Genomic DNA, 72,089 nt, shown 5'->3' with positions numbered 1-72,089 from the left:
TTCAAAAAAAAGTGTATAACCGAATGGCTGTTCGTGTGCAACAGTGAACTATCTGTGAAAAACTGTGAGAGAAAGAGAGAGGGAAGAGAAGAGATGACTTAAGTACACCCAGGAGCTCCGGAAGCTGGTTGCCTTAGTTTTATAACATTCATTAAATGTATCAATCTCTTTATTTATTATTATTCTTTACAATAAGCGATATGCCCAGTGGCAGTCCATCAGAGGAAGAAAAGGAGACAAAAATGATAAAAAATTAATATAACAACGAAGTTGATGAAGTTAACTTGTGTTGTATTAAAAAAAATTCTGTATTAAAAGTGTTGTTATTATACTTTTATTTTTAAATATACTAAAGTAATTAATTATACAGTGAAATATTTGTTTAAGAACTTCGGAAACTACCTTGACTATTGACAAGTTGTGTTGGTGATCGACGTGATTATAACGCGTATCAAGACTTTATCTAGACTTTAATTATCAGCAAATATATACAAATTATTTGTCTTAGTTTTTATTTGTCAATTTATTATTATATAATATAATTAAGTAGGCTATAATTATCCCCAAAAAATAAATATATATATATATATATAATATATATATATATATATATATATATATATAATGTCTTAAATACAAATATTTAGACATTTTATATAGATAATTATAGCCTACTTAACCCTAAAACAGGCAGCGTGACCTGAGAGTCTTTTTTGGGGCATAAGAATTTTTTTCCCCATCAAATCCTTTTTATCATTTATCACAGCCTGGTCTGTCTTGAGTTTGCTGGTCACATAATTTGCTTCAAATTTTTTGTGATAAATTAGTCAGCCTGACCTAAATCCAACATGGCTACCGGTGATGCAGGACATTCAGATTTTGAGGAAAGTAAATATATATTAAACTTACTTTTCTTCTGGAAAAATAATAATAATACTGCTAACATTAATTTTGAACATTGTCTTAAGGTGCTGAAGAATAAAATTAATTAATATGTTGTTCATGTTGTTATTTAGCACGTTTTGAAATATATGCGACTCCTGAGTCACGTTGCCTTTTTAGGGTATAAAAAAGGGATTCATTTTGACCATCTTTGTATTTTGAGTTTTTAATTCACTATATTACAATTAAATCCTAATCTAATCATGACAAACTATATATCGTTGGAAAGGTCTAAGACTCCTAAATATATATTTTAGCACTGTTTTTTGTTACAAACTATGTAGGAACAGTAATAGATAAATTTATGACAAGTGCACCTCAAAAAATCTACATCATAACAGGAGTTCTGGCGATTGTCACAAAAAAGTCGACGCACACACTTTTGATAATTGAAACTTTGGTTTTCATGCTAAAAGTTCATAATAAAACATAATCTAGTATTTGTCAATAAAAAATGATCAAATAATATTATACTCTATATATATTATCCTCTAAAATATAAAATTATCTTTTTTATCACTTTTTTATTACATCATATTTTAGTAGTTATCATAAATTAGGTATCATTTGAAAGCTTACAAACTCAGAATTCATCCTGTGAAAAACGTTTTGAAATTGGACATTGCGTTACCATAGAAACGGTACTCTAAATTCTATTATCGGGCTCCTCCCCTTTTGGGCGTAATCATGTTTCATAATTTATGATCAAAACCTTTTCTAATCTTGACAAAATATTGTCAGAAAGGTCTGAGTCTCAAGGTTCAATATTTTGTGATAGAAGTGATATTTGGACAGAAGTGTATTAATTTGTTACGGCAGAATGCATACAATTAAATTCAATGGAATGTATGTCACCTGGTGGCTATTTTTGGTATTACGCCTAAACAAAATCTCATGGGAACTTAAAGTTTTGTGATATCAACTTCAAATTTGGAACACAACTTGGTTAGATGAGTTCGTAAGCTTTCCAATGATATATAATTTGTCAACATTAGATCAGATAGGCCAGTAACAGTTAACAGATTAATGACTTGGTCCTTACCCTAATCAGGCAACGTGAACTGGGAGTCACAACTCATAAAATCCAAAATATATCAAATATTTCAAAAATTCTTTTGGATATGTTTTACTTAAGTCCAGATGATACAAAAAATGACTCGATCCCCTGGTCAATAAAACAAAATGCATTTAATTATAATTAACATGACAATGTGTACAAAAGTAAAGTAGCCTAAATTCACGTTTATTTTTACGTTTCTGTCAATCTGAGGTCGGTGTCGTTGCCACAACGCGTTGCTATTGGTTGCGTCAAGTTGCGTGTGTCTTTCTTCGGATGAGGGTCTAAAACTCCAGAGTAGTGTGTGTGTGTGTGTGTGTGTGTGTGTGTGTGTGTGTGTGTGTGGACGGCAGGCGTAACCGTAGCAAAAGTTATGCGTTTTAAAATGAAAATGCACTAGTGTAAACGTAGGTATTCCACATTCTGCCCGGGAACCGATGCTCTCAAGCCAAATATAGTTATTTCAGTGGCCTATGTGGCTCGACGGCAGGAAGGAATAACCAAACAATTTTTAAATGTTTTTTTTCCAATAAAAGTGTCGATTCAATTAAAAATCCACATATCACATATTTTAAAATATTACATAATTCAATGAAGCCTGTTTGTCATGTATAATACACCGACCAATCCTTATCTGGCACAAGTTAAAATTTCATTGGACAATGTGAAGTGGAGCGGTAATTTTCCAGTCATTCATAAATCGTTTGAAAATTCGATGGACAGACGAATTTACATTTATGAAGCGATCTGAATCTGCGTCAATGGATGCTAAAATCAGTGGCGGAGCTAGACTTTTAAAACAGGGCTGGCAAAGGGGTGGCAAGGTATTATTTTGGGGGGTCAATATACAAAGTGTTCAATTACACTAAAAATAAATTATTTTCCACAAAATGTATATAGATTAAATTGAAGTTGTTTATTTTCCAAAATGTACACAATTATATATGTATTAAGTATACAGCAAAAATAGAACAAGTATTCAAAGTGCTCCTTGGACTAATCAAGTCCAGTAGTAAACAAAAACTGAGGTAAACTTGGACCTGTCAAAACAAGGCAGGACAAGGCAGTTGTACACATTCAAATATGTACCAAAAGAATAATAATAGAACAACAATACAAAAAACATAGAGCCCTTTAACACTGACTCTAATGATAAACTTCAATAGTTGTACCAGGTATGACCTGCATCTACCCAGTGGTATGACATCACTAAGTTCACAAAAACAAACATTCAGAACAGCATAATTCTGCGGTTCTGGTGAGATGAAGCAAAATGTTTTACAAAGTCCTCCATATTAATGGAATATGCCCTCCTTGACTCAACACTGAGTATGCACAGGTGACTTAATCTATCATCTGCCATTGTTGTCCTGAGGTGGGTTTTTATTAATTTAAGGGCAGAGAAACTTCTTTCGCAGGATGCAGTGCTAACTGGAATCGCAACCGAAATTTTACTAAGCCTAAAAAGTTCATGGAAAACCTCTTCCAAAAACCCCACAAACTCAAGTAGAGAAGCTGGTCTCTCTCCACTTTTCTCCCTTCTTAAAAGAAGCCGTCTCGTTTGATGAAGCTCATGCTTAAGATCTTCTAAATCTGACTCGAATGTTTTCCCCAAAGCAAGCAGGGGTTCCTCTTTTAAGAATGATGGGCTTTTGGGGTCAAGAGACTGCACTCCTTCCATTATCTCACAGTTAACTAATTACAACTAATTACAAAGCACTGCACAAAACCAGCACCAAAAGTCGCATTAATGGGTATATTATAGCTCATTTATAAAACAATAAGCCGGTCTGTCACAGGCTGAGGGACATTGCGATTTAAGAGACAGATTTTGAGATTGTCTGATTTGAATGTTTTTTTTACCACTGATTGATTTGTAAGAATGCCTCATGTGAGCAAGACTCTGAGATTGTAGCTGGTTTTCTACTCTCAGAATATGATGTTGATGATGATGATATTATAATAAAGCTAATAAAAGATTTTACAGGATCCACCTCTTAGTTTCTTCAGCTGTTTTAATTCAGTGATGTATAGAAGCTTGTTTCCGCCACAGAATAAAAGGTAATTGCGCCTTTTTAATCTCACAATTCACATTTCTAAACTCCTTATATCCTGCAATTCTGATTTTTTTCTCATAATTTCTAGCCTTGATTAATTTGGACAAAAATCATCCCTGCACAATGTCCATTGCATTGTGATGGTGGGAGTGGTCCTATGTGTGTATATACAATGCAGTTTTCTCTAAGCGGTTCTCAGAATTGCGTCCTTGGGACGAGGGCACGTTAATATATATATGATGTGCATGGATAAATCATTTATAATAAATTATTTCTTTATTGCAATATTCAATAAAAACAAGAATTGTCCATTTGTCCATTTCATGGTGACTTTAATATGTTGTTCAGGCAACACGTGCATACTATGATAGTTCCAATACGCAAACCAGGGAAAGATTGCACAAATCCAGGAAATTATAGACCAATTGCTTTGACATCTAACATCTGTAATATAATGGGGGAAAAAAAGGTAAATGAAAGGTTAATGTATTATGTGGAAAAATAAAATAAAAAATTCAAATATCAGAGTGGTTTTAGGAGAGGGAGAAATACCATGGATCCAGCTGTGTGTGTCTATAACATGAAATAAGAAAAGCACAAATAAATAGAGAGTGTAGTTACCCTGGAAATCCAGAGTTCTCACGAGAGCACAAGTTGAATTTGCTCAGCAAATTTTACTCTGGCGTCGAGTAATGATGCTCATTAAATATGCCCTTGTCTCCGAGCTGCACCAATCACATCGGGTTATCTGATATAGGCGGGCCAGAGGTGAGCTAAACAGATGACGACAGCGCTGTGACGTCGAAGTCATTAGTTAACATTGCAAGATGGCTATGGATGAACACCAGTTGTTTGAAACGGCTTTGGCCGCTACAATGAACGAGTTAGACTTGGCTTTTCATCTAAAACAGGAACAGAAGACGGCGCTCGAATCGTTCCTTTGCAAGAAGGGCGTTTTTGCTGTTTTGCCAACCGGATACGGCAAGAATCTAATCTACCAGTTAGCGCCGCTGGTAGCTAAGCGTATGGGGTTTATTGTTGTGATTGGTCGTAGTGTTATCTTACGTGCAGTGAGATTTTTAAAATGCATGCTTGGTGCCGCCCCTCGAGCTGGCCGATTTTCATTAGTCGACGCCAGACCATTAATCTTTCAGATTTAGGTCTGGATTTCCAGGCTAGAGTGTAGTGGCATTTTTCTTTGATATAGAGAAAGCATACAACATGATGTAGAGAGAGAAGGGCTGTTAATCAAATTAGGCAAGTTAGGAATTAAAGGTCAAATGTATAGATGGATCAAGGATTTTTTATTAGGGAGAGCAATAAAAGTTAGAATAGGAAACAGATATTCAGAGAAAAGTTTATGATCGAAAATGGAACTCCACAAGGAAATATAATGAGTCCTTTATTATTTGCTATAATGATAAATTATGTATTTGAGGATTTGGAGAATGGGCTGGGGTTTTCACTTTTTGCTGATGATGGGGCAATCTGGAAGAGGGGAAGGAACATTGATTTTATTGTAAAAAAAAAAAAATACAGGAGGCTATTACAATAGTTGAAGAATGGTCATATTGATGGGGTTTAAAATTCTCAGTTGACAAGACAAAGATAATGTTTTTTTACAAGGAAAAAAAATTGGAGGTGAGGTAAATCTAAAATTATATAATAAAGAACTGAAAAGAGTGAAACATTACGTTTTTAGGGTTGTGGTTTGACGAAAGAATTACATGGGCGATGCATATCCAGAAAATATTGGACAAATGTAAGAAAGTGATAAATATAATGAGGTGTTTAGTAGGAAGTGGATGGGGAGCAGATAGAATGGCATAAAAGGCCATATATAGTGGGCTGATTAGATCTGTATTAGATTATGGTTGTGTGGTGTATGGATCAGCAGCAGATACGTCTGTCTCTTAGACAGTATACAGCATCAGGTATTGAGACTATGTACAGGAGCTATAAAAACTACACCAATTATAGCACTACAGTAGAAATGGGGGAAATGTCATTAGAAATGAGAAGGATACAGTTATCACTGAATTATTGGACTAATTTACAAGGCCATAGTCAAGAGCATCCAACACAAGACACTTTAAAGCCCTGTTGGGAAAAAGAGAGGAGGAAAACAAAAAGCTTCGGATGAACAGTCATACAGAAAGCAACAGAACTTAAAGTTAATCAGTTAAAAGTTAGTTCAACTAAACCACTACCAGTAATAAAACCTTGGTTACTTTCAGACGCCACAGTAGATTTTACATTGTTAGAAAAGAGAAACAAGAATAAGGAATGTAATTCATGTAATGTGCAGACATATATTAATGAGTACCACAGCTATGTTCAGATCTACACAGATGCATCAAAGAGTATAGACAATAAGATAGGAGTTGCTTATACATTTGACCGTCAGTGCTGCTAGGAGGCCTGCGGGGACCAGGCCCTTCATCAAATTAGTTTCCCTCACTCCTAAATCCTCATGTGATGTACAACATACTTATGCTTAAATACATTTTTGATAGTATTTGAACTAATAAAATGAATTATGGAAAATAAATAAATAGAACCTTTTCTTCTTTTCGGTGTGGCAATGTGCAATTTACCCTATACATCACATCATGTAAAATCACATGATTTATTTAATCAGCAGTTGGTCAGTTAGTTAGAATCTAACTCTTCTAATGGAGAGTTTTATGTTTTTATATATTACTGTATGATAAAATAATGCAAAGCCTATTTTCATAGGCTTAGTATTTTAATTAACGTTACTTCAGGTTATCACTGACCCAAATAATTTGATCCCAGTGGTGGACAGTAAATATTTTTACTTCGTTACTGTACTTAAGTACATTTCTCAAGTATCTGTACTGTATCAGAGTATTTTTCTTTTGGGAAACTTTTACTTCACTACATTTCAAAGCATATTATTGTACTTTTTATTCCACTACATATTTTTTTTTTTTTTTACTTTTTATTCCACTACATAAAAACATTTGCTCCAGTTGAATTGTGCTTGTATTGCACATTGCACCACTGATCTATATAAGTGGTGCAACCATAAAGCTGCCTCTCAATCCGCTCGCGAGTACCACATTTACTTCTTTTTCGTGGCTTTTTGTGCTTAAACGGCCAAATACATACAAAATTGTCAAAATGCCCATCTTGCTATTCAGGTAAATACGGTCAGTCTTGGAACCCAAAATAGGTGAGAGAAAACGCATGTTGTGTAACAGTATATTGGATCCGTGCATAAGCTCTTAAGTGTCAGCAGCCTAATAAACCTGCTGCTGTCATGTTAATCATGCATTCAAGTTTTACAATGGAAACTATCCAGTGTTATTTTACATACAATTACTTACATTTTTGTAGTATTTCTTACCAGAATGCTACTGTTAGACCCACCTGAAAAACTTAAATCCATGTTTATTTCATTTGTCTTTTTATTCTATTGTATTTATTTGTGCTATCATTTGCAATTTGTTTATTTATTCTTATTTTATTACTGACTGTTTACTTGTCTTTTTTTGTAAATGCAGTTCAACAATTCAAATAAAGCCTTCCTGTGTTGTGTGTAAGCTATTACACAAAACTACCCCAATTATCAAACAATTATGAGAACAAATTATCTGTGGTGGTGGTATATGGCAGTTTTCCCTGTGGTATCAAAAACGGTATCGAATATTTTTCAAGGTATTGTATCGAATTCCAGTCCCATGACACATTACTACATGGTATATTTTGTTATTGATTAATCAGCAATTATCAGTAGTATCAATGTATTACAAGTTTAGGTAATAAAATAAAACGTTTTCTTGCTTGCAGATCAATACATATTAAAGGTGCTCTAAGCGATGTTGGGTGACGTCACTTCTTGTTGACGTTAAAAGTATTGTCAAACAAAACGGAGGCTAGCTCGACCCTCCCTCCTCCTCATCCTGTCCTCGGGCGGCAGTCTAAGGTGGGGGCCTCGACAACCCGATGCCTGGACACGGAATTTAGCTCTAGGGACGTGGAACGTCATCTCGCTGGCGGGGAAGGAGCCTGAGATTGTGCGTGAGGTTGAGAGGTACCGACTAGAGATAGTCGGGATCACCTCCACGCACAGCTTGGGCTGTGGAACAACACTCCTTGAGAAGGGACTCTTTACCACTCTGGAGTTGCCCATGGTGAGAGGCGGCCGGCTGGTGTGGGTTTGCTTATAGCCCCCCAGCTCAGCCGCCATGTGTTTGAGTTCACCCCGGTGAACGAGAGGGTCGCTTCCCTGTGCCTTCGGGTCGGGGATAGGTCTCTCACTGTCGTGTGTGCCTACGAGCCAAACGGCAGTGCAGAGTACCCGGCCCTCTTGGAGTCTCTGGGAGGGGTACTGTAAAGTGCTCCGACTGGGGACTCCGTCGTTCTACTGGGGGACTTCAACGCCCACGTGGGCAGTGACACCTGGAGGTGTCACTGTGATTGGGAGGAACAGCCTCCCTGATCTGAACCCGAGCGGTATTCTGTTATTGGACTTCTGTGCTAGTTACAGCTAGTCCATAATGAACACCATGTTCAAGCATAAGGGTGTCCATCAGTGCACATGGCACCAGGACACCCTAGGCTGGAGGTCGATGATTGACTTTGTGGTCGTTTCATCCAACCTCCGGCCGTATGTCTTGGACACTCGGGTGAAGAGAGGGGCGGAGCTGTCAACTGACCACCACCTGGTGGTGAGCTGGATCCGATGGCAGGGGAGGAAGCTGGACAGACCCGGCAGACCCAAACGTACTGTGAGGGTCTGTTGGGAATGTCAGAGAGATCTTCAATTTCCACCTCCGGCGGAGCTTCGACCGGATCCCGAGGGAGTCTGGAGATATTGAGTCCGAGTGGACCATGTTCTCCACCTCCATTGTCGACGCAGCCGCTCGGAGCTGTGGTCATAAGGTCTCCGGTGCCTCCCGAGGCAGCAATCCCCGAACCCGGTGGTGGACACCGGAAGTAAGGGATGCCGACAAGCTGAAGAAGGAGTCCTATCGGGCCTGGTTGGCTTGTGGGACTCCTGAGGCAGCTGACGGGTATCGGCAGGACAAGCGACCTTCAGCCCGGCTGGTTGTTGAGGCAAAAAATCAGGCCTGGGAGGAGTTCAGTGAGGCCATGGAGAAGGACTACCGGTTGGCCTCGAAGAGATTCTGGCAAACCATCCGGCGCCTCAGGAGAGGGAAGCAGTGCCCTATCAACACCGTTTACAGTGGAGGGGGGCAGCTGTTGACCTCAACTGGGGATGTCGTCGGACGGTGGAAGGAATACTTCGAGGATCTCCTCAATCCCACCGACACGTCTTCCATTGAGGAAGCAGAGGCTGAGGGCTCAGAGGTGGACTCGTCGGTCACCCAAGCTTAAGTCACCAAGGTAAATCAAGAAGCTCCTCGTGGCAAGACACTGGGGGTGGATGAGATCCGCCCTGAGTACCTCAAGTCTCTGGATGTTGTGGAGCTGTCTTGGCTGACACGCCTCTGCAAAATCGCGTGGCGGTTAGGGACAGAACCTTTGGGCTGGCAGACCGGGGTGGTGGTCCCTCTTTTAAAGAAGGGGGACCGGAGGGTGTGTTCCAACTACAGGGGGAACACACTTCTCAGCCTCCCCGGGAAGGTCTATGCCAGGGTACTGGAGAGGAGAATTCGGCCGATAGTATAACCTCGGATTCAGGAGGAACAGTGCGGTTTTCGTCCCGGTCGTGGAACACTGGACCAGCTCTATACCCTCTCCAGGGTGCTGGAGGTTTCATGGGAGTTTGCCCAACCAATCCACATGTGCTTTGTGGATTTGGAGAAGGCATTTGTCTGTGTCCCTCGCGGTGTCCTGTGGAGGGTGCTCTGGGAGTAGGGGGTCCGGGGCCCTTTGCTAAGGGCTGTCCGGTCCCTCTACCACCAGAGCAGGAGCTTGGTTCGCATTGCCGGCAGTAAGTCAGACTTGTTCCCGGTGCATGTTGGAATCCGGCAGGGCTGCCCTCTGTCACCCATTTCTAGGTGCAGCCAGGGGCCGGAGGGTGTCAGGTTTGGGGACCACACGATTTCGTCTCTGCTTTTTGCGGATGATGTTGTCGTGTTGGCCCCATCAGACCAGGACCTTCAGCATACTGGGACTGTTTGCAGCCGAGTGTGAAGCGGCTGGGATGAGAATCAGCACCTTCAAATCCGAGGCAATGGTTCTCAGTCGGAAAAGGGTGGCTTTCCCACTTCAGGTTGTTGGAGAGTTCCGGTCTCAAGTGGAGGAGTTCAAGTATCTTGGGGTCTTGTTCACGAGTGAGGGAAGGATGGAACGGGAGACTGACAGACAGATGGTGCAGCTTCTGCAGTAAAGCGGTCGATGTACCGGTCTGTCGTGGTAAAGAAAGAGCTCTCTATTTACCGGTCAATCTACATTCCTACTCTCACCTATGGTCATGAGCTGTGGGACATGACCGAAAGGACAAGATCCAGGATACAGGCGGCCGAAATGAGCTTTCTCCGCAGGGTGGCTGGGTGAGCCCTCAGAGATAGAGTGAGGAGCTCAGTCACTCGAGAGGAGCTCAGAGTAAAGCCGCTGCTCCTCCACATCGAGAGGGACCAGCTGAGGAGGCTCGGGCATCTGTTCCGGATGCCCACTGGACACCTTCCCAGGAAGGTGTTCCGAGCGCGTCCCACCGGGAGGAGACCCCGGGGAAGACCTAGGACACGCTGGAGGGATTATGTCTCCCGGCTGGCCTGGGAACGCCTCGGTGTATCCCCCGGGGAAACTGTCATCGCTAGTGGCCCATGCATGCATATCGACTGTCACTAAAAATCAGTGGTAAAACGTGAGGAAATGCTAGATTTTTTTAATAGCTGGCAAAGTTAAAATCTAATGAAATACACGGACACCTTATTTTTGTCCTTTTCAAAAGTAACTGAATGCCCTGCTACATATTAGCCAACTACAGTAATCATAATTGTATTTAAAACATTTAAATGTACATGTATAATTATGTCATTATAAAATAAATATTTGTTTATATACACACTATAAATGCATATATTTGAAAGTAATACATTTTCCGCTTAAAAAAAAACAAAACAAAAAACGCTCCGTACATAGCCTATATCTATGCGTCCCCTAAACCCACATAATAAAGATGGACAGTGACATAGAAATTTGCACAGACTAAGCATACGTTCCATACAATTGAGGTATTATCCGAAATATCTACATTTTAATAACGAGTGATTATTTAACAAAAGGCATAACGGTCAGGGTTACGTTTTAGACACACACACACACACACACACACACACACACACACACACACACACACACACACACACACACACACACCTCTGAAGCGATAGAAAAGTCCTCGGGACCGCATCACTCGCAAGACGTAACCTGCATTGGTGTACAAGGCCGAAGTCCACCATTCTCCAGTTGAATGGTTGCTACACACACATAGTTTAGATGTGTCCGTGGTTGATGGCCGGAGTCTAGCCCTGGCAGCATCGCGGGGAAAGATGTACTGGAACTTTTGCACCACGAAAACAAACGCGCGTCCCATCATTGCCTCTCTCATCTACTACGCGATATCACAGTTTGACATGTCTGTCATTGGAAAGTTCCACGTGGTGTCATGAATAATTAAGAGAAAGTGTCTTCTCATTGGATAAGAAAACTCAGTACATGAATAATTATGAGACACCGATGAGTCATCAAAGTACTATAGTGCTCTGCCACGTCACTGCCTGTGACGTGGACACGATGAAGATTTTAAACCCGGAAGACGAAAATAGCAGAAAAAAACTAAAATTTAACCATTTTCCCCATACTATTAAATCTAACAGATGCTAACATTGTCTTCAATGGTGCTCAACACACATACCTCTGTTAAAATCTCAGAAAATTTGGTTTAGGGTTTCATGACCCTTTAAATATTTGGAGTGACATGACTATACTGACAACTGTGATCTTTTATAAAGTAAAGAAAAGTCATTGACAATTTAAACTCGATATCTTAAAGAATAAGAATAAGAAATTGAAGAGTAACGGCTGGAAAGTCAGGATAACGCCTCTGCACTGTAGATAGGCTGATGACGGCAGAACGATTCAGACAACCACAGGCCTGCTGATGTAACTTCTGTGAAGACGCAGGACGATACCGATCTAAACCAACGATAATGATTTGTGACTTCCTCTGTATATTCCTCAACAGAAACCATAATTTTTTGTAAATTTGATTTAAAATTTGTGCAGAACAGAGACCAATGAAAATGAGATCAAATTTGGACGAGTCAAATGAATGTAAATTGTACACAGATCTCGTAAACTATAAATGAGTGGTCAGTGCTTGTGCATCGAACCACTTAGCCAGGGTCTTCATGCAGGAGAGAATCAACATTAAAATATGATCTGAACCAGTATAGTTCCACAAGGACCTGAGTTTAGTGTTAGTACTAGTCCCACAATTGTGTGGAAAAATATCATATGCAAGTGTATTTGCCCATGTGACATCACAGACCCCGTAATATCCTAACAAATTGCTTTTGTAGCTCGGTTAAATGCTTTTGTTTTAATGAGGAGGATGTTTTAACAACTTCTAGGGTATTTTAACGGTATAAAGACCTTTTATGTGTCAAAAGGTCAAGGGAAATTTGATTTCTCATGTCATGAGCCCTTTAAAGTACAATAACAATGAAAGGCATTTCCTGCAAATAAAATGATGCTTTCTTTATTACTTTTCTGCAATTTTACCTATGTTGTAGCTTACTCTAACTTTACTGGGTATTGCAGTGATTATTGTTTGTTCTTGTATGAAAAATTGCTTTCTATGTTTCTCTTACATAAAGCGCTTTGTATAATCTCATCTGCTGAACAATTTCTTAGTATTTTCTGAATAAATATACAAAAATGTGTATAGTGTGTAATATAATGTTTTGGACCAAATTTTGTATACATTACACAATTATTTTACATGGCAAGATCACCATAGCAATGGTTATAACATGTTAAGCGATTTAGCATCTTTCTGTGGAGTCCTTGTGATATTAAGCCCAACAGTTAGTGTGCTGCTCCTTTAAGAAAGCAGGTAGAAGAATTACTACACCATGCTGTTTGTCTCTTTAGACTTGCCGTAGTTCTCAATGCATGCAACAACCCTGAAGCACAGCTGAGCACTTTTCATCATCTTTTACACGTTTTGTCTTCATAACTCTGAAGAACTTATGTCTGTAAGTGATGGTTAAAGTTGCATTTTCATGACAACCTTAAGTAAAGACCGTTTGAATTACGTTTTTGTGTGAAAAGTGTTAAAAACGGTAAAGATGCTAATCGCGTTAGCCTGTCTATGGCGTTTTCCATGTTAAGTTAGCATTCATGCTAATCGCTATATAACCATGTGTGGTTAATGGGTAAATTTAGTGTGTTACTGTATTTTGTGCTTTTCAAAGTAGTATTTAATCCTGTGTTAATAAGAATTTAACCTATTCAAGTTTATTAATATGTACATTTGTATTTCTGTATTGCAGTTTCACAGTGCTTCTGATAAAACATCCTAAACGTCCTACTACTTCCTGGGTGTTTATTGAAGAACCTGTTAGCTGTCTGCCAAGCTAGAAGTCCTACCCAAATTTTAGTAAGGGCAGAACAGTGAAAAGACACTAATTCGACGGGTTACATCTGGAATGTGTTGCCACGTGGAAATGCACAGCAATCTTCAATAAAGCTGCCTTCACTATGGAAGATCTCGAGATACGATCCCAATGCTCTAACACTTCACGTAGCAGCCGGTCTTCTTCAGCAAGTGTTATAGCAGCCAGAGCACGTGCGAAGGCAGAGGCTGCTCGCACTCAAGCATCATTTGCTCAAAAAGAAGCAGACATGCTAAAAGCACAAGCATATATCGAGGAAGAACAACAGAAAGCTGCAGCTGTGGCTGCTAGGAAGAAAGCAGAGCTTGAAGCAAACCTCCACACTCTGCGACTAGAGAGTGCTGCTGCAGCTGCCAATGCTGAAGCTGAAGTTTTAGAGGCAGCTGCTGAGAACGAAGCAGGGGATCCTGATCGCATAAGCTTAAAGAGTGAATGCGTTGAGCAGAGTTTTGCAACGAATCCAAAATCTGACCACTCTCACCATGACTCGCAACCCCAAGAACCGGTGCCAACACCAACACGCCAGCTAGCAATGGAAGTTGGTGAGCCAGTTAAAAGATGCACAGAGAAGGGTAGCACGCAGTCAAATGAAATCAGCGTCCACGAGTTTCAGGAATTACCCGCTCAATACACATTCATTCAAGAACAAGCTCCTTCGAGTTGCCACCATCAAAGTCCATATAAGTCCGCTCTGTACGACTTTGAGCGTCCATATCATTCATCTCCACTACGAGGAAGTTCTAGCCACAGAGATCACACACACATGGCTACACTATCAGGCAACCATGACCAACCTTCTCAGCCTTATTCAACATTTGCTTCCAGAGAGCCCGAGTCTGGTTCAGCAGCTATGTCAGACTTAGCCAAGTATTTGGTACGCCGCGAAATGGTGAGCTCAGGGCTACTAAAGTACGACGACCAACCAGAGAACTATAGGGCCTGGAAGGCATCCTTCTACAGCTCTATAGAGAGCCTACACCTAGCACCAAGAGAGGAGTTAGATCTCCTTTGCAAATGGCTGGGACCAAAATCTTCCGAGCAGGCAAGGAGGATAAGAGCGGTTCATATCCATGATGCAGCAGCGGGTGTGAATATGGTGTGGCAAAGGCTGGAGGACTGCTTTGGATCGCCAGAAGCCATAGAAAATGCTCTCTTCAGGAAAATAGAGGATTTTCCAAAAATCAGCAACAGAGACAATCAAAAGCTGAGAGAATTTGGAGACATTCTTTTGGAGATAGAGGCTGCCAGAGCAGATGGCTTCTTAACTGGGCTCAGTTACTTGGATACATCTCGTGGCATCACTCCAATTGTTCAGAAACTGCCATACTCCCTGCATGACAAGTGGGTCTCTCTAGCATCTCGTTACAAAGAAGCCTACAGAGCTCCATACCCACCATTCTCTATATTTGCAAAGTTTGTCTGTGACCAAGCCAAGATTCTGAACGACCCGAGTTTCGCATTACTTACTGGTCCAAGCATGAACAAAACTGAAAGACCCTTTAAACAAAACTTAAAAACACCTGTTTCTGTCAGGAGGACGGACGTCTCAGTAGACACTGACAACTATCAAGACAACTCGGGAGAAAAAGCACCGATCGACCTAGACAAGCAGTGTCCCCTACACCTCAAACCACATCCCCTGAGGAAGTGCCGTGGTTTCCGAAGCAAACCTTTGGATTAGAGAAAAACCTACCTTAGGGACAAGAACATCTGTTACAGGTGTTGTGCTTCATCCAGTCACCTAGCCAAGAACTGCGACAAAAACATTCAATGCAGAGAGTGCAATAGTGATAGTCACCCAACAGCACTTCATCCGGGACCAGCTCCGTGGACTTCTGGAGCCCCTGTAATGGCGAAAGATCAAGGCGGGGAGCAAAGGGAAGGAGCCTCTTTAGCTATCACATCCAAATGCACAGACATATGTGGGACTGCTTCCAGGTCAAGGTCATGTGCAAAAATCTGTCTTGTCAGTGTTTACCCAGTAGGCCATAGAGAAAGAGCCGTGAGAACCTACGCTGTTGTCGACGAACAGAGTAACAGATCTTTGGCAAGAAGTGAGTTTTTTGAGCTCTTTGACATCAAGGAAGGTTCAGCTTCATACACATTGAAGACATGCTCAGGAGTCATTGATACCATAGGGCGACGAGCTAACAACTTCGTCATGGAGTCTTTAGATGGTAAGACTCAGATCCCACTCCCATCTCTGATCGAATGTGATATGTTGCCGGATGATAGGTCAGAAATTCCCACGCCAGAGATCGCCAAACACTATTCTCATCTCAAAAGCGTTGTGGGCAAGATCCCTCCACTCGATCCCACAGCAGCCATCCTTATCCTACTCGGACGTGATGTACCAAGAGTGCATAAAGTCCGAGAGCAGTGCAACGGACCTCACAACGCACCCTATGCCCAACGTCTCGATCTGGGCTGGGTTATCATAGGAGAAGTGTGTTTGGGGTCAGCTCACAAACCAGACTCCATCAGTGTCTACAAGACTAACATACTGAGTAACGGCCGTCCATCTCTTTTTGATCCTTGTCCAAGTAAGCTTCACATCAAAGAGAAGGTGGATGTTCAAGTACTTCAACCCGGAGTTGCACATCTCGCAGATGTTGACAACCTGTTTAGTGAAACGGATTGTCTTGGTAAAGGAGTCTTCCAGCAAACGGCCCGGGATGACAAGCCTGCTATGTCTGTGGAAGATAAGATCTTTCTGGAAATCATGGACAAAAAGATGTTTATGGACGACTCAAACAGTTGGGTGGCTCCATTGCCTTTCAGAGAACCAAGGCGCAAACTTCCCAACAATAGAGTACAAGCAGAAAACCGTTTCAAGACACTACGCCGTAGGATGGAAAGAAGTCAGGAAATGAGAGAACACATGCTTGCATTCATGCAGAGAATCTTTGAATCAGGACATGCAGAACCAGCTCCCCTGCTCCCCCGAGACCAAGAACGCTGGTATTTGCCAATTTTTGGGGTTTACCATCCACGCAAGCCAGGTCAGATTCGAGCTGTATTCGACTCCAGTGCTAAGCATGATGGTATTTCCCTGAATGACATCCTTTTGAGCGGCCCTGATTTAAACAACTCGCTCCTTGGGGTACTTACTCGCTTCCGTAAAGAACCGGTTGCTGTAGTAGCAGACATAGAGCAGATGTTCTACTGCTTCAGGGTCTGCGAGGAGCATCGTGATTTCCTGCGGTTCCTCTGGTTTCAGAAAAACGACCCTGCCAGAGAGGTTGCAGAGTACCGCATGACTGTCCATGTATTTGGAAATAGCCCCTCTCCAGCCGTTGCCATATATGGTTTAAGAAGAGCTGCTCTACAAGAGGAAGACGAATATGGCCTGGAGGCAAAACAGTTTGTCTTGAGAGATTTTTACGTGGATGACGGTTTGGCCTCATTTCCTACCAGTGACCTCGCCATTCATGTACTAAAAAAGACTAAAGAAATGTTAGCAGTTTCAAACATCCGACTACACAAAATAGCATCCAATCACAAGGCTGTGATGGAGGCATTCCCACCCGAAGAACGGGCTAAAGAGCTAAAGGGTTTAGCACTGGGGGTAGACCCTCTACCTGTGCAGAGAAGCTTAGGGCTCAACTGGAACCTTCAGAGTGACAGCTTCACTTTCTTCGTCTCCAGAGAAGAGAAACCATTTACGCGCAGAGGTGTTCTCTCAACAGTCAACAGTCTGTTCGACCCACTTGGTTTTGTGGCTCCAATAACAATACAAGGGAAGTCACTTGTCAGAGAACTTTCATCAGAGTATTGTGAATGGGATGCTCCATTGCCTGCCGAAAAAAAGACAAGGTGGAAGACCTGGAAAGATTCGCTCATTGCACTCGAGCAGCTTCAGATTCCACGGTCATACTTACCTGTTTCTTTGGTCTCTACACTATCCAGGGAACTATATGTCTTTTCTGACGCCTCTACCACAGCTATCTCTGCAGTAGCTTACATCAGAACAGTTGACAATCAGGGAAACATTCAGGTTGGATTCTGCATGGGGAAGTCCAAATTGGCTCCAAAACAGTGCCACACTGTACCACGTCTGGAGCTTTGTGCAGCCGTACTCGCGGTAGAGCTTGCAGACACGTTGGTGGAAGAGTTGGACATGAAGGTGCACACAGTTAAGTTCTACACAGATAGTAGAGTAGTGCTTGGTTATATATACAACACTAACAGAAGGTTTTACGTATATGTTGCCAACAGAGTAGCTCGCATCCGAAAGTCAACACGCTCCGATCAATGGCATTTTATCAACACAGGACACAATCCTGCAGATCACGGCACACGAGACATACCAGCTACTCTCTTGAAGGAAACCAACTGGTTTTGCGGACCCCCCTTTCTCAAAAAGAAAGATAAAGCTGCTTCGTCTCAGCAGGAAGTCTTCGAAATCGTGGAACCAGACTTGGACGCAGATGTGCGTCCCCTGATTACAACCCTGGCTACTAATGTTTCCAAAGCTCACCTTGGCTCGCACAGATTCGAACGTTTTTCCAGCTGGAAGCAACTGACCCTTGGAGTAGCTAGACTTATTCAGAAAGTCAGATCTTGTTTTAAGACTTTGGACGAAACAAAGATGGACAATCTCTCACAGGCAAGAACTGTAATAATCCGTTGTGTACAACACGAAATCTTCAAAGAGGAAATTGAAAATTTGTCCAAAGGAGAGAGTGTGTCAAAACACAGCCATCTCAGAAAACTTGATCCCATCATGGACACTGACGGTTTGTTGAGAATAGGTGGTCGCCTGTCCTCCGCCGCAATTTCTTGGGAAGAGAAACATCCAATAATCATTCCTAAACTCCATCACATTGCAACACTGTTGGTGCGTTATTACCATGAACGAGTCGCACACCAAGGCAGACACATCACTGAAGGCGCCATTCGGTCTGCCGGTTTATGGATATTGGGAGGAAAGAGACTGGTTTCAAGTGTCCTACACAAATGTGTTACTTGTTTGAAGTTAAGAGGCGAGACAGAAATGCAAAAAATGTCCAACCTACCTGTCGATCGAGTTACCCAAGTTCCTCCATTTACTCATGTCGGGATGGACGTGTTTGGCCCGTGGACAGTTTGTGCTCGTCGCACCAGAGGAGGTCTTTCTGAAGGAAAACGCTGGGCAGTGTTGTTTACCTGTCTAGTCACAAGAGCAGTGCACATAGAGGTAGTGGAGTCTCTATCAACATCGAGCTTCATAAATGCTCTAAGGAGATTCACCGCTATCAGAGGACCAGCAAAGCTCTTTCGTTCCGATCGCGGAACAAACTTTGTCGGTGCCTGTAGAGAACTAGGAATAACACCACAAGAGGCAGAGCTTCAGTCTTATCTCAAGGAACAAGGCTGTACATGGGACTTCAATGTACCCCACTCTTCTCACATGGGTGGGGCATGGGAAAGAATGATAGGTGTTGCTCGCCGCATTCTGGATGCCATGCTACTCAAGGCGCACTCCCCCAAACTCTCACATGAGGTCTTAGTCACGCTATTGGCCGAAGTTGTTGCTATAATGAACGCAAGGCCAATAGTCCCAGTGTCATCAGATCCACACAGTCCTGCTGTCCTCACGCCTGCCATGCTTTTGACACAGAAAACAGATTCACTGACCGCTCCTTTGGGATACTTTGACTTAAAGGATCTTTACCGGAGTCAATGGAAGCAGGTCCAAAACCTTGCGGATCACTTCTGGAAACAATGGCGTCAGGAATACCTTTCCACACTACAACCAAGACGGAAATGGCAGACAAGTCAACCCAACTTACAATTTGGAGATGTCGTGCTTCTTAAAGACAAGGGAGCCAGGCGGAATGAATGGCCTATGGGACTGATAGTCAATACGTTTCCTGGCCGAGATGGTAGAGTTCGCCAAGTGGAGGTTAGGGTAGTTCAAGGAGGTTCTGCTAGAGTTTATTCAAGACCCATCTCAGAAGTCGTTCTTTTATTCAGGGAGACATAGTGGTATACTATATTATACCAGGCGGGGAGTGTGCTGCTCCTTTAAGAAAGCAGGTAGAAGAATTACTACACCATGCTGTTTGTCTCTTTAGACTTGCCGTAGTTCTCAATGCATGCAACAACCCTGAAGCACAGCTGAGCACTTTTCATCATCTTTTACACGTTTTGTCTTCATAACTCTGAAGAACTTATGTCTGTAAGTGATGGTTAAAGTTGCATTTTCATGACAACCTTAAGTAAAGACCGTTTGAATTACGTTTTTGTGTGAAAAGTGTTAAAAACGGTAAAGATGCTAATCGCGTTAGCCTGTCTATGGCGTTTTCCATGTTAAGTTAGCATTCATGCTAATCGCTATATAACCATGTGTGGTTAATGGGTAAATTTAGTGTGTTACTGTATTTTGTGCTTTTCAAAGTAGTATTTAATCCTGTGTTAATAAGAATTTAACCTATTCAAGTTTATTAATATGTACATTTGTATTTCTGTATTGCAGTTTCACAGTGCTTCTGATAAAACATCCTAAACGTCCTACTACTTCCTGGGTGTTTATTGAAGAACCTGTTAGCTGTCTGCCAAGCTAGAAGTCCTACCCAAATTTTAGTAAGGGCAGAACAGTTAGTGATGATTCAACTACACCATTAGTGCTAAAAGTTGAGTCAGACTTCCTTCAGTCTAGGTCATCGCACACATGGGCTGTTGCTGATTGTTGCTTCTTGTTCTCTGCCGAACCACATCAAAACCAAACCTACACACTCTGACAAACCGCTACTTGAAATTACCCTTCAGAAAACCCCTGATAGCAAAACCTACTTACTGGTCTAGAGCTTTATAGTAGATGTCCAGGTCCTTATTGGCCAACTCTGTTGTTCTCATGACAATCATTTTGTCTCTGTAGAGATCCTCAGCCCGGCTATATTGATCCTCATTGAGCTCTTTACGAAAACGGAGGATCTCGTCCTCGTAGCCTTTCTGCCGACCGACAGCCACACTGCGGTTCTTTTTCAGGTCATCCAACTTTCGCTCCACTTCTCGCCGCTCACTTGACAACAGAAGATACACTCTTTAAGATACACACTCATTTGAACTCTCAGCCTTTGTGAACATTTAAAGCGGCGCTATGCAGTTTTGGCAATTCCTTCGTTGTTTTCTCGCCAGTTTCTCTATGGAGCTCCCCCTACAGCTTCGGAATAGATATTTGACAACACTGTCGTCAAAACTCATTGGTGACTCTCCCCCTCCCATCTTCTAACTCTGGTCATGTACATTTGTTTTCAAAGAAGCCGGCGAACGCATGGAGCCATGTCCACTGAGGTCTGTATGATACACAGAAGGCCAGCATATAAATGTTTAGATAGTGTATGTTTGCAGTGCCGTAAAGCAATTCATTACACGCGAGACCTGATATCACACGATACTTCCTGACGCTGAGGTCAGGCCCGCCGGCCCAAAGTTGCAAGGGTGATTTTTTCCGCTCACAGGCGCTAAGGGGGTGCGAGAAGACCACCATTCAACCCGAAAAAAGTCATATAACCATTCCAATGACTCCGAAGCCGTTCAGTTATGGTAAATTAAGCTAAAAAAAAACTGCATAGTTCCCCTTTAAACAAACTAGGTTTCATTAAAGTAGCAAGGAGTAAAATCTATGAGTTGGTGAGAGAGATTAATTTAGAGTTATGGTAACCAAAGAACATACTCAGCATATAAAGTCTTCTGAGCTTCAGAAAGTGTCAAACATCATCAGGACTTCCTAACTGGCACTTGGTAGTTGTATATAAGAGGTATAAGTTATCTCATACTTGCGCAACTGCACGACTTGCATGTTTCCCATCTCCTTAAGCAAAGCCTCAAGTTTTCTAGACACCCCTTTCAGCTCCTCTGCACGCTTCCGTAAGGTCAAGTTATCTTGTAGGCAGCGTTCTTGAACCTGTTAAAAATCACAAAATCATATATCATTAAAAATGGAAATGAATAGCTATATTGTATAATTAAATTATACTGTAACGCTAAATGCCTATAATTAATGGCTAAAATTGTGAAAAAATCTATTTCATAGAGACATCAATAGCAGTTTTGGTATCGGTGATATTGGCCTTCTTTCATTAAACAAATATTTAAAATATAGGCTACTGTCTTTATGTTGTTTCTGCATTGATTTGGAGAATATGAAATTATTACAAATAAAAAATATATTTAAAAAAATGAACGTTAGGTACGATTAATCCAGTAAATGAACGCACTTATACAGTACTGTACAAAAGTCTTAGGCACTTTAGTATTTTCACCCCCCAAAAATGCTATATGGGGAGGCTGCAGACCTGGAGCCGGTAGATCTACGCCCCTAGCAGTTTTACGCCCCTGGCAGTTTTACGCCCCTGCTGTTCCTGATGCGTCCAGTAGGGGGATATGCTGCGAAATAACACCATTAAATCGATGCTCAAAACTTACACAATAATAACCGTCCAGTTCATATATTTTGCCCGAATTTGTGGTTTTTGTTAATTTAAATATTAAACGTTTTAGTATAAATCTGCACTGCACTATGGATTAAAAAATCTCTAGATATTAGGTTGGGCTTCACTCAGCCTATACAGAAGACTATTTGTTTTCATGAATTAAAAAATAACACACATAGTTGGATCAGATGACAAGTAATGATATATGACCTACTATAGAATAGTTAATTGAATATTGAATACATTGATATTGAATAAATAGTAATAATAATAATACTAATTAATAATAATAGAATATTCACTGTATGTTTTTATACAGGAGACTGAGTGAAATATGTTGTTGTGAATTTATATAAAGTTACAATTAGATATTAAACATATTTAGCCCATTAGACATACAGCACCGTGTAATCATGTGGATTCTCGATTAAATATCTGCTGTACTATTCACTTAGTCATCATACAGCTACAAAACAGTGTCCTACATAGCATTTTATGAAGACAAACACAATTTATCCCTTTTCTAAAATTCCAAGGGCCATTTATAAGAAAGAGACAATATTTTTGTTCACAAAAACATTATTTATCAACACCATTTATGAATTATGATGACTCCCCTATGGCTTGCCACTCTGCTTTAACTGTTTTTCTATCCTCCTGTCAAAGTGCTTCTGCTCACTGATAAAAAAATAAAATTTAATTAAACAAACAAATGTAAAAAGGACCTCCATGGTGAATTTGATTTTGTCAAATTCAAAAGCAGCAGGACTCACTGTTAAATTTTTTATAAAATTCCTGAATCCTTAATTTTTTATCACAGTTGCTTTTGTACATTTCATCATTATTCATTATATCAATTCATTTTTTCCTTCATTAGTGAAATTCTAAATACACCTCCGCAATTCATCAGTTCAGGACACATTTACAAAATAAAGTGTAATAGAAATGTATTGAAAACATGATTACTGTAACAGTTTATGACAACTAGTCAGCCATTTTGCATTTAATGACTTATGCAAGGAACTAATGCCTAGATGTTTTGAGTATGACAATTCAACAGAGAAATAGCATAATAGGCCTATATTTTGATCAACATGACATAAAGAGTTGATAATGTAGGAAACAGCAGACAGTTGTACATTATGAATTGCATGAATGTACCAAAGCATTTGCAATTTGTATAAAATGAGAAATTGCTTTTATGATGTGCACAAGTGAAAGATGATGTGATTTCAGGTTTGATCTGAGAAATGCACCAAAGCAACTGAGATAAACTATAATACTTATTGGAGACCCAGCAGAATCACTGACCCCATGAGTCACAGACCACATAAAAGAAAGTGTTACGAGAACACAAACTGCCTTTTTAATTTGCATTTCATGTGTGTATTTCATTAAAAAAAAAGCTAAACTTTAAAAAAATATAAAAAGGACATCCATGGTGAATTTGATCTAGTCACAGTGTGTGTGTGTGTGTGTGTGTGTGTGTGTGTGTGTGTGTGTGTGTGTGTGTGTGTGTGTGTGTGTGTGTGTGTGTGTGTGTGTGTGTGTGTGTGTGTGTGTGTGTGTGTGTGTGTGTGTGTGTGTGTGTGTGAGAGTGAGTGTGTGTGTGTGTGTGTGTGTGTGTGTGTGTGTGTGTGTGTGTGTGTGTGTGTGTGTGTGTGTGTGTTGGCCAGAATTTATGTCAGATGAGTGTGGATTGCATCAATTTGCTCCTGATCTTCAAAGTACAATGGCACAGGTACTTGTTGGTGGAACACTTTTGGAAAAAGTGTCAAGACACTTTGATTTCTTTTGGCCACTGATGATGGACTGTGCAGAGAAAATGTAAAAAATGACATTAAAAACATGTCCTTGTATGTCTCTGTAAGTCATTTATTTACTAGAGAAGCTATTGGTTTGGAATGCAGTTAAAAAAGAGATGGGTGTTTATAGTTTATAAAAGTTTCGAGAGAGAGAGAGAGAGAGAGAGAGAGAGATTTCCATAGCTAAAGCAAACACACACCTTTATGGGATGCATCATGCAAGTTACTTGGCAAAGACAGAGTGTGATAAATCCCACTTTAAGTGCACACAGCCTACATTTTAATCCAGATCAGTACGCTATTTTAAGAAAAATTTATATTTAGATATAAATGAGATAGTTAGATCATCTCATTTTATAAGAAACAACTCAAACCAGAAAGTAAAGGAGTCTTACCAGAAGAGGCAAGATAAAGACGGGCAACAAAAGAAAATTAATTTTGAAAGTGAGTAGAGAAGACTAGGGGCAGCTAAACTTACACGTGGTCAGCTATAACTTATAAATTTAAGCCAGACAGAACATCAACCTGACCGTCCAGAACTTTTTGTCTCTCGAAATAAATGATAGACCTATCCATTGATATAAAGAAATGAATTGATAACTACCTAGCTCTATCAAGCTATTCGTTTATAAATAATAAATGTTGCATCATTGCTAAACAACAATAACTTTAGCGGATTATTTATTATACCTCAATCAATTCGTGTCAATGTACAGCCTCCCCCTACTGGACGCATCAGGAACAGCAGGGGCGTAAAACTGCCAGGGGCGTAAAACTGCTAGGGGCGTAGATCTACCGGCTCCAGGTCTGCAGCCTCCCCTTACTCCAAAAATGTATTTAAGCCAGTTATTTCGATCTTTTGCTGTAGTATGTCAGTAGGAAATATCCGTTTACATTTCTAAAGATTCCTTTTGCCATTAATTGTAATAATCCAGTGATATTTTTAAATGCACAAGGAGTCTGACAACAGCCGGTGCTCCACACGGAGATCTGATCTCACCATCATCAAGTACATCTGTGATTACATGAATGCAACTTTAAATGACTTCTGCAGTCTCAAAATTATCCAACCACCCGAGTAGCCCTAACCCTAACCCTAACCCTAAACCCTTGAGTGACCGCAAAAGACCTGCAGCAAGACTTGGTGGCAACAGACACTGAGGTTTCAGCTTGCACAGTAAGGTACGTACTAAACGCATGCGGTTTTCATGCCAGAACTTCAAGACGTACACCACTACTAACCCAAAAGCACAAGAAAAGGCAGCTCCAATTTGCTCAAAATCATATAAATAAGCCACAGAGGTTCTGTGGAGCGATGAAACAAAACTTTTCGGCCCTGTGGATCAGCGGTATGTTTGGAGGAACAAGAATGAAGCATTTGCTAAAAAAAATAAAAATGAAAAACTCTGCCAACAGTTAAGCATGGTGGGACTCTGTGATGCTCTGCGGCTGCTTTGCATCCTCTAACACTGGAAGCCTGCAGTGTGTGGAAGGAGAGATGGATTCATTAAAGTATCAGGAAATCCTAGTGAGGAAGCTAAAGCTTGGGCGTCATTGGACCTTCCTTGGTGGGATTTGAAGACGACGGTTGCAGCACGCAAACCCAAGAATATTACTGAAAAATATTCTAATATTCAGAATTAATGAATATTACTGGGGTAATATTGCTCATGAGGAATGGGCTAAGATTCATCAGAAACGCTGCCAGAAGCTGCTGTCTGGTTAAACATCTCGTTTGCAGCAGGTCAAACAGCATAAGGATGTTCTACTAAGTAATAAAGATGCTTGCCATTAAAGGGTTGAATAATTTTAGAACTGCAGAAGTCATTAAAAAGTGGCATTTTCAGTTGAATTTGGGGAAACCACTTGAAAGATTTGTTGTGTTGAGCTATTTAAATTACCTTTGTTTGATTTGTTCATTGCAAACAGCTGAAAGTCTGTAAATGTTGCCAATAAATCTGATTTGCAATGGGGGTTGAATAATTTAGATTACAACTGTATAGGCCTATGCAACAACAAAAGCAAAAACACATAAAGCTTTGCTTGACCTTCTGAGTGTCAATATCTTGTCGGATGTTGCCCATGTCTTTATTGGTCTTCTCTCGCTGTTTTTCAGCCTCGTGTAGTTGTTTGTCAACCTCTTGTAGCTCAGTTTCTTTTTGCTAAATAAGAAAAAGTAAAAAAAGAAAATAAATGAGAAAACATACTTGCATTTATTAGGAAACGAGAGCTAAGAGATGCACATTATTTTGTCGTACCTCTTTGTAGCTGTCTTTGCCCTCTTCAATGTACTTGGTGGTCTCTCTTTCAAGGAGGGTCAAGTTTTTAACTTTTTCCTTGAGTGAATTTATCTAAAAGAAAGTATAAAGTTTCAGTCAACTCTGATGATAAGCAATGACTTTGGCTTGCATTAAAGTAAAAATCCACAACCTTTCATGTAATACATTGTGGGGAATAATTTCACAGTAAACAAAAATAAGTCACATAAAACCTAAAACACAAATGCAAAAACAAATTAACCAACACCTTTTCTTGCCCTTCTTCCCGTTTCTGCATCCTGCGCTTTGCAATGTCCTGTTTCTCCAGCTGGAGCTTCTCCAGAGTTGCAGCTAGAGGAGACATCTGCTCCTTTGCATCCTAATAAACACAAATCATGACACACCAGTAAAAATATGATTACATTATCGTTCAAAAGTCTGGGGTCCGTAAAATTTTATGTTTTTGAAAGAATTATCTTATGCTCACCACAGCTGCATTTACTTGATCAAAATACAGTAAAAAAAAACTGTTGTGACAACTGTGCCATTATACTATTATACTAAAATGTATATTACTGTCATTTTTGATCAGTTTGATGCAATCTTACTGAATAAATACATAAGTAATCTATAGATGTTCCCTTTTATGGGTTCATATAACGCTGAGTCAGGAGCTGAAGCTATGGGAACAGTAAACCACAGCACTACACTACGAGATAACTGCTGGTTTATCAGTCTGTGATTGCAAAAACACAAAACACTGACAAACATGTATAAATAACACCCCGCTCAAGCAAAAAGCAAAAACAACAACAACAACAACAACAAAACTGGGAACCTGGGGTCAGGTTAATATCAAGATTATAAACTCTTATAAAAGTGTCCAGAGGTGAAGATAACCCACACGCCTCATAAGCTTTACAAATAGCATTTCTCACCCAATGCAACATCAGCTACTCAGACTTACACCATTATGGTCTTGATGGTCAACTTAAACCTTTAACTCTCTGGGGTCGATAAACGAACCGGTGCATTCTGTAACTGTTGGATTTTTTCCACATAGCAGCGAAATCGACTTAAAATACTCTTAACTGGGAAACACCTATGCAATCTTTTACATTATCCCAAGACTCAAAGGGTGGAATAGAAAAGGGCAACACTGCAACCTAGGAACGAAATTAAGCTGATGCAGCCTTGGGTATATATATCCTAACCTAGGTCATAACAAGACCTTTGCCAGGCCTGTAAATCTCTGATTCTCTCAAGAGAGGACAGAGCCAATAACAACACTGTCTTAAGTGTCAGACTCTTCTCTAAAGCTGATTCCATTGGCTCAAATGGAGAATCTTTTAACCCTTTCAAAAAGATAAATCCAATGAGGGAAATTGTACAGAGCAGAAATGTCTTGGCTGCCTCACACCTTGATAAAGCAGAAAACCAGAGAGTCAATCCACAGACAGCGAATCAGATCCAACTGTCAGTCTCTGCACCACAATGCAATAAGACAACACTTGAAGGCACATATGTGCCTCGTAGAGGGTATCCTACCCTTTCTGAAGGTTTAGTCTCAACTCAAGCCCCTGCAAATCAGAACCAAATGAAAATACTTAAATGAGGGCCAATTGAGAAAAAACAAAACAAAACTGGTAAAATCCAACCTGAGGAAATTCCTGTGCCTCTGGACAATTTTAAAACAAAAATACTCATCCTTCAGATAGATCGTAACAAACCAATCTTCGGTTTGAATCTGAGGAACAAGTGTACCTTCAACCACCTACATCTCAGACACAGTTTTACAGATAGTGGTGAACTCAGAAGCATCTGAGATTGTGATTGATATACCCTGATGGAGATCCTAGAAGAAGGGCAAAGGCCTGCAGGGCAGATATGGTTTAGGTGGCCTAGAATCGGTCTGATTCTCCAAACCGAAATATATTGCACCACGAGCTAACAGATCTGCACACAAATCATCATGTGCAAACTCATCCGGAGAGGCTTTCAGCATGCAATTTAGAGAGCGATAGGGAAAGCATGACAGAAATTCATGGGTTCACTCTCCATAGCCTCCACTCTCCCCTAACTCAACAATCAGATCCCTAAGCTTTAGGTCATGCAGCACTTCAGCAATAGCAGAACTAGTTATAGAGGGATGTCCAATCATTGTTTCCTCAGAGAAAAAAACTAAGCACTTTCATTTTAAAATTCTTGCAGTGCTGACAAGTCATTAAAGGCGGCTTGAGCATGATGATAGCCCAAGCACTTATCATGCGAGTCCTCGCTCGTAATAAAAAAGGACACAGAGCCACATACTTAACGAAATGCCATTGTGTTCACCCAGAGGATAATAATCTCCGTGATGAAGGCCACCAAACATGATGAATCCATTCAAATCAGAAGAAACACACTACATGGCTCAGATTTCTGAAGAGCAGAAATCTGAGGAGTGATGCCATGATAACATCCTGGTGACACATGCCTTAGTGACCGGTGCAAGCACAATCAGCCAATGAATTGGTGTGATTCTATACAGGTTTCAGACAATCTTCATACCTGGAGGGTGTTTCGATAATGTCAGCTAATGACGCTGCATCGAGTGAACCTATGAAAGGGAACTTTTCTCATTATGAATGAAAGGCACATTAAAGTGGAGAGGCGCTCCTCACTCGAATGTCTCGTTGGAGCGTCTGGATTTCAGTGGAGAACTCCACACACTGCTCCTCCAACTGTTGACGCTTCTGCATGTTGCTGGAGATCAGGAGCTTTTCTCCACGAATCTCGTTTACGCTGCTTTTCAAGGCCTGGATCTGCTCCTGCTGGTCCTGGATCAGTTTCCTTTTCAGCTCGATCTTACTGCAGGCTAAACACGAGGAGCATCACATGGAGACACAGTGATAAACAGGGTCATATACAGTAGGTGTTAGAACTTATTTTACCAGTATTTGGGTATTTGACATAAAATACTTTGTTAACATTTGCTGTGGTGTGACATGCTACATTTAAAATAAATTCCAATAGCATTTTGCTAATACTTCTTTTATATTAACAATGCATGCAGTTTCTTTTATATTACATTACTTTGTTTAGTCAGCCACATATTTTAATTTTATGTGTTTTTATTTTATTTTATTATTATTGTAGGTGCATTTAAACCTCTCCTGTAAATTTAAAGATTATCCCTAACTGAGATTTAAATCAGAGTTTAAAGTAATGGAGCAACAAGATTAAAGTTAATTTATCTTAAATGTAAAATAAAACTAGGATCAAAATGATAGTTTAAATGAGAGCATGCTTATTTTTAAACAAATTTTAAAGTTTGGTGCAACAGAATTACTAGATACACATAAGCGTAATCCCTATTGGTGCAACTCACCCTAAGTAGTGAAAGTGATTAAAAGTATCGAAAAAATACCTTTTCCTATTAGCATCTATCTATCTATCTATCTATCTATCTATCTATCTATCTATCTATCTATCTATCTATCTATCTATCTATCTATCTATCTATCTGAGTTGGTCGTTCTGTCTATCTGTTGATATAGTACTCAGGATATACAATTTCCCTTATAAATTTATATAAATATAAAATAAGAATATCAAAGAACAAATGACACATGTTTAAATTAATGTACATGGCCATTCAAAAGATTGGGGTCAGTAAATGAATACTTTTAATTCAGCAAAAGACTATTTAAACAGATTAAAATTGACAGTAAAGATATTTATTATGTAACAAAGGATTTGAAATGCGGTTTGAAATGCTGTTCTTTTGAACTTTCTATCCATAAAGACTCCTGAAAAAAGTATCATGGTTTCCACAAAAATATTAAGCAGCACAACTGTTTTAAGCAGTACCAAATGAACTGAAGGATCATGTGACACTGAAGACTGGAGTAATGATGCTGAAAATTCAGCCTTGCCATCACTGGAATAAATTACACTACTATTTTTGTATATATTAAAACAGAAAACATCATAAATTGTAATAATTTTCCACATGTTTTTACTGTATTTTTGATCAAATAGATGCAGCCTTGGTGAGCACAAGAGACTTCTTTCAGACCCCAAACTTTTGAACAGGAGTGTACATTCACATGAGATTCACAAAAAGTGTTTTGTATTCTACATAAAGAGCTGAACGTACTGGTGTCCAGGCGGTGTTGGGTCTCTTGTTTCTCCTGGCTGACCTGCGTCATGGTTCGGCTGAGGTCAACTCCCTGAAGCTTGGCTGCATGCTGAGCGATCTTTCTCTCCACATCCTTCAGGTCAAGCTACATATGACAGGAAACATTCTGATTACCCACAGTTCAATAAAAATACTGCGTTGTGCTAATACTAACTTGTGCCACATCAATTACTGTTGCATCCACGTTTATACTCTATTTCAAGTGAGAATAATATATCGAAAGCCATTTATGAGAACTATTCATTTATAGCACACCTTTAAGCTAAGCTTTTTTTTTTTTTTTAAACATGGAGAACACTATAGTCTCTGGACTCTGTCCCGGACACCAAAATTGTAATGATTCATAACAATTTGTTTTTAGATTTCTATGGAGATAAAGGTTAAGATCCTGATTTTTTCAGGAGTAGTACAGCACACCATGAGAGTATATTAGCACAGTTTGTTTGCTTTTGGGATCCAAAGGAGCATTTGGACCTGGAAACCGTAATGTATGAAATCAGACTTAAAGGTGCACTTGTGCAGGATTTTCGGGGAAAAAATTTTGTATAGACTAATACTAAATAATGCCTCTCAATCACGGTTTATGGTCCACTAGAAGTGTGCAGCGGTGTTTGTGTCTAATAATACACTACTGCCTATATTTTCATATTTTCTTCCTGAATTCCTGTGGAATGTGTAGCCCCAGCCAATAATGATGCGTGGCACAGGTGAGGACGGGACTTCATCATATGAGTCTGAAGCTTGGTTAAGTTGTCCGGTAAGTTGCTACTGCCTTGTTGACAGCTATCTGTAATCCGTCAGAATACTAGGCATTATAATTATGTTTTTATGATGACACGTAATTATTGTTTATTAGTGAGCTAGACTGATGATGGCTAAACTCGCTCGCAAATTACAAGCAGTCATCTAATTATTTGCGTATCTGTTCTTAAAGCCCAATTTATACTTCTGCGTCGAGTGTACGCCGTAGTGTACGTCGTAGGGTACGCACGTAGGCGACGCCGTCGTGAGCATTTATACTTCTGCGAATGTCTGTGTTGCTCTGCAGTTACACCGCCGAAACGCTAGTTGGCGCGGGTGGGTTTTAATGTTCCAGTTCCACTGTGTTTACATTCCTCGCGGCTGTTTTGAGTTTAGGTTTCTACGAGCAATGGCGACTGAAGGACAGGAGTCATACAGATGGCTGTATTTCCGCACTTCTTCAAGCAATCTCTCGGTCACTTGGTCTATTTCCATGGCTCTTCACTGATCTTCGGAATTAAAAAATGGCGGGCGGGCGGTGCAGAGTGCAGAAGATCCTTCCGGAAATGCGTAGGAGGAAACGCGATGCTATCCAGCCGACCAATCACAGATCTTGCGGTCCGCGTCGCCGCGACGCGTAGTTACATTTTTGAGGAGGTGCGCGTCAGGGTACGGCGAAGGGTACGACGTATGGTACACGTCAACGCGTATGCTACGCCGTACCTTCTACGCGCACCCGACGCAGAAGTATAAATTGGCCTTTAGTATACACAATGCTATTTTTGGATGATTTTTTATAACAAAACAGCTCATTGCTCATGTTCCCGCTGGTGTTCTCTTGAGTCGTTCGGCTGCGTGTGCAACTGATAGACAGGGAGAGGACTTGTGTCTCTGGCGGTTTTCAGCCTGTGAGGAGGGGCCAAGTTTAAATGTTGTGTTTACAAACAGTAACTGAAAATCCTGCATTGTGCACCTTTACAACCGGATAACAACTTTTGCTCTATTCTTCATAAAGCTACTACAGTATATGACTTCAGAAAACTTGAGATTTAGTATATAATAAACTTTCAATATTGTGTATTTTTAATAAGAATCCCAAATACTGCAGTTTTCTGAATGTTCTATGTGATAAATAAATAAGTCTTTAAGTAAATGTTGTATTGTTCTGATGTGCTGCATGTTACTGGATTTTATTTTCTGTGTTTGGACTGGCTGGAGATGAGCTTAGACCTGACAGCGATCCATGAGGGAGACGTCCTGCAGACAGGCCTTGGCGGTGTCTTCCTCAGACATCAGTGTGCACAGCAGCGTCTCCTGCTCCTCAGTGTCTCCTTTCAGCTTCTCAATGTCTCGATTCACACGCTGGAGTTTATTTCTGAGCTCTGGCAGCTCTTTCTCCTGGAGCTCCACTATAGACTGCCTGTCAAGACAAAAAATATTCATCAATATCAATATAAGGGGTGGATGGAAGGAGGGGTAATCTGGTGGATGGATGGATGGATGGGGAATGAAGGGGTAAAAAGGAGGAAGTATGGATGGAGGAATGAAGGGGTAAGTAAGTGGATGGATGGATGAATGGATGGGGGAATGAAGGGATAAACAGGAGGAAGGATGGATGAGGGATGGAGAAATGAAGGGGTAAACAGGTGGACAGAGGGGGGAATGAAGGGGTAAATAGGAGGAACGATGGATGAGGGATGGAGAAATGAAGGGGTAAACAGGTGGACAGAGGGGGGAATGAAGGGGTAAACAGGTGGACAGAGGGGGGAATGAAGGGGGTAAACAAGTGGACAGAGGAGGGAATGAAGGGGTAAACAGGAGGAAGGATGGATGAGGGATGGAGAAATGAAGGGGTAAACAGGAGGAAGGATTGATGAGGGATGAGGGATGGAGAAATGAAGGGGTAAACAGGTGGACAGAGGGGGGAATGAAGGGGTAAACCGGTGGACAGAGGAGGGAATGAAGGGGTAAACAGGAGGAAGGATGGATGAGGGATGGAGAAATGAAGGGGTAAACAGGTGGACAGAGGGGGGAATGAAGGGGTAAACAGGAAGAAGTATGGATGGATGGATGGATGGATGGATGGATGGAGGAATGAAGGGATTAACAGGTGGATGGATGGATGGATGGATGATGGATGATGGAAGGATGGAGGAATGAATAGATAAACAGGTGGATGATGTATGGATAGATGGATGGGTGGGGAATGAAGGGGTAAACAGGTGGATGATGAATGGATAGATGGAAGGATGGGGAATGAAGGGGTAAACAGGTGGATGGATGCAGGAATGAATGGGTAAACAGGTGGATGATGGATGGATGCATGGATAGGTGAAGTAAAAGATGGATATATAAACATGAAATAAAGGATGGATAGTTAAAGTGATAAACAGATTGAGGAATGGACAGATAGATAGATAAAGTGATAACTGAATGGCCAGAAAAGTGTTATTGCCTGATGGGCTTCAGTGCCATCATTTCATCACGCCTGCGCTCTTTCCTCTTCAGGTCCTGCTCGGTGTTCTTCAGTTTGTCTGGGACGAGCCGCAGCTTGGACTGCATGTCATTAATGACGTCCTGGAGCTCGGCCTCTGAGGGGAACACACGCTGACACACGGGACAGCAGGGCTCGCCCTCCTCCGTCAGCTGACTGATGAACTGACTGCACACAGCGGTGGCGCCCGCCAGCATGGCTGCCAAGAGAAGACAAAAAGATAATGAGAATCAGTGCTGGGGGGAACTCATTACAAGCAACTTGAGATATGTAATCAGATTACTTTTTCAAGTAACTTGTAAAGTAAAGTTTGAATTTTCCAAAAAATACCTCAGTTACTTTTTAAAATAAGTAACGCAAATTACTTTGTTTTCCCATTTATTGACTGACAGCTCTCCTGTCCCCATGTTGAGAGAATCATGAGTAAGTGGAGAGGCGTTGTGTGAGTGTGTTTGTGTGCTTTGTGAACATGATGCTTATTGCAGTTCTAGACTAAAAGTGAGCGTGCATTTACTCATCTCACTTGCACAAAAAAAGATTCAATATTTCTCAAAATGAATAAAATCAGTGAAATGCAGAATCAAAATACTATGCAAACCTTCAAAAACTAAATATGTTAAATAAAACATACATTTTTATGCATTTAATCTCACTTTATTGACCAATGTACTTGTTTCTGACCTTTGATAATGTAGAGAAACAAGTAGAGAAACTTGTGCATGCTTTCATCACCAGCAGGGTGGATTACTGTAATGGACTCCTCACTGGCCTTCCCAAAAAGACCATAAGACGGTGTCAGCTCATACAGAACACTGCTGCCAGGATTCTGAGCAGAACCAGGAAATATGAACATATCACACCAGTCCTCAGGTCTTTACACTGGCTCCCAGTTAGATTTAGGATTGATTTTAAAGTATTATTACTGGTATATAAATCATTCAATGGCCTAGGTCCTCAATACATTGCAGATATGCTCACTGAATATAAACCCAACAGATCACTCAGACCATTAGGATCATATCAGCTAGAAATACCAAGGGTTCACTCTAAGCATGGTGAGTCTGCTTTTAGCTATTATGCTGGAACCAGCTTCCAGAAGAGATCAGATGTGCTCCTACAGTGGTCACATTCAAATCCAGACTCAAAACACTTCTGTTTAGCTATGCATTTACTGAATGAGCACTGTGCCACTGTTCGTCCGACTGTTTGTACTGTACTGTATTTTATTTTTCTGTATATATAACTGTTTTAATTATTCTTATTTATTTGTATTATTTTTATTTCTTCTATGTAAAGCACTTTGAATTGCCATTGTGTATGAAATGTGCTATATAAATAAACTTGCCTTGCCTTGATGATTCAGTTAAACCATAAACAAAAATGACTATAGATTTTTTTTGTTTTATTGGTTAAAGTAAGTGTTAAACTTTTAATTTTTAAGTTTTATTGGTTAAAGTGTTAAACCTGCATCCTATTCTTCCATTATCCAGAAATGGCAGCAGAGCTGATAGGTTTGTCTGAGCTGCGCCCTCTACTGTACAGCCATGAATTTCCTTCAGCCTGAGGCTTATTATTTCACTTTTGGTGTGAAAGGGTCTTTACATTTGCCCAAAAATATAACTTTTTTGTTATAAAAAAAACAAGCCCAGCCCAGGTGCAAAAAAAGTAACGCAAAATTAACATAACTCATTACTTTAAAAAAAAAGTAACTAAGTAGCACAATTAGTTACTTTTTAAGGGAGTAACGCAATATTGTAATGCATTACTTTTCAAAGTAACTTTCCCCAACACTTCCGATAATCACATTCAAAACACGGAAGACTGAGAAAACCAGGAATGTTCTGAATTCACACACATACTGGGTTGTGTAACTGCTGTGGACTTCATAAACTCAGCTGTGTGGGTCCCAGCTTGATATCTTATCAGACTTCATATCAACAGTCATTGCTCTACTTGGCATAAAGAAAGTCTATATCCTGTTTACCAATAAACAGTAATTTACCGTCAAGCAGGCCCACACAGAATCTGCATCTGAAAAGCTTCAAAGACTTCAGCAGAATTCAAAGGCCATCATACACAAAACGCGTCCCTCGACCCTAGCGGGCTCATGTATGATTTGTCCATTATATTAGCATTTTCTACCAAATGTATATGATTTTTTGTATTATTCTGAAGATTTGCCTACAAAATTAGCACAGAATGTAGATTTAGTGTGGATCTGAAATGTTTTGTGAGAGCATACCTCTCTGTTTAGAGGACTTCTCCAGCTCATCCTCCAGTTTACTCAGGTCTGACTGGAAGTCCTGACTGCCGCACACGTTGAAAAGTCTCTCTTCATAGTTGACCAGCAGCTCTTCCTTATGTTTGATTTCTGCCATTAAGTGAGTCTTCTTCTGTTCTCCAGATGCAAGCTCCTTACTATGAAAAATAAAAATGAAAAGTCTTGTCTAATGCTAGTTAATTTATCTGAAGGCTGCAAAGGATGTATTAACATTTATTGGGAATTATCTCAGCACTGTTCAAGTTAGAGTAAGTTGGAGGATAATTACATTTTATTGTGTAAATACAGCATTTGGAAAATTGTACATTCTCCGATATTATCTTACACATAAACATGTATTTTATTGATGTGTGTGAACTTACGAACAGTTTATGTACACTACTACAAGTGCAAGCAGGGACGGACTGGGGCTAAAAAACAGCCCTGGACTTTCTCCCAAATAGGCCCATCATCCGGCCATTCGCCTCTAGCCGTGTGGGACAGACACTAGCCAGGATGTCCTGATACTATGCCACAATACTGTAGCCTATCAGACAGGTATTCACAGCAAGTAACATCTCAAAACCAATGATGATAATTGGGGTTGTGTTTATTAATGAAGCCTCAGCCTTCAAATAAAAACAAAAAATGTACAATGCCATAAAATACAAATAATGAAATGTCACTGGCTACAGTAACCCAAATTACAACTTGTAATTATAAAACATATAGTTAGGCTACTGTATACCAGGGATCTCCAACCTTTTTGTGTGCAAGGGCTACATCTAGAAGGAATTTTTATTTGTTATACTCCAATATTTATTATACATAACATGGTGAAGCTTTTTTACTTTTCACCATCATATGGGAAATAATAAAATATCTTGATATTCTGGTTCAGACTTAAAAGCGTTTAAAAAAAATCCTGAAAACTTATGAAAATTATTTTTTTTGTTTAGTTTTTTTTGTTGATTTTCTATAAACCTATTGTACGTGTTATCAAAAACAGTAGCCCAAACATTTAGTATAAATATAAATGAAAAAAAATAATGAAAAAAAATAATAATAAACTGCCATAACTTCTAAACAAAAACATTACTGCATTACATTTAATACATTTATACATAACTGTATTAATATAACAGCATTTTTAATAGTTAATTCATAGGTTTTGGTGTGTAATGTCTTCTAACTGGTTTGTTCTCGGAACAATGTTTCGCCTGTTTTTTTTTTTGTTTTTTGTTTTTGCGTCAATATGTTGAGAATATCAGCGCTGTTTCATCTGGCTTTTTACAAGCTTAAATCACATAGTCATTTGTGGTTTATAATAGAGATAGAGAATTCTGCGCTGAATTGAAATGCTTCTCAGACCTCAGTGGATCGCGCAGCTCTGTGTAATAATGTTCGCGTGATCGAGATCAGCTTTGTCCGCGATCGCTTTTTTTTGGGCCGAGCTGATAATGCGCTGCTCAGATCAAACAAGTTTTGTTCCGCTTTTTAAGCGTTTGCCATTTGATGTTTCTCATACGCAACGCAAATGACAGCGTACAATCAAAGAGAGTTGGGTAATTTTGTAGAGGCAAAAGTTCAAATTGAAACGTTTAGTTGAAAAGGTCGCAAAATTATACCATTTATTCGAAGTCTGGAACCCCGACGGCAAGTTGGGGCTATTTATAGAATGTGTTTAGCGGGCAACTCACAGGCACCACGTTGGAGACCACAGCTATTCAAATATAATGTAAGCAAATTTAAAAGTGCAGCCTTATAAAATGTCAGTGGCTATAGGCCGACTCTTCTTCCTCAGTTGTTGTTTTTTACACGTAGCATAAGTGATCATATTAGTGCCCCTGCTGTTGGCTGTTAATACTGCTTTATTAGACTTTTTTTTTTGTGCCGACGGCCCTCGGTTGGACGGCCGTTCTGGACTTTTCCAGAACGCACAGATTGTCAATCCGTCCCTGAGTGCAAGTCATATCTGCCATATTTGCTAGACAGCCCTATTTTAGACATGTCTGTGTAAGCTAAACGTCACCATTTGAAAACTACACTGCATGTTCCACTGACCTGAAGATGACCTGTTCCTCAGGCACCCAGAAATCGAAACCAAATAAGTATAAGATTTAAGTATGTGGGTGGTTGTACAAAGGCCAGTATTTTCTGTTACATCAGTGTCAATGCATGTGTGTATGTCGCTCATCACGTAGACATTTCAATTATGATTAAAACTGCATGAAACATTATAGGCCCTCACACTGAATATCATCATTTATGGCATTCTCTAGCTTATTATAATAAACGTTTGCGGAAAAACAAATCAAAGTGCGACAGACTTCATTTTGCTGAGCCGTTCTCTGGTGGAGTTGATCTCTCTGGTTTTGGAGTGGATCCAGTCTGCCAGCTCGCTCTTGCTTGGAAAGTGTCCTAGCAGAGACACCAGCTCTTCATTGTGTCTCGACTTGATCTTCCTCACTTGCTCTTCTTTCTCCATCTGGAATCCGAAGCAGAGATAAACTATTTATTTTCTAGTTGGATAAAGCTGTCTCTTTGCAAGCCTCTGTCTGGCATAAGCACTGATCATAAAACTGCTATATTAGAGTCTATAGATCACACTATCCAGACATTACTGTGCTGTATATTCTGTATACTGCCATAACTGCCTAGAAAGAATGCCTTTTGGCCTAAGTGACGTCCAGTTAATATCTCACAGTTTGCTCTGATTCAGCACATTTTGATAAATGTAATAATGGGAATAATTTGGTTCATCCATATACTGTATATAAAAATCTGCAAACTTCTAAAACATAAATAGTAGCATATATTGTCTTTGCTAAAACACTCTTGCTTTTTAAAAAGAGTATGAAAACATAATTTCTGAAGGAACTATTTTATAGATTGCACATGACCTTAATAAATAATTATTTAAAAGCAATCTATTCAATTAAAGAAATTAATCTGAAAAATTATCATAGTAAGAAATGGATGACCAATGTTTGTAAAAGATGATGTGTTTGATTGACCATTCATTTTTAAATTCAGATTTCCAATCATATCTTGCTTTAGGCAGCATGGAATGTTATAAATTATTTTGATGCCCCATCAAACATTTTAAAATAAACCTAGCATTAGTTGTCATTTTAATAGGCATCAGTTAAACTTTTTTTGTTGAAACTGAAATTTAACACAATGTACAATTGTAATAGTGTACAATGTACACTATTGTTATAAATAGTAAATTTTTTGTGATGTAAAAATGACAAACTGAAGTGTTTATAAAAGACTGGAGGATATTAGGCGGTCAGGAAACTGCAGAAAGACTGTACTGACATCTAGTGTTACAGTTATTTACTGCAAACATTGTGCTGGCAAACTCAAACACCTCTAGAACTTAACACATTTTGTAGGATATATTGTGGTATCTCGAGATTATTAGCAGAATTCTGATGTCATCTCTGCACCGCTTTATTGTCCAAAGACATTTGTTTTGTTTGTTTGCTACATTTGTTTCAGAATTTGGCATAAAGGTGTTATCACAATGGATGGATGAAGCATTTATAAAGCGCTTTTCTAATGTACTACTACAATACTGTACATACGGTCTCTCCTCAACCACAACTGGAGAGAGTCTGGACTTCGGTTTAACGTCTCATCTGAAGGACGTGCTTTTTTTGACAGTATCCGATTGTTAAGTCTGACGTCACGCGTGACGTTTTGGGTCCCAAGCGGTCCAGAAATAACAACGGTGGAACCTGTAAATTTATTTACGATCACGTCCTTCTTAGTGAGGCACCCTTGGCGGTCAAAAAGGGTTTAAATTCCTTTAACACCAACAGAGTGGTTAGTGTAGCTCATCACTCAGGTGGCATAATTAAGAGTAGAGTCCTCAATGAAAAAGAAGATTTACGAGGTTGAAGTGAGTTAGCTCGGGACACGAGACACAGCACTGCGGCATTGTAAAAACACTCAATAATAACCAAAACACCAGCGAAAGCGGTAGGTAGGTAGAGAGGACCTGGACTTTGGACCCGGAAAGAGTATTGGTTACGTCACGACTTAACAACCGAATAGTGTCCCCATCACTATAGTGGGACATTAGGACCCACACAGACCACAGGGTGAGCAGTGCCCCCTACTGGCCTCAACCTAGTTTTCCCAGGAGTCTCCCATCCAGGTACTGACAGACTCAACCCTGCTCAGCTTCAGTGGGAAACCAGTCTTGGGCTACAGGTGATATGGCTGCGGGCGAGAATGATGTGTGTGTTCACCTTGGTCTTCTTGAGCATGTCCATCTCTGCATGTGCCCTGGTGTGTGTGTTGAGCAGTTCCATCTCCTGGTCCAGTCTGCGCTGGGCCTGATCCAGTTCAGTTTTCTCCTTCTGTAGATTGATTACTTCTGCCTTCAGACTGTCCACAGTACAGGCCTGCGTGGCATTATCAAGCTCACGCTCCTATAAACACACATACATTAAGAAAAACACATACAAAAGCAATGCAGGGTGTCAATGATGGTAGTTTTGTTGGTTGCGGTGTTAGTATTGTTTTCTTTCTACAATTTATTTTCAGATTTTAGGCCAGATTTATTAAACAGGGCAAATTAGCGTGAGACTGTAATCCTGACTGACATTAAAAATAATGTCGCAAATACCAGTAAATTGAATACCGCAGATCTTAGTAGATTACGTTGTATAATTTATTTAAATACACTTCTCACATAAATTTTACATCTGAAAGGGAAACTCCTACATATGTATGCAATAAGGTCAGCTGCAAAAATGACTGTGTCTGTGTCTTTTCATCGCTATTTTCTCACTGTGTGTCTTCAGTAAACCTCAAAGTAGTTTTTTACCCCAAAAGAGGGATTGAGCTGGTGCAAGCTGTTAGCTGACATGAACGCGCTATATACATAAATGTTTTCCATAGTCATTTTAGTTAAAGGTTCAGTTGGTGGAAACCAACAGAACATTGACAAATGAAATACGTTTTGTATGCGCAGGTCGCACAAGCGGACTGAATTTGTTTTGCACTAATCAGTTGTTCCATAAGGTGGCAACACTGGCCCGGCTGTTGTTTCACAGTAGAAAACGAAACTAAAAGAGACGGAACAACAACAACATAGAACATACTGAAGACTGCAACAACAACAAACACACATTGACAAGCGTTTGTGTGAGGGGTGTTATGAGAAAGCCGCAACTTTATTTTAAAAGACATTTTTATCAGTCATAACTTCTGGAGAAAAATAGGGCAAACACTGGACATAGATGAAACTTTCTAGAGTGCATGTGTCGACCGTCTGCATGCTATCAAATGGAGTATATTTTGAAAGGCTACGAGTTCGACTGTACGCATATGCTAGCGCACGCGTTAAAAAAAACTAAGTATACTTTGGGCTTAATGCTCAAAGCAAGTTTAGTGGTGTAGTGCAGATCTAACCGCTTTCTGAAGCTCAGTGTCCAGCTCCTGCAGTCTGCTAGAGGAGCCCTCCAGTTTTTGGAGATCACACTTGATGTTCTTCAGTTCCTGTTGTTTCTTGGCCTGTATGTCTCTCTTCAGCTCAACGGTTCTCTCTAGACCGGTCTTCTTATTACGGAGATCATCGATGCTTTGCTGCTTCTGTGCCTCTTTCTCCTGCATATCTTGCTGAAAACAAGAAATTATTATTAAAAATGGCAACATGCTATATACTGATACTAATACTGAACTTTTGAAAATATATGAAGTTTCAGGATATTTATAAATATCTGAATTAATATTATTTAATAATTTTCTGTTAAGCATTGAATAATACAAAAATAATATAATTAAAGTGTTACCCAAACATTACATATGTCTCTATATTGGATAAAACACTTCATAAAGTGTATAAAAATTGGCAATGCAATATATATATATATATATATATATATATATATATATATATACAGTGTATATATATATATATATACTGTATATATATATATACATACATACAAAAGAGCGTGAACTGGGTGGTAAATGACGTCCTGCAGTTCAATTATCTACCATAGTTTGGTTGAGGGCTTCAGTGTCCTGGTCCAGTCTCTCTTTGACTTGTCTGTGGAAGCTCTGGAGTTGTCTTTCGTTAAGAGGAGTCCGATCATAGCCCTCCAACTCCAGGGAAGACGCTAAACTCTTCACCTGGGTGTCCCTCTTTTTAATGTTTTGTGTGTGTCTATCTGCCTCCAGCTGCAGACGGCCTTCAAATGAACAGAAACAATGACGATGAACAGCTCTGAGAAAGAATAAACTTTTTTCCTGCTAAAAATGCATTTTGAGCAAAATCACTCGATGTGAAAGTATTAGCCTAGTTATTAGTGCATGTCTACAAGTATAGTGTACTTTAGGACTGGAATAACTAATCTATAAAAGCAAAATTTCTTAAGTGAAGTAACTTTGCAGTAGTAGTTATTTCAATTTAAAAAGAGGATAAATGATGAAGGCCACAAAGTGGGAGAAAAGCAAAAATATATGTGTTTAACGCCAAAAGCTCGAGACGAGAGCACTTTATATAAGAACTTAAGGACGTCACTATTCTTCTATTGACTCTTTTAAATACTACAATCAACGAAACAACCATTTGATATAGAGAACACATTTCCACCACCACCACACAACAATAAATGAATAGCAAAGGAGCAAACGACTACCTTGCTCAACTAGCAAGTCATTTTTGATGCGGTCCATCCTCTTGCACTCTCGGCCGGCCCGTTCTAACTCGCGCTGGCACTCCGTAAGTCTCCGTTCCTTCTCTTTGACAGTCTGCTGGTGGTTCTGATACATGTCCTGCAGCTCATCATCTGAGCCCTGAAACACCTAAAAACACAGCACAACACAGAGTCAAGGCGCCCCAAGGAATGAACACACGGTGTGCTGCAAGGCTCTGTCTTAGGCCCTTCGTTTTTCTTTCCGTACATGCTCTCTTTAGGTGATATGTTTTGAAAACATGGTATTACGTTTCATTGTAATGCTGACAACTCTACATTTCTCCAGACTCAAGACATGTTTAATATTGATGATTGTCTCTCTGTTTTATTACAATTTAAGAAGTAACCTTTGGGGAAAGAAAGAGGGGAGGAATAAATCGAGACATGACTCAGGTTGAACTCAAATCTGTCACTTGGGGACATTTAATTTAATATTCAACAATATTATTGATCTGCCTGCATTGACACCATTATCTGAGAACTGAGGTGAGCTGGATGATGACATCACTGTTTTCACCAGAGCTGCTATATATATATATATATATAAATTAACTAAATTACTAACTTTTTTTTTACACCAAAAATGAAACATCACTGAGCTTACTTAAGCTGGACTGTGACGCTGTTTTCTTCTGGAAACAAACTTTGCTGCACTATTTTCCTGTTATCTCTGTAAAGCTGCTTTGATAACAAACTGTATTGTAAAAAGCACTATATAAATAAATGAGACTTGACTTGACTACCAGTGAACCAAAGCATCAACACTAATGTGACTTCAATGGGAGCACTGTTGAGAACAAACACATAGTATAACACTAAGAGTTTATTTGGATCCCCAGTAGTCCAGAAGAACCCTTAGGTAAATGAAGAAAATTGTATGGCTTTTAGTAAGAAAACTTAGTGGATGGACCTCTTTTATTTTCAAACAATATAAAACAAGCAAACGCAAACCCCTCATTCCAACATCAGATGAAAAACAGCAGCAGTTAATATACCAAAACCATAAATTATTGAACATCCTGTACATGTTTTCTATGCAAAACACTTCCTCTGCTTTCGCATGATCCTTATCTGGCATTTATGACTAATACTGAGAAGCAGTGAAAGCTTCATAATTGATGACTGATATAAAAAAAAACCAAAAAAAAAAACCTTGGGTTACCTGCTCCATCTTTTCCTCTAGTTCCCGGTTATCATCCTTCATCTGTTGCTTCCTGCTGTCCAGAGCTTTGATGTCAATATCCAACTTCATTATTTTGCTGAGGCTGCTGTCTATGTCATACAGTCGGTTCTGAAAATATGGGGAAAGTGTGTTTAGTGAATATACATCACATGACTGCATTAGTGTATGAGCTAAAATTCAACTGATGTGCAGTCACAAGCACACATTTGGACTATTTTCAGTGGGGCTCATCTATCTTTTGTTTTTAACTCAACTGATCATAATGTGAAGCTTCTGTTTTTGCACTGATGTCAGACTTATCAATAATTTAGAATCAATTTTATATTTTAGTTTGGTATCAAAATAATAAGTATAAGTAAATAACAAGTATAAAAAAAAAAAAAAAAGTATTAATCTTGATGACCTTTTTATTAATAAATAATTTAAATGACTGGATTATTTAAAAATACACATTATTACATGTTTATGTAAATACATACATGTAAAACATATATTTTTGGGATGAATTTGCTGCCAATGACAACAACGATATGAATAAAATCTTATATCACGATACAAGTAATTTATTTCATGATAACGATATATATCACCATATATATCATTTTGCTTTAAATTAGGTTATGATTACAAAAATGTTGATACCATAGAAATGTCATAATTCCGGTCACAAAAAACGAATACTAGGCTTAAAAAAAAAACTAAAAAAAAACTCAAGCTCGAAGATGTAAACAGTCAGCGATAAAATAAGAATAAGAAACCAATTTCCAAGATATATGACCAAAAAAAATTATAAATAAAAAATAAAAAATAAAAAAATGCAGAAGAACAAATAAATAAGAAATGCTACATAAACTGTATAATCAAATAATAATAAAAAAACACTATAGTCTTCAATGGGGACGTTAAACATAAATTTCTTCTAATTAAATGTACAAAAGTGATTTAGTCAGGGAGAGATTTTCTCTCTTTTGTAGTTTGATAGACATGAAAGACAGACAGCAGGAATATAAGGCACTTTAAGACCGAATACCCTGACCCAATATACAATATTTTTCTGTCAATATGGAGTGCTGTGTGTACAATAATGAGGGGGAAAAAAAGAACTTAAATGATTTTAGCAAATGGCTGCAATATAACAAAGAGTGAACAATTTAAGGGGGTCTGAATACTTTCCATACCCACTGTATATTTAAAATGTAAGTTACTCCTGAGATGGCAAAGCTGAATTTTCAGCAGCCATTATACTATTATACTAAAATGTATGTTACTGTCATTTTTGAGCAGTTTGATGCAATCTTACTGAATAAATACATAAGTAATCTATAGATGTTCCCTTTTATGGGTTCATATAACGCTGAGTCAGGAGCTGAAGCTATGGGAACAGTAAACCACAGCACTACACTACGAGATAACTGCTGGTTTATCAGTCTGTGATTGCAAAAACACAAAACACTGACAAACATGAATAAATAACACCCCGCTCAAGCAAAAAGCAAAAAAAAAAAAAACCCAACAACAACAAAACTGGGAACCTGGGGTCAGGTTAATATCAAGATTATAAAATCTTATAAAAGTGTCCAGAGGTGAAGATAACCCACACGCCTCATAAGCTTTACAAATAGCATTTCTCATCCAATGCAACATCAGCTTTCATTTTAAAATTCTTGCAGTGCTGACAAGTCATTAAAGGCGGCTTGAGCATGATGATAGCCCAAGCACTTATCATGCGAGTCCTCGCTCGTAATAAAAAAGGACACAGAGCCACATACTTACGAAATGCCATTGTGTTCACCCAGAGGATAATAATCTACTACGTAATGAAGACCACCAAACATGATGAATCCATTCAAATCAGAAGAAACACACTACATGGCTCAGATTTCTGAAGAGCAGAAATCTGAGGAGTGATGCCATGATAACATCCTGGTGACACATGCCTTAGTGACCGGTGCAAGCACAATCAGTCAATGAATTGGTGTGATTCTATACAGGTTTCAGACAATCTTCATACCTGAAGGGTGTTTCGATAATGTCAGCTAATGACGCTGCATCGAGTGAACCTATGAAAGGGAACTTTTCTCATTATGAATGAAAGGCACATTAAAGTGGAGAGGCGCTCCTCACTCGAATGTCTCGTTGGAGCGTCTGGATTTCAGTGGAGAACTCCACACACTGCTCCTCCAACTGTTGACGCTTCTGCATGTTGCTGGAGATCAGGAGCTTTTCTCCACGAATCTCGTTTACGCTGCTTTTCAAGGCCTGGATCTGCTCCTGCTGGTCCTGGATCAGTTTCCTTTTCAGCTCGATCTTACTGCAGGCTAAACACGAAGAGCATCACATGGAGACACAGTGATAAACAGGGTCATATACAGTAGGTGTTAGAACTTATTTTACCAGTATTTGGGTATTTGACATAAAATACTTTGTTAACATTTGCCGTGGTGTGACATGCTACATTTAAAATGAATTCCAATAGCATTTTGCTAATACTTATTTTATATTAACAATGCATGCAGTTTCTTTTATATTACATTACTTTGTTTAGTCAGCCACATATTTAAATTTTTTATTTTATTTTATTTTATTTTATTTTATTATTATTGTAGGTGCATTTAAACCTCTCCTGTAAATTTAAAGATTATCCCTAACTGAGATTTAAATCAGAGTTTAAAGTAATGGAGCAACAAGATTAAAGTTAATCTATCTTAAATGTAAAATAAAACTAGGATCAAAATGATAGTTTAAATGAGAGCATGCTTATTTTTAAACAAATTTAAAAGTTTGGTGCAACAGAATTACTAGATACACTTAAGCGTAATCCCTATTGGTGCAACTCACCCTAAGTAGTGAAAGTGATTAAAAGTATAGAAAAAATACCTTTTCCTATTAGTATCTATCTATCTATCTATCTATCTATCTATCTATCTATCTATCTATCTATCTATCTATCTATCTATCTATCTATCTATCTATCTATCTATCTATCTATCAATCAATCAATCAATCAATCAATCAATCAATCAATCTATCTATCTATCTATCTATCTATCTATCTATCTATCTATCTATCTATCTATCTTGGTTGGTCGTTCTGTCTATCTGTTGATATAGTACTCAGGATATACAATTTCCCTTATAAATTTATATAAATATAAAATAAGAATATCAAAGAACAAATGACACATGTTTAAATTGATGTACATGGCCATTCAAAAGATTGGGGTCAGTAAGATAAAAAAAAAAAGAGAAATTAATATTTTAATTCAGCAAAAGACTATTTAAACAGATTAAAATTGACAGTAAAGATATTTATTATGTAACAAAGGATTTCAAATGCGGTTTGAAATGCTGTTCTTTTGAACTTTCTATCCATAAAGACTCCTGAAAAAAGTATCATGGTTTCCACAAAAATATTAAGCAGCACAACTGTTTTAAGCAGTACCAAATGAACTGAAGGATCATGTGACACTGAAGACTGGAGTAATGATGCTGAAAATTCAGCCTTGCCATCACTGGAATAAATTACACTACTATTTTTGTAAATATTAAAACAGAAAACATCATAAATTGTAATAATTTTCCACATGTTTTTACTGTATTTTTTATCAAATAGATGCAGCCTTGGTGAGCACAAGAGACTTCTTTCAGACCCCAAACTTTTGAACAGGAGTGTACATTCACATGAGATTCACAAAAAGTGTTTTGTATTCTACATAAAGAGCTGAACGTACTGGTGTCCAGGCGGTGTTGGGTCTCTTGTTTCTCCTGGCTGACCTGCGTCATGGTTCGGCTGAGGTCAACTCCCTGAAGCTTGGCTGCATGCTGAGCGATCTTTCTCTCCACATCCTTCAGGTCAAGCTACATATGACAGGAAACATTCTGATTACCCACAGTTCAATAAAAATACTGCGTTGTGCTAATACTAACTTGTGCCACATCAATTACTGTTGCATCCACGTTTATACTCTATTTCAAGTGAGAATAATATATCGAAAGCCATTTATGAGAACTATTCATTTATAGCACACCTTTAAGCTAAGCTTTTTTTTTTTAAAAACATGGAGAACACTATAGTCTCTGGACTCTGTCCCGGACACCAAAATTGTAATGATTCATAACAATTTGTTTTTAGATTTCTATGGAGTTAAAGGTTAAGATCCTGATTTTTTCAGGAGTAGTACAGCACACCATGAGAGTATATTAGCACAGTTTGTTTGCTTTTGGGATCCAAAGGAGCATTTGGACCTGGAAACTGTAATGTATGAAATCAGACTTAAAGGTGCACTTATGCAGGATTTTCGGGGAAAAAATTGTGTATAGACTAATACTAAATAATGCCTCTCAATCACGGTTTATGGTCCACTAGAAGTGTGCAGCGGTGTTTGTGTCTACAAATACACTACTGCCTATATTTTCATATTTTCTTCCTGAATTCCTGTGGAATGTGTAGCCCCAGCCAATAATGATGCGTGGCACAGGTGAGGACAGGACTTTATCATGTGAGTCTGAAGCTTGGTTAAGTTGTCCGGTAAGTTGCTATTGCCTTGTTGACAGCTATCTGTAATCCGTCAGAATACTAGGCATTATAATTATGTTTTTATGATGACACGTAATTATTGTTTATTAGTGAGCTAGACTGATGATGGCTAAACTCGCTCGCAAATTACAAGCAGTCATCTAACTATTTGCGTATCTGTTCTTTAGTATACACAATGCTATTTTTGGATGATTTTTTATAACAAAACAGCTCATTGCTCATGTTCCCGCTGGTGTTCTCTTGAGTCGTTCGGCTGCGTGTGCAACTGATAGACAGGGAGAGGACTTGTGCCTCTGGCGGTTTTCAGCCTGTGAGGAGGGGCCAAGTTTAAATGTTGTGTTTACAAACAGTAACTGAAAATCCTGCATTGTGCACCTTTACAACCGGATAACAACTTTTGCTCTATTCTTCATAAAGCTACTACAGTATATGACTTCAGAAAACTTGAGATTTAGTATATAATAAACTTTCAGTATTGTGTATTTTTAATAAGAATCCCAAATACTGCAGTTTTCTGAATGTTCTATGTGATAAATAAATAAGTCTTTATGTAAATGTTGTATTGTTCTGATGTGCTGCATGTTACTGGATTTTATTTTCTGTGTTTGGACTGGCTGGAGATGAGCTTAGACCTGACAGCGATCCATGAGGGAGACGTCCTGCAGACAGGCCTTGGCGGTGTCTTCCTCAGACATCAGTGTGCACAGCAGCGTCTCCTGCTCCTCAGTGTCTCCTTTCAGCTTCTCAATGTCTCGATTCACACGCTGGAGTTTATTTCTGAGCTCTGGCAGCTCTTTCTCCTGGAGCTCCACTATAGACTGCCTGTCAAGACAAAAAATATTCATCAATATCAATATAAGGGGTGGATGGAAGGAGGGGTAATCTGGTGGATGGATGGATGGATGGGGAATGAAGGGGTAAAAAGGAGGAAGTATGGATGGAGGAATGAAGGGGTAAGTAAGTGGATGGATGGATGAATGGATGGGGGAATGAAGGGATAAACAGGAGGAAGGATGGATGAGGGATGGAGAAATGAAGGGGTAAACAGGTGGACAGAGGGGGGAATGAAGGGGTAAATAGGAGGAACGATGGATGAGGGATGGAGAAATGAAGTGGTAAACAGGTGGACAGAGGGGGGAATGAAGGGGGTAAACAAGTGGACAGAGGAGGGAATGAAGGGGTAAACAGGAGGAAGGATGGATGAGGGATGGAGAAATGAAGGGGTAAACAGGAGGAAGGATTGATGAGGGATGAGGGATGGAGAAATGAAGGGGTAAACAGGTGGACAGAGGGGGGAATGAAGGGGTAAACCGGTGGACAGAGAAGGGAATGAAGGGGTAAACAGGAGGAAGGATGGATGAGGGATGGAGAAATGAAGGGGTAAACAGGTGGACAGAGGGGGGAATGAAGGGGTAAACAGGAAGAAGGATGGATGGATGGATGGATGGATGGATGGATGGATGGATGGATGGATGGAGGAATGAAGGGATTAACAGGTGGATGGATGGATGGATGGATGATGGATGATGGAAGGATGGAGGAATGAATAGATAAACAGGTGGATGATGTATGGATAGCTGGATGGGTGGGGAATGAAGGGGTAAACAGGTGGATGATGAATGGATAGATGGAAGGATGGGGAATGAAGGGGTAAACAGGTGGATGGATGCAGGAATGAATGGGTAAACAGGTGGATGATGGATGGATGCATGGATAGGTGAAGTAAAAGATGGATGTATAAACATGAAATAAAGGATGGATAGTTAAAGTGATAAACGGATTGAGGAATGGACAGATAGATAGATAAAGTGATAACTGAATGGCCAGAAAAGTGTTATTGCCTGATGGGCTTCAGTGCCATCATTTCATCACGCCTGCGCTCTTTCCTCTTCAGGTCCTGCTCGGTGTTCTTCAGTTTGTCTGGGACGAGCCGCAGCTTGGACTGCATGTCATTAATGACGTCCTGGAGCTCGGCCTCTGAGGGGAATACACGCTGACACACGGGACAGCAGGGCTCGCCCTCCTCCGTCAGCTGACTGATGAACTGACTGTACACGGCGGTGGCGCCCGCCAGCATGGCTGCCAAGAGAAGACAAAAAGATAATGAGAATCAGTGCTGGGGGGAACTCATTACAAGCAACTTGAGATATGTAATCAGATTACTTTTTCAAGTAACTTGTAAAGTAAAGTTTAAAATTTCCTACAAAATATCAAAATTACAACAAAATTACGAGAATAATGAGAGCTCTCCTGTCCCAATGTTGAGAGAATCATGAGTAAGTGGAGAGGTGTTGTGTGTGTGTGTTTGTGTGCTGTGTGAACATGATGCTTATTGCAGTTCTAGACTAAAAGTGAGCGTGCATTTACTCATCTCACTTGCACAAAAAAAGATTCAATATTTCTCAAAATGAATAAAATCACTGAAATGCAGAATCAGAATACTATGCAAACCTTCAATAACTAAATATGTTAAATAAAACATACATTTTTATGCATTTAATCTCACTTTATTGACCAATGTACTTGTTTCTGACCTTTGATAATGTAGAGAAACAAGTAGAGAAACTTGTGCATGCTTTCATCACCAGCAGGGTGGATTACTGTAATGGACTCCTCACTGGCCTTCCCAAAAAGACCATAAGACAGTGTCAGCTCATACAGAACACTGCGGCCAGGATTCTGAGCAGAACCAGGAAATATGAACATATCACACCAGTCCTCAGGTCTTTACACTGGCTCCCAGTTAGATTTAGGATTGATTTTAAAGTATTATTACTGGTATATAAATCATTCAATGGCCTAGGTCCTCAATACATTGCAGATATGCTCACTGAATATAAACCCAACAGATCACTCAGATCATTAGGATCATATCAGCTAGAAATACCAAGGGTTCACTCTAAGCATGGCGAGTCCGCTTTTAGCTATTATGCTGGAACCAGCTTCCAGAAGAGATCAGATGTGCTCCTACAGTGGTCACATTCAAATCCAGACTCAAAACACTTCTGTTTAGCTATGCATTTACTGAATGAGCACTGTGCCACTGTTCGTCCGACTGTTTGTACTGTACTGTATTTTATTTTTCTGTATATATAACTGTTTTAATTATTCTTATTTATTTTTATAATTTTTATTTCTTCTATGTAAAGCACTTTGAATTGCCATTGTGTATGAAATGTGCTATATAAATAAACTTGCCTTGCCTTGATGATTCAGTTAAACCATAAGCAAAAATGACTACAGATTTTTTTTTGTTTTATTGGTTAAAGTAAGTGTTAAACTTTTAAGTTTTAAGTTTTATTGGTTAAAGTGTTAAACCTGCATCCTATTCTTCCGTTATCCAGAAATGGCAGCAGAGCTGATAGGTTTGTTTGAGCTGCGCCCTCTACTGTACAGCTGTGAATTTCCTTCAGCCTGAGGCTTATTATTTCACTTTTGGTGTGAAAGGGTCTTTACATTTGCCCAAAAATATAACTTTTTTGTTATAAAAAAAACAAGCCCAGCCCAGGTGCAAAAAAAGTAACGCAAAATTAACATAACATAACATAAAAAGTAACTAAGTAGCACAATTAGTTACTTATTAAGGGAGTAACGCAATATTGTAATGCATTACTTTTCAAAGTAACTTTCCCCAACACTTCCGATAATCACATTCAAAACACGGAAGACTGAGAAAACCAGGGATGTTCTGAATTCACACACATACTGGGTTGTGTAACTGCTGTGGACTTCATAAACTCAGCTGTGTGGGTCCCAGCTTGATATCTTATCAGACTTCATATCAACAGTCATTGCTCTACTTGGCATAAAGAAAGTCTATATCCTGTTTACCAATAAACAGTAATTTACCGTCAAGCAGGCCCACACAGAATCTGCATCTGAAAAGCTTCAAAGACTTCAGCAGAATTCAAAGGCCATCATACACAAAACGCATCCCTCGACCCTAGCGGGCTCATGTATGATTTGTCCATTATATTAGCATTTTCTACCAAATGTATATGATTTTTTGTATTATTCTGAAGATTTGCCTACAAAATTAGCACAGAATGTAGATTTAGTGTGGATCTGAAATGTTTTGTGAGAGCATACCTCTCTGTTTAGAGGACTTCTCCAGCTCATCCTCCAGTTTACTCAGGTCTGACTGGAAGTCCTGACTGCCGCACACGTTGAAAAGTCTCTCTTCATAGTTGACCAGCTGCTCTTCCTTATGTTTGATTTCTGCCATTAAGTGAGTCTTCTTCTGTTCTCCAGATGCAAGCTCCTTACTATGAAAAATAAAAATGAAAAGTCTTGTCTAATGCTAGTTAATTTATCTGAAGGCTGCAAAGGATGTATTAACATTTATTGGGAATTATCTCAGCACTGTTCAAGTTAGAGTAAGTTGGAGGATAATTACATTTTATTGTGTAAATACAGCATTTGGAAAATTGTACATTCTCCGATATTATCTTACACATAAACATGTATTTTATTGATGTGTGTGAACTTACGAACAGTTTATGTACACTACTACAAGTGCAAGCAGGGACGGACTGGGGCTAAAAAACAGCCCTGGACTTTCTCCCAAATAGGCCCATCATCCGGCCATTCGCCTCTAGCCGTGTGGGACAGACACTAGCCAGGATGTCCTGATACTATGCCACAATACTGTAGCCTATCAGACAGGTATTCACAGCAAGTAACATCTCAAAACCAATGATGATAATTGGGGTTGTGTTTATTAATGAAGCCTCAGCCTTCAAATAAAAACAAAAAATGTACAATGCCATAAAATACAAATAATGAAATGTCACTGGCTACAGTAACCCAAATTACAACTTGTAATTATAAAACATATAGTTAGGCTACTGTATACCAGGGATCTCCAACCTTTTTGTGTGCAAGGGCTACATCTAGAAGGAATTTTTATTTGTTATACTCCAATATTTATTATACATAACATGGTGAAGCTTTTTTACTTTTCACCATCATATGGGAAATAATAAAATATCTTGATATTCTGGTTCAGACTTAAAAGCGTTTAAAAAAAATCCTGAAAACTTATGAAAATTATTTTTTTTGTTTAGTTTTTTTTGTTGATTTTCTATAAACCTATTGTACGTGTTATCAAAAACAGTAGCCCAAACATTTAGTATAAATATAAATGAAAAAAAATAATGAAAAAAAATAATAATAAACTGCCATAACTTCTAAACAAAAACATTACTGCATTACATTTAATACATTTATACATAACTGTATTAATATAACAGCATTTTTAATAGTTAATTCATAGGTTTTGGTGTGTAATGTCTTCTAACTGGTTTGTTCTCGGAACAATGTTTCGCCTGTTTTTTTTTTTGTTTTTTGTTTTTGCGTCAATATGTTGAGAATATCAGCGCTGTTTCATCTGGCTTTTTACAAGCTTAAATCACATAGTCATTTGTGGTTTATAATAGAGATAGAGAATTCTGCGCTGAATTGAAATGCTTCTCAGACCTCAGTGGATCGCGCAGCTCTGTGTAATAATGTTCGCGTGATCGAGATCAGCTTTGTCCGCGATCGCTTTTTTTTGGGCCGAGCTGATAATGCGCTGCTCAGATCAAACAAGTTTTGTTCCGCTTTTTAAGCGTTTGCCATTTGATGTTTCTCATACGCAACGCAAATGACAGCGTACAATCAAAGAGAGTTGGGTAATTTTGTAGAGGCAAAAGTTCAAATTGAAACGTTTAGTTGAAAAGGTCGCAAAATTATACCATTTATTCGAAGTCTGGAACCCCGACGGCAAGTTGGGGCTATTTATAGAATGTGTTTAGCGGGCAACTCACAGGCACCACGTTGGAGACCACAGCTATTCAAATATAATGTAAGCAAATTTAAAAGTGCAGCCTTATAAAATGTCAGTGGCTATAGGCCGACTCTTCTTCCTCAGTTGTTGTTTTTTACACGTAGCATAAGTGATCATATTAGTGCCCCTGCTGTTGGCTGTTAATACTGCTTTATTAGACTTTTTTTTTTGTGCCGACGGCCCTCGGTTGGACGGCCGTTCTGGACTTTTCCAGAACGCACAGATTGTCAATCCGTCCCTGAGTGCAAGTCATATCTGCCATATTTGCTAGACAGCCCTATTTTAGACATGTCTGTGTAAGCTAAACGTCACCATTTGAAAACTACACTGCATGTTCCACTGACCTGAAGATGACCTGTTCCTCAGGCACCCAGAAATCGAAACCAAATATGTATAAGATTTAAGTATGTGGGTGGTTGTACAAAGGCCAGTATTTTCTGTTACATCAGTGTCAATGCATGTGTGTATGTCGCTCATCACGTAGACATTTCAATTATGATTAAAACTGCATGAAACATTATAGGCCCTCACACTGAATATCATCATTTATGGCATTCTCTAGCTTATTATAATAAACGTTTGCGGAAAAACAAATCAAAGTGCGACAGACTTCATTTTGCTGAGCCGTTCTCTGGTGGAGTTGATCTCTCTGGTTTTGGAGTGGATCCAGTCTGCCAGCTCGCTCTTGCTTGGAAAGTGTCCTAGCAGAGACACCAGCTCTTCATTGTGTCTCGACTTGATCTTCCTCACTTGCTCTTCTTTCTCCATCTGGAATCCGAAGCAGAGATAAACTATTTATTTTCTAGTTGGATAAAGCTGTCTCTTTGCAAGCCTCTGTCTGGCATAAGCACTGATCATAAAACTGCTATATTAGAGTATATAGATCACACTATCCAGACATTACTGTGCTGTATATTCTGTATACTGCCATAACTGCCTAGAAAGAATGCCTTTTGGCCCTAATGACGTCCAGTTAATATCTCACAGTTTGCTCTGATTCAGCACATTTTGATAAATGTAATAATGGGAATAATTTGGTTCATCCATATACTGTATATAAAAATCTGCAAACTTCTAAAACATAAATAGTAGCATATATTGTCTTTGCTAAAACACTCTTGCTTTTTAAAAAGAGTATGAAAACATAATTTCTGAAGGAACTATTTTATAGATTGCACATGACCTTAATAAATAATTATTTAAAAGCAATCTATTCAATTAAAGAAATTAATCTGAAAAATTATCATAGTAAGAAATGGATGACCAATGTTTGTAAAAGATGATGTGTTTGATTGACCATTCATTTTTAAATTCAGATTTCCAATCATATCTTGCTTTAGGCAGCATGGAATGTTATAAATTATTTTGATGCCCCATCAAACATTTTAAAATAAACCTAGCATTAGTTGTCATTTTAATAGGCATCAGTTAAACTTTTTTTGTTGAAACTGAAATTTAACACAATGTACAATTGTAATAGTGTACAATGTACACTATTGTTATAAATAGTAAATTTTTTGTGATGTAAAAATGACAAACTGAAGTGTTTATAAAAGACTGGAGGATATTAGGCGGTCAGGAAACTGCAGAAAGACTGTACTGACATCTAGTGTTACAGTTATTTACTGCAAACATTGTGCTGGCAAACTCAAACACCTCTAGAACTTAACACATTTTGTAGGATATATTGTGGTATCTCGAGATTATTAGCAGAATTCTGATGTCATCTCTGCACCGCTTTATTGTCCAAAGACATTTGTTTTGTTTGTTTGCTACATTTGTTTCAGAATTTGGCATAAAGGTGTTATCACAATGGATGGATGAAGCATTTATAAAGCGCTTTTCTAATGTACTACTACAATACTGTACATACGGTCTCTCCTCAACCACAACTGGAGAGAGTCTGGACTTCGGTTTAACGTCTCATCTGAAGGACGTGCTTTTTTTGACAGTATCCGATTGTTAAGTCTGACGTCACGCGTGACGTTTTGGGTCCCAAGCGGTCCAGAAATAACAACGGTGGAACCTGTAAATTTATTTACGATCACGTCCTTCTTAGTGAGGCACCCTTGGCGGTCAAAAAGGGTTTAAATTCCTTTAACACCAACAGAGTGGTTAGTGTAGCTCATCACTCAGGTGGCATAATTAAGAGTAGAGTCCTCAATGAAAAAGAAGATTTACGAGGTTGAAGTGAGTTAGCTCGGGACACGAGACACAGCACTGCGGCATTGTAAAAACACTCAATAATAACCAAAACACCAGCGAAAGCGGTAGGTAGGTAGAGAGGACCTGGACTTTGGACCCGGAAAGAGTATTGGTTACGTCACGACTTAACAACCGAATAGTGTCCCCATCACTATAGTGGGACATTAGGACCCACACAGACCACAGGGTGAGCAGTGCCCCCTACTGGCCTCAACCTAGTTTTCCCAGGAGTCTCCCATCCAGGTACTGACAGACTCAACCCTGCTCAGCTTCAGTGGGAAACCAGTCTTGGGCTACAGGTGATATGGCTGCGGGCGAGAATGATGTGTGTGTTCACCTTGGTCTTCTTGAGCATGTCCATCTCTGCATGTGCCCTGGTGTGTGTGTTGAGCAGTTCCATCTCCTGGTCCAGTCTGCGCTGGGCCTGATCCAGTTCAGTTTTCTCCTTCTGTAGATTGATTACTTCTGCCTTCAGACTGTCCACAGTACAGGCCTGCGTGGCATTATCAAGCTCACGCTCCTATAAACACACATACATTAAGAAAAACACATACAAAAGCAATGCAGGGTGTCAATGATGGTAGTTTTGTTGGTTGCGGTGTTAGTATTGTTTTCTTTCTACAATTTATTTTCAGATTTTAGGCCAGATTTATTAAACAGGGCAAATTAGCGTGAGACTGTAATCCTGACTGACATTAAAAATAATGTCGCAAATACCAGTAAATTGAATACCGCAGATCTTAGTAGATTACGTTGTATAATTTATTTAAATACACTTCTCACATAAATTTTACATCTGAAAGGGAAACTCCTACATATGTATGCAATAAGGTCAGCTGCAAAAATGACTGTGTCTGTGTCTTTTCATCGCTATTTTCTCACTGTGTGTCTTCAGTAAACCTCAAAGTAGTTTTTTACCCCAAAAGAGGGATTGAGCTGGTGCAAGCTGTTAGCTGACATGAACGCGCTATATACATAAATGTTTTCCATAGTCATTTTAGTTAAAGGTTCAGTTGGTGGAAACCAACAGAACATTGACAAATGAAATACGTTTTGTATGCGCAGGTCGCACAAGCGGACTGAATTTGTTTTGCACTAATCAGTTGTTCCATAAGGTGGCAACACTGGCCCGGCTGTTGTTTCACAGTAGAAAACGAAACTAAAAGAGACGGAACAACAACAACATAGAACATACTGAAGACTGCAACAACAACAAACACACATTGACAAGCGTTTGTGTGAGGGGTGTTATGAGAAAGCCGCAACTTTATTTTAAAAGACATTTTTATCAGTCATAACTTCTGGAGAAAAATAGGGCAAACACTGGACATAGATGAAACTTTCTAGAGTGCATGTGTCGACCGTCTGCATGCTATCAAATGGAGTATATTTTGAAAGGCTATGAGTTCGACTGTACGCATATGCTAGCGCACGCGTTAAAAAAAACTAAGTATACTTTGGGCTTAATGCTCAAAGCAAGTTTAGTGGTGTAGTGCAGATCTAACCGCTTTCTGAAGCTCAGTGTCCAGCTCCTGCAGTCTGCTAGAGGAGCCCTCCAGTTTTTGGAGATCACACTTGATGTTCTTCAGTTCCTGTTGTTTCTTGGCCTGTATGTCTCTCTTCAGCTCAACGGTTCTCTCTAGACCGGTCTTCTTATTACGGAGATCATCGATGCTTTGCTGCTTCTGTGCCTCTTTCTCCTGCATATCTTGCTGAAAACAAGAAATTATTATTAAAAATGGCAACATGCTATATACTGATACTAATACTGAACTTTTGAAAATATATGAAGTTTCAGGATATTTATAAATATCTGAATTAATATTATTTAATAATTTTCTGTTAAGCATTGAATAATACAAAAATAATATAATTAAAGTGTTACCCAAACATTACATATGTCTCTATATTGGATAAAACACTTCATAAAGTGTATAAAAATTGGCAATGCAATATATATATATATATATATATATATATATATATATATATATATATATATATATATACAGTGTATATATATATATATATACTGTATATATATATATACATACATACAAAAGAGCGTGAACTGGGTGGTAAATGACGTCCTGCAGTTCAATTATCTACCATAGTTTGGTTGAGGGCTTCAGTGTCCTGGTCCAGTCTCTCTTTGACTTGTCTGTGGAAGCTCTGGAGTTGTCTTTCGTTAAGAGGAGTCCGATCATAGCCCTCCAACTCCAGGGAAGACGCTAAACTCTTCACCTGGGTGTCCCTCTTTTTAATGTTTTGTGTGTGTCTATCTGCCTCCAGCTGCAGACGGCCTTCAAATGAACAGAAACAATGACGATGAACAGCTCTGAGAAAGAATAAACTTTTTTCCTGCTAAAAATGCATTTTGAGCAAAATCACTCGATGTGAAAGTATTAGCCTAGTTATTAGTGCATGTCTACAAGTATAGTGTACTTTAGGACTGGAATAACTAATCTATAAAAGCAAAATTTCTTAAGTGAAGTAACTTTGCAGTAGTAGTTATTTCAATTTAAAAAGAGGATAAATTATGAAGGCCACAAAGTGGGAGAAAAGCAAAAATATATGTGTTTAACGCCAAAAGCTCGAGACGAGAGCACTTTATATAAGAACTTAAGGACGTCACTATTCTTCTATTGACTCTTTTAAATACTACAATCAACGAAACAACCATTTGATATAGAGAACACATTTCCACCACCACCACACAACAATAAATGAATAGCAAAGGAGCAAACGACTACCTTGCTCAACTAGCAAGTCATTTTTGATGCGGTCCATCCTCTTGCACTCTCGGCCGGCCCGTTCTAACTCGCGCTGGCACTCCGTAAGTCTCCGTTCCTTCTCTTTGACAGTCTGCTGGTGGTTCTGATACATGTCCTGCAGCTCATCATCTGAGCCCTGAAACATCTAAAAACACAGCACAACACAGAGTCAAGGCGCCCCAAGGAATGAACACACGGTGTGCTGCAAGGCTCTGTCTTAGGCCCTTCGTTTTTCTTTCCGTACATGCTCTCTTTAGGTGATATGTTTTGAAAACATGGTATTACGTTTCATTGTAATGCTGACAACTCTACATTTCTCCAGACTCAAGACATGTTTAATATTGATGATTGTCTCTCTGTTTTATTACAATTTAAGAAGTAACCTTTGGGGAAAGAAAGAGGGGAGGAATAAATCGAGACATGACTCAGGTTGAACTCAAATCTGTCACTTGGGGACATTTAATTTAATATTCAACAATATTATTGATCTGCCTGCATTGACACCATTATCTGAGAACTGAGGTGAGCTGGATGATGACATCACTGTTTTCACCAGAGCTGCTATATATATATATATATATATAAATTAACTAAATTACTAACTTTTTTTTTACACCAAAAATGAAACATCACTGAGCTTACTTAAGCTGGACTGTGACGCTGTTTTCTTCTGGAAACAAACTTTGCTGCACTATTTTCCTGTTATCTCTGTAAAGCTGCTTTGATAACAAACTGTATTGTAAAAAGCACTATATAAATAAATGAGACTTGACTTGACTACCAGTGAACCAAAGCATCAACACTAATGTGACTTCAATGGGAGCACTGTTGAGAACAAACACATAGTATAACACTAAGAGTTTATTTGGATCCCCAGTAGTCCAGAAGAACCCTTAGGTAAATGAAGAAAATTGTATGGCTTTTAGTAAGAAAACTTAGTGGATGGACCTCTTTTATTTTCAAACAATATAAAACAAGCAAACGCAAACCCCTCATTCCAACATCAGATGAAAAACAGCAGCAGTTAATATACCAAAACCATAAATTATTGAACATCCTGTACATGTTTTCTATGCAAAACACTTCCTCTGCTTTCGCATGATCCTTATCTGGCATTTATGACTAATACTGAGAAGCAGTGAAAGCTTCATAACTGATGACTGATATAAAAAAAAACAAAAAAAAAAAACCTTGGGTTACCTGCTCCATCTTTTCCTCTAGTTCCCGGTTATCATCCTTCATCTGTTGCTTCCTGCTGTCCAGAGCTTTGATGTCAATATCCAACTTCATTATTTTGCTGAGGCTGCTGTCTATGTCATACAGTCGGTTCTGAAAATATGGGGAAAGTGTGTTTAGTGAATATACATCACATGACTGCATTAGTGTATGAGCTAAAATTCAACTGATGTGCAGTCACAAGCACACATTTGGACTATTTTCAGTGGGGCTCATCTATCTTTTGTTTTTAACTCAACTGATCATAATGTGAAGCTTCTGTTTTTGCACTGATGTCAGACTTATCAATAATTTAGAATCAATTTTATATTTTAGTTTGGTATCAAAATAATAAGTATAAGTAAATAACAAGTATCAAAAAAAAAAAAAAAGTATTAATCTTGATGACCTTTTTATTAATAAATAATTTAAATGACTGGATTATTTAAAAATACACATTATTACATGTTTATGTAAATACATACATGTAAAACATATATTTTTGGGATGAATTTGCTGCCAATGACAACAACGATATGAATAAAATCTTATATCACGATACAAGTAATTTATTTCATGATAACGATATATATCACCATATATATCATTTTGCTTTAAATTAGGTTATGATTACAAAAATGTTGATACCATAGAAATGTCATAATTCCGGTCACAAAAAACGAATACTAGGCTTAAAAAAAAAAACTAAAAAAAAACTCAAGCTCGAAGATGTAAACAGTCAGCGATAAAATAAGAATAAGAAACCAATTTCCAAGATATATGACCAAAAAAAATTATAAATAAAAAATAAAAAATAAAAAAATGCAGAAGAACAAATAAATAAGAAATGCTACATAAACTGTATAATCAAATAATAATAAAAAAAACACTATAGTCTTCAATGGGGACGTTAAACATAAATTTCTTCTAATTAAATGTACAAAAGTGATTTAGTCAGGGAGAGATTTTCTCTCTTTTGTAGTTTGATAGACATGAAAGACAGACAGCAGGAATATAAGGCACTTTAAGACCGAATACCCTGACCCAATATACACATGTGTTTTCTTTCTCAGCTGTTTACTTTCACATAAGACATAAATGAATGTTTTGACATACAAGTTTGTGTACTTAACCATTCAAGGCCAATGCTTGAAAACGCATGCAAATGATACGTTTTCGTGACCATGTCGCACAGCAACGTCACGTGAGCGTGTAACTGCGATAGAGACGACAGTCCAAAATTTGTACTGATTAATCATGTCTACCGGCCCACCCATACACCTGCCTCTATTAAATACAATTTTAAATATTCATTATCCAAAACAATCAACTGCCACAGATCTCAAAAATGGAAAACCTCTATTCTAAAATCCCACAGAAAAGAAAAAGAAAACCGGATCAGCCAACAAATTCTTGGTGTCTCGCCTTCAGTGGGTCAATCTGATTCTCGATGCGTTGGACATTCTCTTTGGAGGAAGAAAGCTGAGCCTCTTTAGTGGACAGCAGCTCTCTAATCTCTAGGGCTTTATCTTTGTACTGTTTTAGGTACTTGAGGTCCGTACTGCAGAGAATAACAGTCTGGGCCTGCTTCTGTCTCAACTTCTTCAGGGTCTCCAATACCATATTGTACCTTTAAGCAAAAGGTTTTGGTTATTTTCGGCCATTCATTTGTAATGCCAGCTTAATATGAGTAAATGACACCACAGGACAACAAGCCAATATGCAAAAAAGTCTGTTTAAATAGACACTCATTTATCGCCATCTACTGGTGTAGGCCTACAGAATTAGACCCATAGTGTTCAAAGCTTCTCTGGCATGATTGTTGAGAATTTACAGTATTTACAAAACATATATTGTGTAGATAATACACAACAGTCCTTTATAGGGTAATAATATGCATTAAATGAAGGGGAAAAGGGGAAAAGAAATAATTATATACACATATCAAACTTCTAAAAAGACTTTGGAATGGGATGATGTTTTCTTGTAGGATATATATATATATATATATATATAGTGGTGTGAAAAAGTGTTTGCCCCCTTGGTAAATATGATCAAATATGGCTGTAAAAAATAAATCTGCATTTTAAATCCTTTTGATATCTTATTTAAAAAATGTGCAAAAATCTAACCTTTCATTGGAGTAAAATAATTGAAAGTGTGGGGAAAATCACATTATGAAATAAATGTTTTTCTCCAAAACACGTTGGGAACAATTGTTTGCCCCCTTTTATTAAATACTTTTTGCAACCTCTGTTTTCCAAGATAACAGCTCTGAGTTTTCTCCTATAATGCCTGATGAGTTTGGAGAACACCTGACAAGAGATCAGAGACCATTCCTCCATACAGAATCTCTCCATCCTGTTGGTATTTGATCGAATCCGTGATGCCATGTATCTGAACAAGATGTCCAGATGGTCAGATGAAACAAAAACATTAGCTTTTTCGGCAGCAAACACTTAAGATGGGTTTGGTGCACACAGGGATAAAAAAGTACCCCATGTGTAAAATGAAATACTCTGCTGTATCTTTAATGCTGTGGGCCTAATTTTCTGCCAGAGGTCCTGGACATCTTGTTCAGATACATGGCATCATGGATTCGATCAAATACCAACAGATAATAATCTAAACCTGACAGCCTGTGCTAGAAATCTTATAACGGAGAACAAGATGGAGAGATTCTGTATGGAGGAATGGTCTCTGATCTCTTGTCAGGTGTTCTCCAAACTCATCAGGCATTATAGGAGAAAACTCAGAGCTGTTATCTTGGAAAACAGAGGTTGCAAAAAGTATTTAATAAAAGGGGGCAAACAATTGTTCCCAATGTGTTTTGGAGAAAAACATTTATTTCATAATGTGATTTTCCCCCCACTTTCAATTATTTTACTTCAATGAAAGGTTAGATTTTTGCACATTTTTTAAATAAAATATCAAAAGGATTAAAAATGCAGATTTATTTTTTACAGCCATATTTGATCATATTTACCAAGGGGGCAAACACTTTTTCAAACCACTATATATATATATATATATATATATATATATATATATATATATATATTATTACATATTAATGATTAAAACTTCATTTGAATGCTGTTATGGGGATGATATATCTATGCAGCAAGAATACCTTTTCCTAGATCTTTTGAGATAAAATAACTTGATGAACTCATAAACTGACTGAAAACATCCTTCACACTCCAAAAGCATTATTGCTATAAAAATTACTAGACAAAAATTAAAGGCATTCAGTGCTGTTGCCCATTAAGCATTTGTGAAGGGGATCGTCTAATTCTACGTTTCAGAGAAAGGATGTAAAATGAAAAACTAAAACATATTTTACCAAAGAGTCATATGTGGACCTCAAAAAAAAAAAAAAAAAAGAACAATAATAAAAAGTACAATATGACCCTTTTAATGAATGAAGCTTCAGTGACAAAGCCATTGTCCAGATAAAAATACCTTGTGGCTGAGAAAATCTCATCAAACTTCTGCTTGAGGGCTTTCCCTTCACTGAGAGGCCAGTTGGACTCCTCTTGGTGGCAGAAGATGACATGGCTGATGACAGCTTTGGAGACGCCCAGGGATGAGATCATCTCACGGTCTAGTTCAGCACATTTAGAGCTCTGGATCTCTTTCTCTCTGTGCCTGACATCAAGAGAGGTCAAGATGTATTAACATCCAACAAGAAAACAAGTCCTTCAAACAGGGAACATAATTTACACTTTTCATGGGCCAAGTGGGAGTAAAGGGTTGGGAACCGAGAACCGGAAGTGTTTTTTTAAAAATGCTGGAACCGTGCGAAATTCCTAAGTTTTGGTTCCAAAAACGGTTCTGGTGCGATGTGTGGGCGAAGTGCTGGGTGCTTATCCTTTAATAGCAATGTCTCACCTCATGAATATTATAGGGCACCTATTATGCAAAATCCACTTTTACATGGTATTTGGACATTAATGTGTGTTGGCAGTGTGTGAACACAATCACCCAACAATGATAAAAATCCACCATCTCCTTTTACTTTAATCCCCATTAAACCAAAGCAGTCTCATTAGATATGCCGTTTTGATTCTCTGAGCAGTGTGACATCATACTGCTCAGGCCCCGCCCATGGCCGCTGACTGACAGTCCTGCATTACCATAGTTTCCGCCCTCAGCGAGTTGTACGCTATCCGCCATTTCCTCTGCGCTCGAGCAGCTCTAGTGACAGTGTCTTGTAAGTAATCCCGGTGTTCTGTTGGATGTAAGAGTGAGCGTAAGAGTCTTCATTTTCTCCCATGTGCCGCAAAATATACCTAAATTAAATGTCTGCGCAAATCAATTCACTCCAGACTGCACTCCTCACGACGGACCGATGGCTCACGGACATTTCTCTGCACCACATTTCCCTTCAGCCTAGTCTCATACCGATCATTTCACACACACACACACACACACACACACACACACACACACACACACACACACACACACACACACACACACACACACACACACACACATTATCCGTGTCTTGTGTTTTGTCCTTGTGTCTTCGTTCGTTTGTTTGTTTGTTGTCTGGGAGTAGTCGGTCTTTCGGCGGGTAAACGCTGCGTCGGCCAAACAGGTTGTGCACACATGTACAAATATACTTCACTGTGGACTGTCTTACTCATTGGCACTGTAAATAAATTACACCCTGCATTAGAGTGCTGTGTGAGTAAGCCATGTTTTTTTTTTTGTTTTTTTTTACGGACTCCAGTTACTTTTTCCCTTCCCCCCAAAGTGGTGGCAGCGGTGGGATATCAACTCACAAAACAGCGCTAAAAGGACGAAAAACCAGGGCTGGGTTGCGGTCACAGATGAAGAAGGCGACGATGGAGAATGTGGCTTGGAATTCGGCAGAGACTACAGAGGAAGAGGAAGTGATGGCAGGGCTTCCTGATACCTCGAGAAAGTCCAGGTCACTACGGACTGAGCCAATGACTCCAGACGCTACAGCTGGTGAGGGAATGGTTTCCGAGCTGAAAGGAAAGCAAACAGTAGCAATAACAATTGCTGTTTTTGGTGTAGAACTCCTAATAGCAATGCAAATTGCTGTTTTGCTCTCTTCATTTTCTTTAGAAAATTTGCACTCTTCTGTGAAGGTGATCTAGAAATGAGCGATCACTTGACAACCACTCAGCTTAGAAGCAAAGTATGTATGAATTGAGTATACCGGTCCTATTTATACCCGTATTGTCTTGGTGGGTGTGATTCGGCATGCAAATCTCACTGGCCAATGTCCATTGGCTCGTTTTGTTACCACTTGGAGGTGATCGGTCTCCCAGGCGAGACCCCATTACATCAGTATCATCGTAACGTCAAACGTGACTGACTGAATGGGAACATAATATTTTTACAGTATTGCTACTTTTACTGAATTTTTGCTCAAATAAATGAAGCCTTGGTGAGTATAAGAGACTAGTAAAAGACAACTTACTTGATGAAACCCTCAAGGGATTTGAACTCAGTTTTCTTTCCCTTCTGTGTACTTTGCATAGACTTCTGGACTACCACAGCATCGCCATTCACATCTCTAAACTGGAGTCTGATCCGTGCCTGTACATCCGTTTCATGAACATCCTACAACAGACCAACATTATCTATAATTAAAACTCTTTAAAAACTAAGTGTCATACTGCCCAGCTCTTGCATTGACAATACGAAACAATGTTTGCAAGTTTGAAAAAGTTGAATAAGACAAGCAAAAATATGTGTAATTGAGAACATTTCTATAACAGCTTATATTTGTTTACTTGAATTACTCCTGTCAAGGACCTACTTTGGGATCGTGGACAAAGGTGTTTCCTTTACTTCCTGGTGGAAAGTCTCCTGAAGTGATGTATTTGAGACACTCAATGATGGTCTGGAAATTCATAAAAAGAAATAGTTAATAGCCACCTTATTCCTGCGCCCCATGGCGAAAGGGTTACTCTAAAAACGCTGTAACAAGGTATATTGCTATGGGAAGAAGGAGGTGGGAACCGGCGAATGTTCACACACTTTATATTCGTAGAAACTACAAATGCAGTTTTTTTGTTGCTGTAAAAAACTACAAAATTGTAGTTACATAATTCCTGTTACACATGTGTACTTACACATACCATTCTGTGGGTCGTTACATGTGTAGTTACACAAACATTACAGCTGTGGATACTATGTACCAGTTTGTAATTACACTGTAGTTACATACTATGTACACATGTAGTTACCATGTACGTTCACAGGTATTAGGGCAACTTAATGTAAAGTGGGACCACACTTTATTTTACAGTGTCCTTGTTACATAGGTTACATGTACTTACCATAGTAATACGAGTAAATTATGCATAATTACATGCAATTAACCCTCAACCAAATCCTAAACCTACCCTAACCCTATAGTAAGTACATGTTGTTAATTATTATTACTCAGTACTTGAATATATAATTACACTGTAACAATGACACTGTAAAATAAAGTGTTACCTAAAGTGTTACCAAGTATTGCTACTTAAGTACTGAAAAATAATATGACTCAAGTAAGAGTAAATACGTCGTTTGCTTAAAAACTAAAAGTAACTACGTTACAAAGTACTTTAATATTATTTTTCTATTTTTACCCAAAATGGGGAGATGATAGCGGTATGGATCGCTAAACACTCACATGTCATCCGTTTCATTCATACTGGAAGCCCAGTACTGATTCATCCCTCATGCAGAAAGTCCACAAGTGAGATTCATAGAAGTATAAAACTTATGACATTTCAAGAAATGCCTTATATGGATATAATAACATGCAAATAGAGATGTTTTAACTGATGAAACATGAAGACAAACAGATGATAGCGATAATATATCTGTTCATCAAGCTATCTCAGGTATTTTCGTAAGAATGATGTATATGTCTTTAAAGGGATAGTTCACCCAAAAAGGAAAATTAGCCCCTGATTTACTCACCCCCAAGTCATCCTAGGTGTATATGACATTCTTCTTCCAGACGAATACAATCAGTCCAAAAAATGTCTTGGCTCTTCCAAGCTTTATAATGGCAGTGAATGGCTGGAGAAAATTTGAAGCCCAAAAAAGTGCATCCATCCATGATAAAAGTGTTCCACTTTTACTCCAGGGGGTTAATAAAGGCCTTCTGAAGTGAAGCCATGCGTTTGTCTAAGGAAAATACCCATATTTAAAACTTTATAAACTATAATCACTAGCTTCCGCCAGACGGCCGTACACATCGATTTACGGTGGAAAACCCGTGACCTGACACACAGCGTAATGACGAACGTGGAAGCTCAGAGGAAAGAGCTAAACAAAACATCGGTCACGAATTAGCCATTTTGAAGAGAAATGACGGAGTATTTCTATATAATAGAAGAGGAGCTTCAGTTTGTTGCACAGCCCTATTTGTTTAAACCGCGAGAGGTTTCTAAGCTTACGATACTCCTACATCATGCATCACGGGTTACTCTTGTGACGCAAGTCAAATTGCGTAGTATGCGTACGGTCGTCTGGCGGAAGCTAGTTATTTTAGATTATAAAGTTATAAATATGGGTATTTTTCTTACAAAAACCCATGGCTTTGCTTCTGAAGGCCTTTATTTACCAACTGGAGCCGAGTGGAGTAATTTGTTTTCCTAATTTTTTCCAGCCATTTACTCTCCCATTATAAAGCTTGTAAGAGCCAGAATATTTTTTAATATAACTCTGATTGTATACTGAAAGAAGAATGTCATATATTATACACCTAGGAGGACTTGAGGGTGAGTAAATCATAGGCTAATTTTCATTTTTGGGTGAACTATACTTTTAATGCAATGCTAATCAACATAGCTTGTATCATAGAATATAATAAAATAATATATTCTCACTCTGTGTTAAGAAGCAACATGAAACCACAGAAGTCACTTTAAACACGACTGACATGTATTGTGTTTTTGGAGCAAAACATGATATTAAACTCATAAATTGTAGTGTTTGACGGTATGCTAAGCAAACATACTAGCTTTCCCTGTTGTCAAGAGCGATTGTTTTATTACTAATTTTGAAAAGTAAGACCAGGTAAGATCATTTGAATCTTTTCATTTGAATCATTTCATAATTGAAAGCAAAGAAGGTTAAGTGAGAGGTCCGATTAAAAAGAGATTTACAACAGTATGAATAAAAAAGTGGCAGTAAATTTTTTTTAAATAATAATAAATAAAAATGAGTGGTGTATGGTTAATATGTTAAATAAAAAATAAAAAAATTTCGTTCTACCGAAAATGTGCTGGGAGCCCACTGTTGCTATAGTAACGAACTACACTTTTACATGCATCTGATTGACAGATAAATCATGCGATCTTATTTCACTGTTGTTGAGATTTTTTCAGCTTTGTACAAAGTTTGCTTCGTACATTTAATGTATTGTATTGTTAAAGAGGGCGAAATTGACCATTTAATTGAACTGTGCACATTTATTTTAGACACTTACATATTAATGGTGCTGATGATTTTTAGAGACCCCCACAGGTGTATGATTTTACTGCTTTCATGGGAGCTCATCCTCTCTCTATAAGAGCTCATTTCTTGCTCCGTGTCCGTGCATTTTAACCGGGAAGATTTTAAAACGAGCCGTTCATTAATAAACACGCAAAATCGCTGTGAAAATACAGACCGGAAGTCAAAAGACAACGAGCGCAGCGCTGAAAAGGGGCGGGGCTACATAAGGTCTATAGGCTATATATCATGTTATACATGAATATCAGTCACGTGACCTCTTACGTCATCCGCTCTTTTTCCAGTTGACTGCCGCCATCTTGAGTACCTACCTAGTACTGTCTATGGTACTGACAAGCATTAACTAGCTAGCTTGCTACTATTTACAGCTTCGTACGGATACAGTAAATGGCTACGAAAGACAACATTTCGCACCTCGACTGCCATGAAACGAAACGCTACTTTCAAAAAATAATATCGTTATAACGCGATCCCTACGCGATACCTGATGCGTACTTCAAGACTCTGTCCGGTGCTACCGAACAACCAATCCTGGCATTCAATTATATTATATGTTGATCCGACTATTTTAAGCGTGTATTTAAATGGTCCAGGGGCAGAACTTTTGCCAAGCGTGTCAGAGGTTCTGGGTTCTGTGTTCTAATCCGGACTCATATATTTTTATTTTATTTTTTTCTCATCAAAACCGATTATGTTTATCAGTGGTTGTATATCAGGCAGGGACACGTTTGTGTGCAGTTTGTTTTGTAATTTCACCGGAACAAATAGAGAGTCTCTCCACATTGAAGCACGCATCCGAGTGAAGGCTGTGCGCGAGCCACAAACAAACACAATATCCGCACCACTGATCGCAGCGGCAACGAGCACTTTGATCACTTGATTTCAGAAACAACACATTTCAGCGCTAGATCGCCTCTTATTTAACAAACGAACGAAATGAATGCTCTGCTAGTTAACTGGAGATGTTTTGATTATTTGTATTGGTACATTCCTGCCGCGAGATGTTTCAAAAGTGGTGGGGACATGTCCCACTCGTCCCACCCGCAAAATACGGCATCTTTTTTCGTCCTGAGGTAGCCTGTAAAAGGATATTTTGGGGTCTCCTTTTTTGTTGTTGCACCCTACCGCACATGTTGAAGGCATAGCTAGCTAGTTCCTTTGCGACTGACGTGAATCAGGTACTCAAGATGGCGGCAGACAAGTTCTAGAAGTGAGTGACGTCAGTGAGGAGACGTTGGTGACATCATCTGATATTCATGTATAGCCAGATATGACGGCACTACTGCAGCATCACCACAGGTGAGCAGCTGAGAAACTCATCAAGCCAATGTGCAAACTATCGCAAATCAAAGTGAAAGTAAGTCGCAGACGCTTAACACACAATCATCTTCATTAAAAGTAAAGAAACTAAATATGATTAAGATCTGGGCTAATACAACCAATGCTGATATCATTATTATCTCTGAAACCTGGCTTAAAAAAATCTGTATCTGATGAACTTATTTCTATTGAAGGTTTTAAAGTTTATAGAACTGATCGGGTTGGCAAAGGAGGTGGGGTTGCCATATATGTGAAATCCAAGTTTATAAGCTCGGTAACCCTATCACTAACTAAAGCTAAACAGTTTGAAATTCTGACCGTGAAAGTGAATATTTCAAAAGATGCTGATATTACAGTAGATGGGTGTTATAGACCTCCATCTGCTTCAAAGGATGCTTTCCAATCTATATCCGAAATATTACATGAAATTAATCACTCTGAATTTATTCTTATGGGTGATATGAATTGGGACTGGCTTTCTGGGAACTTATTAATGAACCGACAAGAATAAATCCCAAAGCAGAAATAAAATCTACTCTCCTAGATCTAATCATAGCAAACTCAGTTCATAAATATACCTCAACTGCCGTATTTTGTAATGACGTTAGTGACCATTGTGCAGTCGCTTGTGTAAGAAATACAAAAATCCCTAAGGTAAAACCGCACATGATCCTAAAAAGACATTTTAAAAGTTTTGAACAACAGGCTTTTCTGCATGATCTGTATCATAGTGAACTCAGCAGGGTGTCTTTGTTTTCGGATGCTGAACTGGCATGGGATTTTTTTTCATTTAAATTTTATTTCCATTGTAAATAAATATGTACCAATCAAAAAGTTTAGGAAATCAATTAAATCTTTGTCGGGTGCACGTGTGACCTCAAACCTCCCAGAACAGATTCTTATTGGTTCAGATGAAATAAAAGACAAAGCAGTCATAGTCAATCAGTTTAATAAACACTTTATTCAGGCTGGATTCATATTTAATCAAACCGTAAATAAATCTGTCCCATGTCCTGCCATGTCAGCATCTGAAAATGTAAATCGGGAATTGTTTAATTTTAAACCGATTTCAGTTTCAGAAGTTCATAAAGCCCTCAGAGACATTGATCACAAAAAGTCAGCAGGTACAGATAATCTGGATCCCTTTCTGTTAAAAGTGGCAGCTGATATTATTGCTGAGCCCATAGCGCATATTTTTAATTTGAGTCTTCTTTCAAACTCCATTCCTAAAAGTTGGAAAGCAGCCTATGTTCTCCCTTTACATAAAGGTGGAGACCTATCAGAATTGAATAATTACCGTCCAATATCAAAACTTTCTGTTTTGTCAAAGATCTTGGAATCATTTGTGAATGTACAGTTAAAACAGTATTTGACTGACAAAAACATTCTAAATAATTTTCAGTCAGGGTTCAGAAGTGGCCATAGCACTATCACTGCTGCTACATTAGTGACAAATGATATTATTGGGGCCTTAGATAAGAAGCAACATTCTGCTGCATTATTTGTTGATCTTTCTAAGGCATTTGATTTGGTTGATCATGGATTGTTATTGACCAAACTACGTTCAATTGGTTTAAGTGAGAAGGCTGTTGCATGGTTCCAGAATTATTTTGTAGATCGTACTCAATGTGTTTATGCTGAAGGTTATAAATCTGATTTTCTTGAGATAACTAAAGGTGTCCCTCAAGGATCAATCTTAGGACCCATTCTGTTTTCAATTTTTATAAATGATTTGGATAGAGATCAAGCCAAATTACATTTATATGCTGATGATACAGTGGTTTACACCCAGGCTTCCACCATTTCAGTAGCAGTGCAGGAACTTCAGACTGCGTTTCAGGCATTGCAATACACATTATTGAGTCTAAAACTGGTTTTAAATACACAGAAAACAAAGTTTATGGTCTTCTCAAAAGCTCGAGCACAGCTACTTGACAATTGTGGCCTTTTCTCATTAGATGGGAAATCAA

General features: G+C 38.8%; 3 protein-coding genes across 3 annotated transcripts; all 3 read right to left on the bottom strand.

Moving 5' to 3' along the window:
* Positions 1 to 20,367: 20,367 nt before the first annotated feature.
* LOC309477978 (DNA repair protein RAD50-like) lies at positions 20,368 to 66,275 on the bottom strand. Its single transcript, XM_082141518.1, has 20 exons — positions 66,101 to 66,275; positions 65,759 to 65,901; positions 63,763 to 63,948; positions 61,723 to 61,927; positions 43,719 to 43,847; positions 42,500 to 42,665; positions 41,856 to 42,049; positions 41,268 to 41,474; positions 40,100 to 40,282; positions 38,168 to 38,325; positions 35,820 to 35,995; positions 33,539 to 33,776; positions 32,314 to 32,503; positions 30,301 to 30,427; positions 28,823 to 29,016; positions 26,428 to 26,538; positions 26,160 to 26,252; positions 25,950 to 26,063; positions 21,440 to 21,567; positions 20,368 to 20,682 (listed from the first exon to the last, which is right to left on the bottom strand). The coding sequence occupies exons 1-20, from the start codon at positions 66,194 to 66,196 to the stop codon at positions 20,454 to 20,456; spliced, it is 3,267 nt and encodes a 1,088-aa protein (XP_081997644.1). The 5' UTR covers positions 66,197 to 66,275; the 3' UTR covers positions 20,368 to 20,453.
* On the bottom strand, positions 45,331 to 52,501 carry LOC309477517 (DNA repair protein RAD50-like; the record flags this gene model as incomplete). Its single annotated transcript, XM_082140802.1, has 5 exons — positions 45,331 to 46,057; positions 47,471 to 47,597; positions 48,909 to 49,098; positions 50,118 to 50,355; positions 52,366 to 52,501. 5 exons carry the CDS (start codon positions 52,499 to 52,501, stop codon positions 45,840 to 45,842), a joined length of 909 nt encoding a protein of 302 aa, XP_081996928.1. The 3' UTR covers positions 45,331 to 45,839.
* LOC309477514 (DNA repair protein RAD50.S-like) lies at positions 54,664 to 60,372 on the bottom strand (the record flags this gene model as incomplete). Its single annotated transcript, XM_082140791.1, has 6 exons — positions 54,664 to 54,871; positions 56,646 to 56,828; positions 57,814 to 58,020; positions 58,418 to 58,611; positions 59,062 to 59,227; positions 60,283 to 60,372. 6 exons carry the CDS (start codon positions 60,370 to 60,372, stop codon positions 54,698 to 54,700), a joined length of 1,014 nt encoding a protein of 337 aa, XP_081996917.1. The 3' UTR covers positions 54,664 to 54,697.
* Positions 66,276 to 72,089: the final 5,814 nt, after the last annotated feature.

The sequence above is a fragment of the Leuciscus leuciscus genome, assembly GCF_965113295.1.
Source record: "Leuciscus leuciscus genome assembly, chromosome: 16".
Lineage (NCBI taxonomy): Eukaryota > Metazoa > Chordata > Actinopteri > Cypriniformes > Leuciscidae > Leuciscus > Leuciscus leuciscus.
This window is presented reverse-complemented; position numbering and strand designations above follow the sequence as displayed.

Bases quoted from the DNA above. Each gene is read 5' to 3' on its own strand.
- LOC309477978 (XM_082141518.1), bottom strand. From the start codon at position 66,196: ATGAATTTCCAGACCATCATTGAGTGTCTCAAATACATCACTTCAGGA. The intron at 42,050-42,499 runs GTAGTCGTTTGC...GTTCATTTGAAG, and splicing joins TGACTTGCTAGTTGAGCAAG to GCCGTCTGCAGCTGGAGGCA. The intron at 33,777-35,819 runs GTATGCTCTCAC...TTCTCTTGGCAG, and splicing joins GAAGTCCTCTAAACAGAGAG to CCATGCTGGCGGGCGCCACC.